Source organism: Rhopalosiphum padi, chromosome 3 (genome assembly GCF_020882245.1).
Source record: "Rhopalosiphum padi isolate XX-2018 chromosome 3, ASM2088224v1, whole genome shotgun sequence".
Lineage (NCBI taxonomy): Eukaryota > Metazoa > Arthropoda > Insecta > Hemiptera > Aphididae > Rhopalosiphum > Rhopalosiphum padi.
In genome coordinates this window covers 55,104,092-55,176,180 of record NC_083599.1, presented here as the reverse complement: position 1 = coordinate 55,176,180, position 72,089 = coordinate 55,104,092, and the positions used below count along the sequence as shown (strand labels likewise).

Here is a 72,089-nt window from a genome sequence, read left to right as displayed (position 1 = left end):
ATGAACTAATGTACCTATATAGGTAGCATGTAGATTAGGTTATGTAACAGGGACCTTAGTGAAGATTTAGAACAAACCAATGAATATTAAAATATTACCGCTACTAAACATCAGTCAAATAAATGTAAACGTAGGTAACAACAATATTTTTATTGGCGCTTAATGAATCAGCTGTTAATCACATCAGCGGTGATAGCACACAAACAATAAAAATCTATAAATTTGTGATAATTTAAATATTCATTGAATTATTAAAGAATCAAGACTCTAAGTTTTCAGTTTCGAACAAATTAATGTATCTACCTATTTTTGTTTGGTGAAGTTAATTATTTTTGTTTTGTAAAATACATACTTTGACACTATTTCCAAGTATACTTACACATAATACTCTTAAATTTTCCAACTTCCAAGCTAGCATGTAGCTTTGAGTTCCTAAAAATGTTCCTATGGTGAGCTGAACCAGCCACTCGCCAGTCGCCACAATATTCGTAAATTTCAAATCAAAATTTACTAAGTAGGTACCTATCTTATTATATTTTATATTTATATTGCTGTTAATGCTATTAAATAGATTAATTTATTTTACTATTATAGTAATAGAATATGTTGAATTTATTTTTGTCGGAAGTATTACCTATACTTAAAATTGGTATAGTTTATTTAAAATATAATGTTATACATTTTAAGATTCAAGTACTTACCAAAAAAAAACATGTCATTGTAAAATCAATACATTTATAGTCCCACTTAGAATTTATAAGACGCTTAATAATTACTAGGAAATTAGGAAATGTTTTACAAAAAAATGATAAAATATATTATTGAACAATCACTAAACGATTTAATTGGTTCAGTCTTACAGACTATGGTAAAATTGTTGCTAAAAGTTAGCAGGAGATAAAAGCAGTCGCCATGAAAAGTCTACTAATTAACATTTAAAAGCCAGAGTATTAGCTTAGCAAGACACTGTAAAACTTAAACATAATAAACTGGTAGCTTAATGTCCTTAATAAATTAGTGTGTTGTTAAACAGACAATTATTCAATTATTGTAATGACGGCCTTTAATAATAAAGAATAATAAATAATCCCTGCTTAAAATTGATTTTAGTATCGATTGATCTCTAATTTCCTACATCTATTACAGTGACATACTCAATGACAAGGTATACCAGACTACTACTGTACAGCAGAATAGTTACTTTGTCCACTTCTTATTAGCTATTTAGTAAATAGTTGTTTTAATTTTAATAATATTATTGAGTTGAGATATTGCAATATCTGTACCCAATGGTTAATATGCATTTAAAATCATGAATTTCATTGAAGATTTACTATTTGTCATAGTCTGAGCAGTCAGCTGTTAATTTGTTACTAAATCAATATTAAATAGTTTAATATATATGTTACTTTTATTGATAATTATTTACAGTATTTTTGTAAACAAGCACTAATTAAACATAAAATATTTTTATTTATATTTTGTTTTAACATTCTGAAACCAATTTACGTAGTTAATTAGTGTTTACCAATGTGTTACATACACAACATTATTATTATAATAATTATATTTTACATTACAATTACTAAGAGAATAATATTATTTAAACTTGTATTTATTAAAGAAAGTAAAGCATATGTCAATAAAATAATTGTCTTATTATATTATAATATAAATAGTTTCATATGAAATATAAATGATTACTGTAATTTTCGAAAAAATTGTAACCTCAATTACAGTTTTATATTACGATAAATATATAAATATTTAAAAATGCCTTGGAATTCACTTTAAAGTAACCATTTATCTTAAATCTAAATAATCAATGTGAATTATTATTATTATTATATATATATGCATAGTGAATTTAAGATTTTAGTTTATAATGCATTAATAGTTGAAAAATTGAAATAAAAAAGTATTGTTATATTTGTAGTACACATGTCTTAGGATTATTTTATACCTGTGATTATTTTTGTATTGATTTACACAACTAATTGACCATTTATAAGTTATATTAAAAAGTAAATAAGCAAATAACCATATAATTCAAAGCATTTAATTTAAAATCTACAATTTTATTTTATTTTATACATATAAATAATATCATTAACTTTTCATGTACATGTTTATTTTAATATTTGTATAGTAGTAGGCATTTAATGTGAATGGCACACATCATAATATTATAATTTATAAACATTTATAATTAATATGATGAAAAATTAATTATGTTATGGGTTTAGTTGCTCTGTAGAAGCATCCGATTTCTTTCGAGACAAATTGCGTTGAAGAGAGATTGGAGTTAACCATTCCTTTGGTAGACAACGTTGGAAAAAAGGAATACATGAGCTAACATATGCTAGCCTATTTATCCAACTTGGTATATCTTGTCCACATAAAATCTAAAGTCGAAAGTTTATAAACAATATATTTAATTAATATTGACTATATAGTTAATAAATTAGTTATTTAAAAACAATGAAAATCTTAATGAAACAATATTTTACCTTTGTTAATGATCCAGAAAAATGATTACAGTTTTTATTCATTAAATGGTATCTATCACCTCGAAAATCCTTACCAAGTTCAACCATTATTCGTTTAACATCACTAACAGTAAAATCTGTACTTCCAATATAAATGGATTCTCTAAAAATAAACATAAATATAAACATTTTATTAAATTCTTAATTATGTAAAGTTAAATAAGGTTTATCTAAAGATTTTATGGTCCCTTTAAAATATTCTAATTGTTTTACAAATTATATATATATATATATAAAAAAAAAAGTAAAACGGCATTAAGTACTGTATTAATGTAGTATTAAAAATCAAAATAACTTGAAGAATTGATTAAAAATGCACCCAACAATATGGCAATGAATACCTACAATTTCAAAACACCCCAAATAATATGAATATTAAATAAATACAAAGGTCAAAATGTTTAATAAACATAGTCAGTATGATCATTGATCAAACTATTTGTATGTAACTACATGTTAGTTAAATGAAAAATTAAAAATGTCATCTAAATATTAGTTTAAAACCAAAATCATATGATAAGAAAAGTTCAAGTTCAATCAAAAAGTTTAAAACTGTTGTATTGTATGATTGTATTTATGTAAATATATAAGTATTATAAAATTGTTATTTAATTATATTATAAATGTCGCTATTTTTTTTTGTATGTATTATGGTTATCTATTTAGGTCGAAAAACATACTATTCAATTTTACAGGTAGCTCTTTCACATACGACAGACGTTATATGTTGTATTGGTGAACAAATAATGCTATTAGTCACTAATTCGTTTTTAATATGTATTTCACGGGCCACGGGGTGAATTTTTGTCTTTTATTTATAGATTATAGTATCTACTTGGTATGCAATTACATAATACTAAATTTTTAATTTGAGTTGAGTAGTTACACTTTAATTATTTCATGGAATTTTAATTATTGACCAGTCTGAAATTAAATGCAAATTTTGCATAATACTTTTATAACAAAAACAAAAATAACTAATTTATATTAAAAAAAAAACAATTGCAATTCTAGAAAAAAATTAATATTATCTATACAATCAAAATTTATATTCATTTACAACAAATATCTATAACACAAAATAATGGTTCTGTTGTAATCAATATTTAAGAACTATGTATTTAAATTTTAAATGTATAAAGATTGATAAATTAAGAAAAAATACCTGTATCTATAATGGTCTCCTAATTCATAAACATCTTTTGGAATCATATCAAAAATTCCGGAATCTGATCTATCATGACCTCCATATCCATATTCTACAACACAAGTTACAAATGAATATTACAAATGTAAAATATGATTTAAATAATATTCACCTTGTCCATAAACTTCAATGCCAGAATGGAATACACCAAGACCCATATGTGTAGTGTATTCATTGATCCAATACTAAATAACAAAATAAGAAGTAATTAATAAATTACAAACACAAGATATCTGTTAATTGTATTATGTATTATCTTATAAAAGTATTAACATTTTAGGTAAATGAAAATACCTATATAGGTACTCATAAGATTAAGCTTTTTAATCTTAATGTATACAATTATCTAATACTTAACCTAACCCATTATAGGTACAATCATCATTTACTTATATATTATTTATTGTATAAGAATTAAATTGTATTCAAGCTTAACATGAATACTAATAATAGTAATTAAAAATAAATATATTAAATAAATCAACTCACATTTATTTAAAAAAGGTTGTTATCATTCAGTTATCATATACCAATGGTCTAAAAATTCATAATCTTCAAAATAAGATAATAATAAATTATATTAAATATAATTATTATTTATTTATATAGGTGTTAGATATTTAAAATATTAAATACATTTTAAAGTATGAAACAGAAGCAAGTATATAAAAATTAAAAGTGATACCAAACAAACAATATACCTAATATACCTAAATATAATTTTAATACTGTTAATGAGAAGGTTATTAAAAATAATAATATAATCGTAAGGTATTAAGGTAACAAAAATTATATACTCAAATTTCTACAATATTTTAATCAATGCCTATTCAAGTAGATTATTGTAATAATTTGTAAAGTATACCAATATAAAAATGAAATAATTATCAAGTAATTTTGTTTATTTGAATTGCAAATTTGTTCCTACTTCTACCTACACGTCTACAAAATGTATACAGTACCTAGTTGATTTAATTAATTTAGATAATATTGAAAATATTTACAAATACACAACATCTAAATCTAACCCACATTATACACAACAAGCGGGTAACAATCGGATTAGAATTTACAGTTAAAATAGTTAAAAGAACATCCGACATTTAGGGTAGAAAGGAATCATTATAACACAGCGTGCTGTTGAGTTCATTTGATCTTACAGCAGTGGGCACACACGGATGTGGTAGTCGTCGGTTACAACGCAAACACTTACCATATCGTAGACGTGCACCAGTACCGGTTCTCGAGCCATGTTGGACGATCAGTGGTCCGGCTTCCATACAGCGCGTGCAGGAACGGATACGTTCAAACTGAAAAAAAAACAACAAGAGACGGATGAAGAAACGTCGGAAAAACAGACAGGGACGAGACGAAAGACCGCACACTCGAGTGTATTGCACGTCACGACGTCTCACGGCCGACACGACCACAGCTAACCATCGCGGCAGCTGTGAAGTGTGAGGTAGTAAAACATAATATTATTATTATTGCGTACGTACCTAATAGACGTGGACTATAAATAATTGTGGTGAACGGGGAAAACGAACGGTTTTCGTATTTATTTTCGCACTTCCCGTTCGTCGGCGTCCATCGGATCGGCGGTCAACGGCGACCGACGACGACGGCTGTCGCGTTTCTCATTTATCAGAACACTATCAGTTAACGGTAACACGGAAGCGCACGTACGGTCGCCCGCCGAATGCCGGAGAATGACGGAAACGAAATGAATGACGGACGTCGGGCGGCGCGACTGTGAGTGTGCGAGTGTATGCGCGCGCACCCGCGCCGATGTGCATTGTCGCGAGTATGTGTGTGCTGTGCGCGCGCTCGTGTGTGAGTGTGTGTGTGTCTGCGACCGCGGTTGACACCTAAACGAGGCCAACGGAATCGATTTTCCTCGCCGTCATTGATACCCGCGAGACGGACGGCCGTCGTCGTCAGCTCGTCGCCGAAAAAGAGAAACGGAAGGAGACCTATAAGGCTATAAATATAATCATGTAGTAGTTATATTTGCTGTTTTGCTAACGATTTTCGATCCTTAAAACTCGATATATTTTTTATAATAATAATAACGGAAACCGTTTTGTTGATCTGACGTAATCGATCACCGATCACTAAATACCTATCGTATCGGTTTAAATCAATTGACCATTGCGATTTGCGAGATTTATTATTTTTACGATTTTTGCTCGTTGTATGTTGTATGTATAATGTAACTTTTAAATTTCAACCTCCAATTTATAGAATTTATTTTGGCAAGACTTGAGGAGCAGGTTTTATTACTGGCCCAGCGGGGGAGACAATATTTTAAACTACGCTTGCCAAGTCATAGGTCGGCATGTAAACTTTCTTGATTTTCAATTATTAGAAATGTATTAATTGTATGCAATATGTGTATGTATAATGTATTTTATTTTCATTTTCATTTAGTGAGATAAAACTCCGGAGAACGGATTTTGTTGTTAGAGGTCTTTTTAGATTCACATTGGCTAGGAGAAGTGCAGTGTAGATATTCAGAATTTTATTTTTTATAATTAATTCACTACAGAGCTTCAAAAAAATTAAAACTCATTTTATTGGGCGTTTTTTTTTTATGTTTTTCAGCTTTATAGCTTTGTAGTGAGTTAACGATTGAAGATATAGTTATGAAAATCTTCACTGAACTTCTCCTAGTCAATGTGAATACAACAAGACCCCAAATAACAAAATCCGTTCTCCAGTGTCGGTAATCTACCACGCTAAATGAAAATCTAGCGAAAATGAACTATTTTTTTAATTGTGAAAAATTAAATGATTTTTTTTTGGAAATTTTAATCTTAAATTTTGTATCTACTTGATAATCACTTTTTAATTAGCTATCATCCAACCTTTTAGCCATAATAGTGTTGAAGAAAAGTTAAAATAAATAGACATTTTGGGACTGTTTATGTCGACGTTTATGTGGATTCAAATCGTTATACCGCTTGGGTGTAATATCGGATCTCTCTCATTAATATTTTATGTTAAAGCTAGCTTAATTATCCACCTACTCATTACAACTGAGTTACATTTTTATCATTTTCCTATTTAACATAAATTCTTGAAGTTTTAAAAATTCAGACTATTTTTATTTCAATTACCATACTTACTTGATTAAAAATCAAGAAAGTAAAATTGGGTATAATAGTGGCAGGTTATTATATTTTATATCTACATTTAACGTAACTACATAAGTAATATCTAATAATATATTAATATCAGCGACGGCTTTAGGAGGGCTTAAAATTACAAATTCAAAAAATTCAAAATCCAAATTACAAAAAAAAGAAAACAGGTACCTATATATAGACTATAGAGTATACCTACTATACAATTGAATTTAATTGAATATACGCTTTTATCATTACAGTATGTAATATAATATTATATTAGTATAATACTCGATATCGTTTAATTCAGGCATCAGAATCTCTTTCAGGTGTAATTGCTAATTGTTTATTAATTCATGATCGTATTGTACCTTTCACTAGAAAAGTAAGAAAACTAGGATAAATAATTTAGAATTAAGGTTACATAATATTTAATGCAACAACATATATTAATAAATTATTTTTATTTAAATAAAACCATGTTCTTATTCAACTTAAAACAATTATTTAAAAAAAGTTTATGTAAGGATATAATTTTAGAATTTATATTAGTTTGTATTAAGAGGAAAAAATGGTTTTAAGGAGGATATTTCTGCTTGAACTTTTAAAATCTCCCTGTCAAAAAGTGCTGCGAACATACAAATACATCATACTACTTACGTATCTAATTAAACTTTTTATTCTTTTTTTTCTTTTATTTTTTTATAAGTAGATACTTATAATATATTGTATTATAAAATGAGATTATTATTATTTTTTTTTTAATATTATTTATTAAATTTAAAATAATTATTGTTATTTTTTTAGTTATGAATAATAAATTAATTTTTCTAATGATAATACTATACAATATGATGTACGCATACTCATACTCGTACTTTGTCAATTGATTACGGTCATACGTCGTAACTCGTAATACTATGTCGATCAATCAGACACACACACATATATATATATAGGTATATATATGTATTATGTATATACATATATTTATGTGCTATGAAAAAAGTTTTTTTATTTTATGATTGTCACCTCTCTAGGTTAGGTTTTGACAGATGGGCGCCCTTGATTATAAATGTTTTTATGATTACAAACCAAAACCTTCATAGTTTAAAATTGATCTATTTATATGACCTACCTGGCTGACTAGTAAATTTCAAATTTCAACAATAATACATTTTTTTCCAATAAGGTTAAATAATTAAATAGGTACTAATAAAATATAAAAAAAAAATGATAACAAAATTGCAACATTTTTTTTTACAACTTCCAATGAATGTTTTTAGTTTGTTAGATACTTTAAAGCGAGCTCTAAAACTTATAATTTTTATATGTATATATATTTTTATAATTGTTCCAATGAAGTAATTAATAAATTATAAGTTTGATAGCTAATGTGGTTATTCATAGCATTCATTTTGAAGCATTTGAATATATTTCGATATAACAGGTATATATAATACTAATAATAAAATATCAACCAAAAAAAAAAAACTGTTATGGCCCCTCCCAAAATCAAACCTTAGAACTTATGAATAAAATAATAACATTTTTTATATTATTATAACATGTATACAATTGTATATGCGTAAAGACGGTCGTCGAATGAAAAACAATATTCATTATTCAAGAATTTAAAGTCTAAATCCATTTCCAACTTGATTTAATTTTTTTATAACGATCAGGTATCAGAATTTTGTTTATAATTTATGAGAATTATATTATGTTATATAAACATAATAAATAATAATATTTCTGTAAATATTACACAAGAAAAATTTAAATTAGGTTTAGTTTGCAGGTTACTGCTTCCACTACTTTTTCCATTAAAAAGTTAAAACCGTCTCTGCAATACTTTAGACTTTTGTTTGTAATACTAAAAAAAAAAACGAGGAAAGTCTGTATTAATTTTCAAGGTCTCATGCGGATTTTACAACGAATTCAAATAGGATTTTAGAATGCTTATCGCATCATTAAATCGCTCGTATCGATAAGAAATAAAACTCATCAGAATAATTTCTAAATTACACATTACACATATAATATTGCAACAGGCAATTACTATAAATCACTTTTTCCAATCTCCAAGTTATTAGTGGTATTGATTATAAATACTTAGTATAATCAATAATTAATGTTAAACGTTAGTAGACAGTTATAACATAATAGTTTTTAGCCTTCCATACGATAGATAACTTGATGTTTGTCACAAATAAAATAATTTTTTTTCCATAATAAATAATAATTATTTAAAATATAAAGTATTTAGATTTTAAGATTGATAAGAATTTTTTAGTCTGAAATCTAAACGAACTTCAGCCATATCCTGCAGCAGGAGCCACTTTTGTAAGCTAGGTATATTATTATACTGCGGTGATCAGATGTTAACGATTTATATTTGTGATTATTATCGAATAAATCTGTCCACCAGCTAATATTGGTGCGCTAATATTTTAAAACTACTTTACCTTTTCGCCCAAGAATGTTGTAGGTAGCACTTTTTGATCACATTTTTATAATACACTTTGAGAATAACTTTATTTATTTGTGTAGATTATTTTTATAGAGCATTATACCCAGGGATGAGAGAGTACCACGAGGAGGTGGCTTTTATTACTCTTCAAAAATATATTGTGTATTTGTACATTTGTAAGTATTTGCAATTTATTGGTTTATTACAATATAGTGTAAAAAATATTATAAATTCAAAAAAAAAGTATATAAAAATGTGGTAAAAAAGTGTTAAAATATTCTTGGGTGAAAAGGTAATTAGCTTAAAAATATTTGGGTGAAAAGCAAAAGTTCATTTTTGCCCTACTTTTACGCGTTAAGAGGACGTCGCGGCCGCATGTGTTGTCTCTGTCTTACACACGTACGACATAATATTTAAAACGCATTTACGCAGCCTGAGTAGAACTCGTTAAATTTTGGTAAAATATACCTATTATAATAAGACAATATTTTGGAGGGCAAGACGAGGAGTTTTTTAAAAAAAATTAATTTTTGAAAAGTTAAAGGTTATTTATAAATTTATAAATTTTTGCTATTTCTAAACGATATAATGAACGTTATTTTGGGAATAATGGAAAAAACACATCGTCTTGCCCTTAAAAATATTTTAATTTTTTAATTTTATAATAGGTATATAGGTATATTATTTACTCTAGAACCAAAATTGAGCGAGTAACTACTGTATCACTCATGACTGCGTTTTGTATAATATTATGTCGTACGTGTGTAAGACGGAGACAACACATGCGGCTGCGACGTTATCTTAATCATTCCCATTAGTTCAGCTATATATGTCAAATTTTCAACGCTCATTCTCTGTAATGTAGATAATTAATACATGGTTCAAAACTTCAATGCATCAAGATAAATTGTCAAGCCTCCCACCACTTTGTTTGGCATACATTTGTCCAGCCATCCTCCCTCCCCAAATAAATAATTGAAACTGCATTAATAGGTTAGCCTCGTTTGGTGATCGATGCAATGATTATATGAGCTTATTATGACTTGCGTTGAAGCGTAGGACGATTCGAATATTTCAATAATAATAATATTATTATTATTTATTACGTTTGACGTCTGACGCCGGAACATCGGTCAAAAGCGGATTTATAAATAATTTAATAATAATAATTTATACATTAGGGCCTAGTAGTAGCTAGTGACTAGGCTACAATATTCACAAACATTATACGATGCACGTCTACACTGTGCAATATGCATTATAAATGCAATTAGGAAATTATAAATTTATATTTTATACGTACTTGGTTGTGCGTTAGTTGTTATTATTTCCGGCTTGTCTTTGTGTCTAACAGATGTCGTCGCCACTGTTTCCTCGCCAGTCACCGCTATTACTGCGAAGTACCTACTGACTACCGATTGGTAAAGTAGTAACTGACTGCACGTCTGCACTGGCACAGGGCGCGATCGGTCGGATGTAGTTTTCTAAACTTTTCTAAATGACGGAAATAAATAGTTATTTGTATGATAATTTTCTCTTTTGAATTGTCGGTACATTTATTATTACTGAAGAGTGAAAATTTATAAAAATAATTACAAAATAGAAAATACCATATTATATATTATATAATATCTATAGTAACAATATAAAAATGTTTCTGTGTTAATAAATGAACAAAATAAAATATTAAAAACCGGGGAACTCGCTCTGAAATTTGCATGATATAGTAGGTTTCGAGAATACCTCAACACTACGTCGTTTATAGTTATTGAGTAGATTGCCGTACGGCATCGTAGTGGCGTCAATGGTGAATATGTGTTGAGGGGATATAGAAAATAGAAATCTAGTCATATCTACTGGAGTTTAGATGTGTTTTTATTATAACTAGTACACCCCGAATTATTTGGTGTAATAATAGGTATATAATAATAGTTAATACTTTAGTATATCCTAACTTAAGGGTTTTTTTTTTAAATAAAAGCAAATATAATGCTGCTTAAAAAATTATATTAGAAAGTAATAAATAATGAATAATAACTAAGGTAATACTACTTCAATATAGGATAATTTTAATAAGAAAAAAGTAATAATAATAATAAGGTAGCACGGTGTTTATAGGCCCTGTTTAATGTTTTAAAAAAATTGTTTTAATACTATTATAATTATATTTTTTATTATATACATATATATAACCATAGTGCCTATATACCTATATATACCTAGGTTGAGTATAGAATAAACAAATAATATAGATTATTGTAAACTACACAGCGGACCTTTAATGTGATAAATAAAATATTAAATTATTATTCTTTCGGGCTTCATCTGTAGTCGTTATTATTGTGTAAATTAAATATTATAAAATGTTATGGTTATACATTATATGAGTGCACCCTCCATAAATGCATTGTATAATATTATACATATCACACATACGTGTGCAATAGTAGCATTATATACTTGTTTTTCGATTTGCGAGGAGCTCACATTATATACAAAACAATTTTTGGGTAATATTCATGTAATAATTATATAGTGTTATAGTCATGTATTCATGATTCATTATTATGTTTAAAGACGTAAGAGAAAATGTAGGAATAAATATGATTTATAACGTACACGATAAAAAAAAATCACATTAATATAAACAAGTACTACACCCTACGACCCTAGTACACATTTCAATAAAATAATGAATAACTGTATAATGACTAATGATGTTACGATTAAAATGAATTCTAATTTTTGAAGTTCAACTCGAATCAAACTCGTTTTAATTTCAATTAAACATTTACTGCATTTCTGAAAATGTCCATAGAATTTAAATAAATTAATAATATTATTCATAAATTTAATAAAATAATTCCATTACATTATTCAATAAACTGAGATTGAATTTTATTTCATTAGTTTTATTTTTGAAGTTAGGCGCCTACCAATTTAGTATTTTGAAATATTTTCAATTTTCATTCTTACACATTTTAAAAGTTTGATCAGTTTGATTCCGGATTGGTAACTCAATCGATTCACGGTTGTTTTTAAATAATATCAATTCGATTAGATTTAGTTAAATATATATTTCAAACAGATTTCAGACTTGTAGGTTATTGTATAATTAATAATTCATTTTTTCATACTGACTTCTACAATTGTAGCTGAATAATAATAATTTGTATTTTGTTTCATATTTTTTATTAAATATCGATATTATTTATTATACCAAATTATCGCGGCTATAGAATTAAAAATTGTTTGATTCTCTTTTATATATATATATAATTTCGTAACTAAATCATAGTTAACAATAGCACTAACTCACAGTGCCACTTGTGTAATACTTTTTATATCAAAAGAAAGTAGATATATTTGAATTGCTAAATTTTGATTTTATTAATATTTAATTAAAATATAATAGCTCGAAACTTCTTAAATAACCGCGGGTGTGTAACATACTCAAAATACTATTACAGGGGTGGCTGACAACAAGAGACTCGCGAGCCGCCTAATATATTAATAAATACGAAAGAGCCGAAATTAAAAAAAAGGTCATATTAATATATATATATATATTTTATAAAAATGTTTTGATAAGATGCGAATCGTAGTTTGGCCACCACAGTACTATTATAAGTAGTTTGTTTCTAAACAATTTATATATATAATAATTACGTATTTATATACTATATATTACCTAATCTATATATTACTTTATAGGTACCTAAGCACTTATTTTTTCGTTATTAAAATATTATTGCTAAGTTTTTCAATCACTTTGTACATGTGCCTATACACGTTAGTTGCCTAGTTGTTGTCAGACACGAGGTATACTATTTTACATAGAGGCGTTTGTTGCCATCAACATAATATCATATACGTATATTCGACAAAGCTGTTACGATGGTAACCACGCTCGTGACCAAATATACATTTGGACATTTGGTTATTTTACGTATCAAGTATAATTCGTCACTCTACAGTTGTTATATACCTATGCAATTTAATTAGATATGATATGAGTTACATAAAATATAAATATTTTTTTATTTGATTTGAGAAGAATGTATACCTACGCAAATCATACTAAATAATCAAATATAGGTAGTAGGTACGTATATCTTATTTATTTTACACTACTTAGTGAAAAACATTGTATGTCGCAAGACTTAATTGTCGTATTTGTATTTTCTGATTTTATTTGCATAACGTTAATAAATATATTTATTTTATTTTTAATTATATAACCTGTACATTAATGGTACAATAAGCATGAGCTCTAATAAAACGTTACAAAGACACATTCATTTGTTGAAGAAACCATATCCTGCAACAACACTTTGGTGCTAATAATATTTGAAACAGAAAATATGTCATCGAAGAAGAAAATCAATTCATTGTCAAAGGTTAATAACGAAAATTCAATGGAACAAGTCATTTCAATTGACTCAGATCATTTCATTACCGGTTAGATATTTTTATGAAACTATAATACCTAGGTTATACTAAAAAAAAATAATTTTCTAAGGTTTTACATTTTTATAATTGACAGAGCCAATAGAAATTCACAAGGATGATTTAAAAATTGTGTTCATACCTAAAACTTTACACGAACATTTTGAATGTGTCATAGGAAAACACGTTTTTATAGATAAACCGTGGACAAAAATATTTCGTACAAAAATTATAGATAATATGCAATCACAAAATGCGGACTCATGTTTTTGGCAATTTAAAAAGGAAATTGAAGTAAAAACGAATAATTTATTATTTTATTCTTGCAAATAGCAAGAATATTATGTTTTTATTAATATGTAATTATTTATTTTTATCAGGGCATTACCAATGATTATGTTTTAGTTGGGTACAAACCATTTAGTAGTACCGATGAGGAATTTTTAATATGTACTACAGATAAAGCAAAACAGTTTATCGAAGAAACACAAATACAAACACAAGGTGAAATTAAAAAAAAAGTCGAGCGGCCAATGTGTCGTGTGCCGGGTCCTTGGGAATCCAAAAGCAGCGAAAAAGATATCGAAGAAATTAAACCAGTACAAACACGTGAAAAGGTGTACTTATTTATAATAACTATTAGATCATTTTTATAAACTTAAATCTATAATAAAACCATGTGTGTAAATTTTTTATCTCTTCGGTAGATGGGTTAAGTTAGAATCTAATACATAATAATATATAAACTTAACGAATAGTATACACATTATAAACATGTTTTATACAATATTATAATACTACTATTAACTTGGTAATTTTTTTTAATAAACATAATAATATATGCAAATACATATGAGTATAAATTGTTGTAATATAAAAGTGATAAGTACCTTTAATTAATAAGTAGTAACTCATGATAAATAATAAAACAATTAAAAATTGACAGATAGCATACAAATGGAAACTTCCGGCAGGGAGACTTCAAGCTGAAGCAGAATTTGAGGACGCGCTTTCAAAATCTATAAAAAATGATTATGTGAAATTAGAACCACGTCCAAAAGAAATTTTCAAAAGTAATGATGCTTTAACAATGGAATCGAGTGTTCAAGTAATTTATATAAACAATTAATCAAGTAATACGAATAAGTATTTTAAACTATAAACAAATCATACCTCATTGTTCAGGCTGTCCGACAAATGGTCAATAGGGAGATGCAGACAATTCCAAGAATTAAATATAATAAATGTATTCAGTCAGTTGCCGTGGAAGAAGACATGTTTCAATTACAACCCCAAATTACATCAGAAAAAGCTCTTGATGATTTTTTAAACAAACATGTTCCTAAGTAAATATTTATAATTTATATAACAATAGATTATGTTTTTGTATAATTATATAGATTATGAGAATATGATGATTATATTATGTACAAAAATTACAACCAATTGTTCCAAACAAATAACTAGTTAAGTGCATATATTATTGTATGTAATAATATATACATGTAAAAATATTCGCGTACCAACAAAAATCATTTCCATAATTTTTGACATACAAAATAATATAATGGAAACCACTATCGGTTTAAAAACAAGTATATAACACCTAAAATGCCTATACTTACTAAAATTAATATATTATTAACCACTATTGTAGTTATTGTATATATTGAGCATTGCATTATATAAATTATTATATTTTTATAAATTAAGTTTAGTGAATCAGTTACATTACAATGAGTTATACGATTTATACCGTGATGACTATAAACTTTTAAAAAATGAAAACGAAAATGAAATCGAACAGGTCTCCAAAGTTATAAAACTTCTACCAGGATATCAAAATGAAGTATCTAAAAAAAGATATGTATCTTGTCAAACTTGGCATCCGACGATAGCGGGTAAATTAATCATAAATTATGACAATTTTATAGATATTTGATAGTATAAGTTTTTAATATGTTGATTTCTTTAGGTATTTTTGCAGTATCTTACACAATCAATAGTAATGAGTTATATAAGACAGTGAGTTTAGAAACATCCGATGATGAAATTACCAAGTCAACGGCTAAAGACGAAAAATACGGCGTATCCTACAGCGATGATGATATCGACACAGACTCTTGGAGTAACCGACCAGAAACTAAACTTTTAGATGAGAATTATAAAGAAAAGATAATTTCTTTGTTAAATAAAGAATTTGTGCAGGTAAATTAACATGTAATTAAATTAAATATAATACTAAATGTTGAGTATTTTAATTTGAAGAGGATGAGGATAATTCAATTAACAGATGATGAAAAAAATAATCAACAACATAGCCATGACATTGATAGACAGTTACGAAACTCTTTAATTTATGTTTCTCACGAACAGATATCCACGTACAATGATCTTCCACTTGTAAATTCAGGTATGCTATTGCATATTAAACGTCAATATAAAATCAACAAAATTATACCAATAATGATAATATGATAACAATAAATAACTTTTTATTTTAACTATAAGATAATGGAACTTTGATTGACGAAAACATAATTATTAAAGACGGCCAAAGTGAACTAACGGGTATTGAACATCAAATTATAGATCAACAGTATCAATTAAATTTGAATAACTTTTCCACAGATGAAAACGAATATGAGATACAAAACAATGAAATGCATGACACAAAAAAATCGGCGAATATGATGAGTATTACAAATAAGAATGAATATGATAACAATATGGACGTGATAGATCATCACGATTCTGACACAGAAAGCTTTTACAATATTTGGGGCGATGATGAAGAATGGCTTTATGATAACAAATTAAGGAATGCTGTTAGAAATATACATAGGTAAATGTTTATATTTACAATAATTCTATTAAATAAATGTAAAAAATAGGTACTATTATTATTATTATTTTTTTTTTAATAGGGAATTTAATAAAAAATATGATCGAGAAGCAAGAGAAGAAAAATTGTTTAGACTTTTAAAGTCTGAAGCCAAGTATACTGAAAAAAAAAATAAGTAAATATTTAAAAAAAATAATTTTATTATAATATTTTATAATTATATATTTATATTATGATTAAAAAATAATGTATTAATTTATTTTAATTAAAAATATAGACTCGATGATATGGAAAAAGAGAGAATAAAATTAACCAAAGACATGTTTGAAGCTGGAGATATGAGTCAAAAATTAAAATATCAACTAGAATTTAAAAGTAAAAAGAGAAGAAAATCTTTATCAAAACATAAATCAATGATAAATGATGAAGTACCAAAAAATAAAAGTGAAAATATACCAATAATGGATGATCAAAATAACTCTGTTTTCATTTGGTCAGTTAATGATAATATTTTTCCAAAGGTATTTATTATTGAGTATTTAGCAATAAACTGTATTATATTTTTCATATAATATTAATATTATTATTTTTAATAAACCACTATGTCTTAACTTAAATAATAAAAATATAATATAAATTATAATATAATAACAATATTAATAACATAATATTTTAATAATATATTTGTGACTTATTATAAAGTAATATTATATTATATGCATTGTGTGTAACATTAATTTTATAAGAATTACATACCTATCTAAATATAAAAAAAAATTTTTTTTAGTTGAGACTGGAAAGTGCGGAAGAAGTGCGTTGTATTGAATTTAATCCTAGACACGGTAATACTGTTGTAGGAGGGTTAAAAAATGGGCAGATTAGCATATGGGACATTGAAGGAAAGTTGGAGACGACAGGTTTAAATGATTTAAACATGTCAGAAAAGGAAAAAAAACATCACAAACATCTAGTAAAAATAATAAATAAATAGTTATATTTATTATCTTACAAGTTATCTACAAAGTTTAAAATAAATTTTATTTTGATAGTGGGAACACATGAAATGGTCGTTGGACGTTGAGTTTGAAACTAGAATCAAACCAGCAGCACTTAGTGCAATTTTAGAATCTCATTTGTCAACAGTGACTGCAATTCAATGGATTCATCCCACAAATGAAGTTAGTTGAATTAAATAAGTATTAATTTATAATAACCATTAATATAACTAATATGTGTAGTAAAAATTAATATAATAATATCATTAATATCAAATTAAACTAGGTTAAGTAGCAATTGAAATAATTGAATTATAGACGTTGTTTTATATATTTACATAAAAAATATTATTGACATTTCTTTGCGTTAAAATTTAATCATAAAAAATAAACAAATATCAAGATTTATATTCATATATTATATTAGAATGCGTAATACACATAAATACAATAATTTAAAACAAAAAGATTGAAAATTATATAAGTATTATAATTATTAGAACTATTTACACAAATCGAAATATTAAAAATGTTCTATCCAAAGATAACGTGGTCATTATATTTTTAAACATAAATTTATTATGAATCAAGTTTCACGAGCAGTTTTAATAGAAATTCATATTAATGTATAATATTGTGTCGGTTTTTAATCACAATTCCAGGAAGAAATTTTCGTTTGGACTAAATTTTGATTATATTATATAAGATATACACAGAAATCGCTTTTTGATATACATTTGAAATAAAAAAACAATAAATGAAATATTATGTATTTATTTTTTCATTTTCATTATATTTCTGTATTAACAACAGCAACCCTATATATTAAAAACAAAACAAATATTTGATGTGCGTAAGCCATAACTAAATCCATATGTGAGCTACCTTATAGCAACCTATAGTACAGTGTTTTCCAACTATTTATTCTATTTCAAACTTTTTTCTTTAAAATAATAATGAAAAACAAAACATTTTTAAAAATTTATAAGGAGAGTGTAGAATAAAAAAAAAAGTTGGCAAACACTGAATTAGTATAATTAACGAAAAATATATTCAAATTAAAAAGTTTAAAGTTAATAACGAGAAAAATATTAATTTAATTTAACGAGTTTCCTAATTATTTTTTTTTTTTTGGTTTACAAATAATAATAAAATAATTATGGTGATTGCTGAGCTACATTCAATATTTTTATAATAACAACTAAATATTTTATTAAAAATGTATTACCATTTCTTCTTATTATTGATATAGGTAATGGTTTAGGTAGTGACAGGTTAGGAGCAATTATTATCCGCTAAATTATTTGATCAAGTTATACATATTTATTGTTTATTTTTTGATTATGATAAAATAAAAATGATAAATGTATTAGTCTTAATTATAATTGTTATAGTTATATGTAAAGTTGATTTTAACATAACGTATTACTTTTAAATCAACAAATTGATGCTTTAACCAGTTTAGTAATTAAGTTAATTAGAAAATTAAAATTAAATTAACTTGTTAACTTAATTTTGATTATTTTAATTATTTAATGTTTAATTTTGTAAATAATATTAATATTAAATATACAATATATTATATTATATTTATATATATACTCATTTATAGTGATTTAAATAATTAGACGACAGTTATTTACCTAATTTATTAAATTTTTTTTTATTTAATTCTATAATAAGTATAGTATTATAATATAATGTTTTGGTATATTATTGAAGTATAAGATAGTATAATGTGACTTGTAACCTTATTTTTTTTCAGATAACACCATTAGGAGCATTTATTAACGTTCAAGAAGGCCAATTTTCAGATCAATTTTTTTCTGCTTCCATGGATGGGACTATAAAACTTTGGGACTTGAAATCGACACCAATGCCCAGAATCATTAAAAAAAGTACAACTAACACTAGTTTCAATCAACCAGAAAAGCTAAACAACTATAAATCACCATTGAGTATTTACAACAACTGTCTAAAGCCTTCGTATACGGTTAGAATATACATTTTAATTAAACATCAGTTCAGTTTTTAACAAGTTAATACTATTTGTTTGTCAATTGATACTAAATAAGGTTAGGTATACAATATGAGTTGAAGTTTTAGTTGCAATTGTTGATAGTACCTTATTTAATAATATTTGAATCCTTTGGGTACAAATGTAAAATACATTGATGTGATTTAACTTATAAGAATTATCTGGTTTTATTTTTTTTTTCCATTTGCCCATCAAACCTGGCTGAACAGACAATTAACTAATTAAACTGTATTAGTTTTAAGTGTGATATTCGTAAGTAATTAAATTCATCACTAAATGTTTAAAATTAGATTTTGAATATTATGAAATAATAATAATAATACACGGCATTTTTATTATTTCAATCAACAAAAATATTTTCGATGGTTATTTAATGGCTTATCTTTTTCGGTACATCAAAACTACAGAAAGTCAATATTTTTTCATATTTAATTCAGAACAAAAATTATCCAATTATATAAACTATAATATTATTCCTATTATTTATACTTCATTTATTGATATTGCGTGTAGATAATTTTTATATCAATATACGTTATTACCTATCTACTAGTTATCTACTTACTGACCTACATATACGAGTATCCGAGTATAAACATTAAAATATGATTATTATATTACCTATAATAATATTTATGTAAATTTCAAAAGTTTATCCATATTTTATAGTAATTAATATTAGTAAATAATAATCATAAGAGATAGAACTAATAAGTAATAACATAAACTTAGGATGGATCTATCGTTTTCCTAAATTATAATAAAATATAAATAAAATTCCATTCTTCTATTTAGAGTCTCATTAAAAAAAGTTTTTAACTGTTACAAAGTATTTTAGACTCTGAGCGGAGCGATGAATATATTCATTTTATAAAGATGCGTATTTTTTATGCAAAATAAATTTTCGTTATGACCCATTTTTTGTGATAGAATTTTCTATATATAGTAAAATTTTGTAGTATGTCGGTATCAATTCAAACATTAATAAAACAATAATATTATAATAATACAGTATTACGTAGTATTGTAGAAATACATATAATATATTTATTATAAAATAAATGCAATGGTTTCAGAAAAAAATTAAATTAGTCCACTGTATTACTAATAGCAAAATAAATTACTTTAATAGTAATTTCAAATAAATTATCACTCTGAAATATATTTAATGATATATGGACTAACAGACCTTCTCCACTCAGAATTAGTTTTTGTATACGTATACTGCGAAATACCGAATGGTATATTATTGAATTTAAATTTAACACATCAATTACATTACAGTAATTCACTTTATACTTATACCGTACAACAGAGTGGTACGTACTTATCAGTTATTAATCTTTTTTATTTACATTTTTTTTCACCACAATCTATTAATAAATACATCAAATAAAAAATATATAATAAAAGCCATATAAAGTTCTTCTTGTCAATTTTATTTATATTCACGAACATAATATGTAATACTCTATAGTCTATAATCTAAAGAACCTGGAAAAAAAAATAAGAATAACATTTTTTTTAAAAATTTAAATAGAAAATTTACAATCTGTAACATATTATGTATAAATGTATAATAATCAAATAGGAAAAAAATGATGTAGAGAATATTTACATAATACTAATATTGTATGTTAAGGTAGACTGTCTACAGTGAAAGAAACCTCAATGAATAACATTAACACATTAACTCAATATTATAGAAAACAGATGATTTAGTTTAACATTATTAATGATTATAAAATCATAATATTAAATGTAAATGATTGTTGTAGATCATTATCAGAGAGCCAGAAAAGACAACACACAGCCCCATAACAGCGTTGTCTTTTGAAATACCTTTGATGCATTATAAGTATACATCTGATAAACCACTAAGTATCGGAAAACGACTGTTTGAATATGGTAAATGTTGATATTTAATAATAAAGTAAAGCATTAAATTAATAATAATTATCAAAACTATATGGTTTATATTATTTTAGTGCCAACAAAATCGAATGATCCAAACCGTATATTGGTTGTTGGTAGTATTATGGGTCAAATTGGAGTTGTTACTTGGAATGGTTATGATACACACCAGCAGGGTCGAAATAGCGAAGGTGTAAGCTGCATAGAAATTTAATGTTTAGTTACAATTTAAAAATACAACCTCTAAATTTACAGAGTGCAAAAATATTTGGTGGGGACAAGTGCACGATGGACCAATCAACTACATTAAGCGAAATGTATTTTATCCAGATATTCATTTAGTCTGTGGTGGACACGTAGTATCTATTTGGAGTTTGAGTTATAAAGTAAATTTAGAATAGTATAAATAAAATAATATAATATAATTAATATAATTACCACTAATAACTAGGCATGAACTACATGCACAAAATACTGCGTGCATTATTACATTAGCAAATACAAGTGCATTCAAATTTAATTTAACATCCCATACTAAGTTTATTTATTATTAATTTAATTATCAAGGTTAGAAAATAATAATTTCATATTTATATAGTTCATTAAGATTGAGAGCGGAGCAATAAATTTATTAATCTTACCAACGCGATACCCGTGTTTTTTTTAAGTATCTGTCTTCACATTTTAAGCAGTAAAATGTATCGATTTTCAAATTTGAGGTTGATTTCCGATAGCAAATTGGATTTAATTAATATTTTTTTTTATGACTGGGGTGTTGAACGTATAAAAATTCGTTATACTTTTCAAAATAACCGAGAAAAAAAAGATCAAGGAAAAATTTAACTCAAACCCAGTACTCGACCAAATCGATTTTGTTGTTTTTGGCGTAATTAAAAAACAATAAGCCACATATACTTAAAATTCTTACCAGATATTTATATCAGCACTTTCTATACATATTATTAGATTATAATAAAATTGTTAATGTATTTTGACTCTTTTTAAGGTATTAATCCATGTTTGAAATTTGATGTTGATAAAAATTGAATACGAGATTTCTCTTATAAGTCGATCATTTACCAATCGAAAATATCGAAAATATATAGTCAAAATATTTTTTTTTATAATCGTTGACACGTATAATTTTGACAAATGTAATTATAATTTATAATCATGAATAAAAATTATAAGTTTATTTTAGGGTGGTCCAGTTTGGTGGAAGCGTTTCAACGATTTAACAAATAGCGTTTTATGGTCTACTACTCATCCCGCAGAATTTCGAGTGTCTTTTAACACCAATGGGATTTTACAATTTTGGAATTTCATGAAACACACTCATAAGCCTTATTATACAACGGATATTTTCATCAGCGATGGACTAATAGCAAGTAAACATATTGAAATCATAAATATTATTATACATATAAAAAAAATATATAAATATAATAGTATTATTCATACTTAAACATTGAATGTTTTTATAAAATGTTGTACATTTACAGCGTTATCAGCTCCATATTCACCAATACATTTCATTGATACCGAATGGTTAACATTCACTGAAGGTTTACATGAAGTATTGAATTATAAAAAAAACGAATTGATCAGCTTTTCGGATTCCACTGGGACAATAATGATGATCACCACAGATGCAGTGGTAATGGAGCCTAATACAATCGAAGAGGTTGGACGAGTATTCCAGAAGGAGGTGATTTGGAGAAAAGAGTTGGATGCATGGAACAGTAAGTATAAAGAAGAATTCAGATCGATAGCAGAAAACGACGAAGATGGTCGAGATTACAAAGCAATTAAGTCATATAAACCAAACTCGGTTCATAGCGACAACATCCAACCAACGTTGTCACAAGAACAAATAAAGAGAAATATTATTGATGAAACTTTAAAGTAAATAAATAAATAAATAAATAACTGTTTGTTCAATTATAAAACTAAACATTGTCTTAATATTTAAAATTCAAATAAATAATTTCAGTTGGTGTTTTAACCAAAAAGGGCCACAAACACGTTTGGGTAAAATGAGAGATAAATATTTACAACGCGAAAAGCGACACATGATTGAGGCTATGATGAAAAAAAAAAATATTGATCAAAAACAATTAGAAGAATATTTTAAAGGAATCGAGGAAAACAAGTATGACAAAGATGATATTACAAACATGAAGTTCGAAGCTAATGAATCTTATAGAGACATAGTCAACAAAATATTATCTGCAGAACAAACAAAAGAACATGTATGATTGTGGTTTTAAATTTAATTAGATTTTAACTTCACTAAATTATTATAAAAAAAATATTTACTTACTTATAGATATTAGATGTCGATTCAAAAAGAGGTGAGTCGGTTGATATGAAGAAAACAGTTGAAAAAATTCAACAACTGTTGGTGACTGACATTGCAATTGAAAAAGAAAAGTTGAGTAATTACATAAAAAACAGTCCATTTAAAGCTGATCAAGAAGATTGGGCTGAAGTAATTGAATTCGCAGAAAAGAACGTTAGAAATAGATTAAATGACCCAACTCTTTTAAAAAGTCCAGCATTACGGTAATGCATTAAACATAAATCAGAAAATACAAAATTAATATTAAGACGAATGCAAATTTAAACTATATTACTTATATTAATTATACATTATTTTTTTTTTTTTAAAGTTTGATGCGCCGGGAATGGGCAAAAAAATACATTAATGAAGGTTATAAGATTAAAGAATGGAAGACTCGGAAAGATGAACATGCGTGCGATCGATATAATATAAGAAATAAAAATATAGATGTATTAAAAACTATGTATGGAAAAAGTTACAACCCATATTGGGATAAGGACTTGCGACCACAGAAAATGAGAGATGCCATTCGAATGCGATTAACCGAGGCAGCGGATAACGACGATGAAAGATTACATGAAAGTTATTTTGATGAAAAACGCGGTAACTAAAAATATTTAACATGCAGAATAAATTATATTTATTCACATACAAATACTTATATTATTTCATAGGTGGAGACAATAGCTGTTATACCAATTATTTATCATTAATGGGGCCAAGGCCCATTTCCGGTTTTCCTGAAGATTATTCGGGAATTTCCAAAAAAGAACTATCGATACACGATGATGACGAAAGCGAAACACGCGCTACTGAATTTGATGGTTTCAATAGAAATAATGATCGAGCAAAAATTAAAGATCCGTATAAAAGCAAACGGCTGTACAATGAATGCGACGAGTATCAAGATTTAGAAACAGTTGATGAACAAGATCATGAAGATTAAAAATAATTATCAACTACCTTGAACGCATTTAATGAAAATTGAAAAGGACAACTTAAATAATACTATATCGAATAATTTTATATCATAAACATTATGTAGCTATATTCGTATATTTAAAAAAAAAATGATATAATTTACTATTTTGGTTTGCGAAAAATACTTTTTGAGTAAGTATTTAAATAATTTATAATATTGTTTACTTTCATCATAACTTGCATTGCTTACTTTTATACACTCTTACAGTAACAGTATAATATAGTATGCTAATTTGTATTTTTATATTCTTTAAATTGTTTTGACAAGTACTCAGATTATTATTATCATTATGTATTAACTATTTTTATTTTTATATAAGCTTTAAAACATATAAATGTACCTACTAAATAGTTCTCTTCTTGTTGTATAGAGCTAAATCAATTTTAATATTCTATTTCGACATTTTTGGTTGTCTATTCTCAAACATTGGTGGATTTACTTGTACATATTAGTTCAATCTCAACAACAATAACCAACAATATAACTATAACTCAAAAATATTCTATAATCAGATTATTACAATTATTATTATTTTTATTTCTCCTTTCATATACGGTTATTAACGTGAATCACTAAAAAAATCACAAGAAATATTTTTTTATTGGTAATTATATATTATACCTACCTTCAGTACTTGGCAAATACACATTATTATTAATTTTAGTGTGAAATCTAGTGATAATCGCCAACGACCATACCACGTTGAATACACCAGTTCTCGTCCGATCACTGAAGTTAAGCAACGTCGGGCGTAGTTAGTACTTGGATGGGTGACCGCTTGGGAACACTACGTGCCGTTGGCAACTTTTTATCGTAACGCACAATATTATTATCACTAATGATAATATTTGATTTCAATATTGTTTTTATATTATATTTTATTATATTATATATGTTTATTTAGAACACAAAAAATATATAACACAAATACAATAGATTTTTTATCTAGTTACAGCCATTAAATTAAGACAGATTAACTTTAACTCAGGTAAAATTAAAATATCGTTATTTTTCGTTAAAATATCCCTTTTCATCGAAAAATTAAACTTCAAATACTTGGAAAAAAAATCTCGCGTCAATGTTTTTTTTTTTAGATTTCTTTAAGATCTTATATTAAATTTAAAAGATTTTTGATTGAGATTAAACATTTTTATCAATACCTATAAAAAAAACTAAACAAATTCGAAATGCCTATAAATAGCTTAACATTAGACTAAACAATTTTAAAATATTATATAAATACAAACATGGAAAATAATACTTTATAAGTAATAGTTTTTACTTTTTTTTCTTCTTATTTTCAAGTTTCTGCGATAATGTTCTTTTGTATATCAACAGAACAAAAAAAATCATTAGAAGATAGATAAATCTTCATTATACATTTTAATATCCAATGTCGTCGTTAATTAAACTACAATTACTCATAAAAATTCATGATGCTTTAAGCTTAATTTTTCTAGTAATAAAAACTTACGAGGGATTCTGCATTAACTGTCAATCTTTTCGGAATAAAAATTAAAATATTATCATAATACAAAAATCTTACAAAATCTAAATAAAGTTAAACATTTTATATTTTATCTACTATAAATATCAAAAACATATTACATAATATTGTACATATTTAAACATTTTTATTTATGCTTGGACAGTTTTAATATAATTGTATTTCGTTGTAGTCGGATATGAATATTGAATCGGTTTCTATATATTATGTTATTTATAAAATATATTTTTAAATAATTTAAATACCTATATTTTTATTTATATCAACTGATGAATTATTTGAAAATGTTAGTTGATGACTTAATAATTTTCATATCAAGCAAATAGACCATACTCAAATAGAAATAATACTATGAAATACAGTTCTATTTTAACTAGCAAGGAAATTATTTTAGATTATATCAACAACTTTTTATATGAATCTCGAAAAATACGATTTTATATTAAATTGCTTGTCTGGCTATTTTAAAGTTTATATTGTTTATAATACACATTGTGGATCACAATTTGTTTAATATTAAAATTGTTATTTATATCAAAAGTGCAGTTGAGTATAATATCCAAAAATAAATTTCAATAAAAATTATATTAACTTGCATTTTTGACATTTATAGATATTGAATTATTTTTAATTTATTTTAATAAATAACTAATAAGTGGAATGTGATGGGTTAATTATATGATCGATACAGCATAATACTAATTAGTAATTACTTACTGAATATTTGCTGATAATTTTAAATTTTGGTTGTAAAGGGAGGAGGACAGAGGCACTTATGATGGGATAGACCAAGGGTGGCGAACCTTTTTGGGGTCAAAGGTGCCAAATTTTTCCTATCAAGATTTTGAAAATTTTTCACCTGCTCAAAGGAAATTAAATTTTCTTAGGATAAAAATAAAGTTCCAGATGTATTATATATTATTTTATTAAGTAGGCACACCTTTTTTTGTAATTATAATTTTTAAAATGTGTATAGTCTGTTTTTTTTAAATTTATTATAACAGTTATAATCAAAACTTAATAAATAGCATAATTTTAAATAATTTCAATTTTTTCACGTGCCATTGAAATTTTATCAACATGCTATAGGTTTGCCAACCCTGGGATAGACGATGTGCATTTGTGCAATCTCATTATACTATCGACCACTGAGATAAATTAAGGTATTTTAGAAAATAAAAAATTTGTGATTTTTCCGTAATATCATGCATAATTTATCAGAATGAAATTAATTATAAAATATCAATCGGCGTGCTCATTAAATTCAATCAGCTTAGTAATAATATAGTTGTACTATAGCAGAGTTAGTAGACTGAAAATCATCTGTGTGGTACAAAACTATCTGTTTTTACTTAAGTTATATTATTACTTATTACGACTGCGCAGCCCGCAGATGATGTTATAATATAGTGGGTACTTACCTACAATATATTTGACATCTAAATATTTTAACACTGCTTGTTGTTGTTATTGCTATGAATTATAACTTATAATAACTTATATTATATTATAATAATTATAATCAAATCAATTTTAAAAAATATTTTGAGCTAATTGTAACACAAACACATTACTTAACCGTTTCATACAGATAATTAATTATACAGAGTGTAACAGATAGAACTGACTTTTGGAATAACTTTTGTTCTAATTAATATTTTCAATTTTTTTTATATTTAACATTAATAGAGACCCTAGTGTTACATGTATAATTTAATTTTTTTTATGTTTATTTTTTTGTACTAAAAATAAAAAAAATTTAATTTGATTTAAATTTGTTTGGATAAATTTAAAATAGCCAATTTGTGAATCTGATTATAAGAAAAATTTTTATGGTAAAAAGATTTATCAAAGTCAAGTAGTTTATTTTTTAGAATTTTTTTTAAATATCAATATTTTTTTATTAAATTAATTTGAAATGTGATAATTATTTTAAAAATATGATTTTTGATAATTTGCTGACATGAATATATTTCTTAAATTATTTACTCATAATATAATATTAACAATTCTTGTCATACGTTTAATTGGCATGATTTTTTTTTTTGGTCAATATCTGTGACACCCTGTAAATTGAAAAATGTGGAGATAATTTTAGGACTTAATGTAAATGATATTTTCATACTTGGTGGTTTAGCAATCTTTTATTTTGTACATGGATCGAGTATATAGTTCACATTGACCGATTTTATACTTTGACCTTAACACACATTACATTTATTATTTACTATTATATTATACGTATTGCAAATTATATTGATATAATAAAAACTATTTCCGTTAATATCAGTTTTTAAAGGATGTCTGCGTTAGATAATGATGGTGACCGTTCAGTGTGCGTAATATACATTATATATTTATACAAAATAGTATTACAAAACTGCACTTCCGATTTCTAATTTTGTAGTTTCCAATTGTTTAGATTAGGTTATTTATAGTTAAATACTCGTATACCATGAGGCATATGTCTTCTGTGCCCTATATAATATATTATAATAGGTTTAATTTATATCTAGGAAAAATAATATTGTATGTTAAATTTTTCGGCCTACCTGTTGATACGAAAAATACAGGCAGATCTATAATACGGTATTTAAATGACTTTTCAGTATGTGACTATAACTAAAAATTAAATTATTAATATACTTTTAGTATATTATGCTTTATACATTGTAGTATATTGTGTAAGTCTAACTGAACATTTTACTACTGGTACTTGTATAAAACATGATTTATTTTTAATCAGTGCACTTTCGTAGTATCGTTTACATGCTACTAAAAACTATATATCTAAAATAATATATTGCTCGATTAAACTTGGGAGTGTAGTTGGACGGGCCGATTTTGAGTCAACAAAAAGTTTATTACGTATTTATTTTCAATATTTAAAAAACTGTTCGTTAGAAATTATAATAAAAATGCTGTTTTTACGACTATTGATAATTTGGTTGAAATGAACAAATATTGAAAATAACTTTGTCGAAAATATAGTAAAATTGTAATGGGTCAATTTCTGATTAAAAATTAAATTTGTCCAACTTAAGTTGAAACCCTAACCTACTCTTTAGCCAGGTGATTAGGTCTAATTTATACTATATTGTAAGATGATGATCGCAGTCCACTTATTAATATCTGAAAAGCACTTATTGAGTATAGCTGATAAATTAAATTTATGATTTAAAATAGAATTAGAATTGTATTTACATTTTCTTGATGGATGAAATTTTTCTATATGTTGATAAACTTAAAAAAAAGTTTTTTTTTTAATAATCATAGCTATATTTAAATATACATATACACAGTGCTCGAATTGGGAAAAAATAAGTAGAGGAGCTCCATTCAACGATTTAAAAACTGCGTTTCAAGTATACAATTACTTACTAACACAGACCCGTGGGTGGCTTCGCCCCCACACCATCCCTTACTAACCTTAATTACATTTTAAAAATGTACCACTTTTCAACTACACAGATATTTTAATTCTCCCTTCATACTAGTCCACATAATGATATGTATTATAAATTATAGACAAAGAACAGTAGGTATAATATTATAATTAATTAATAATCAAACTACAAAAAAAATATATATGGCCATAGAATTGGTAATAATAATAATAAATTAATAAACTATTATCAAAAATAATTTTGACACTAAAAATTGTAAAATTCGTTATATAATAAATTGAAATCCACATTTTAATAAAAATTATTTTGGACATAAGTTTGTGCCGTCCCCCGGTTCCTGCGAACAAATAAAGTTGCGGTACGCAAAAAAAATAAATAAATAAATAGTATGAGAGCTCCGTCCCCTGTGCACCCCCTCCACCCCAATTCGAGCATTGATTATACATAATATATACACATCATATATATTTAAGCATATCTATTTTCAGTATCTATATAAAAATAAGCTGGTATTACAATTTGTATTTTATTTATTATTTTATTGTATAATACGAATTTCTATAATATAAGTAGGTCGACCAAAAATATTTAGTTGACTACACGTATTAAAAGTACAATGAGTGCCAACAAAAGTTGAACGGGAAGTCGATCCGAAGTCGTTAAACGCCGAAGACTGGCTTGGCTCTTGCCAGCTTACTGTATTTAAATTTTAAAATATGTATTATAATAGTGTTTAAGGCATTTGTCTTTTCTTGTTTATGTTTGTGTGTGTGTTTGCGTTTTTATGTTTTTATATTCATACTATACTCGTTTATGTATATGTAGTATAATGTGTGTGTGAAAACACTGAAAACACGATATTTGGATTTTATACTAACTTTGTGTTCGAGTATAAATTACGTCTGAATCAGCGTATCTACGACAAAGTAGTAGGTACATATTATACAAGTAAAAGTATCGTTTTCTACCGAATGAACTAGCCGGAAAAGTGTTACGACATCTCATCTATTTGTGTTTATTTTTTATCTGTCGATAGCACTATTCTTATTTGTCACTATTTTTACAATATATTTTCGTGATTGCAATAATTACTTTTGTCAAATTTTCTTTATTTGTCTGAGCTATAAATTGTAAATATTCAGTTATTTATTTTTTCCTTTTTTTTGAACCGAGATAAGTTAATTTGTTCTATTTAAATTGAAACTTTTGAAAGTAACACTCAAGTTTTAACGCGATTTTATCTGTTTTATATTTACTAAACCTAACGAGTTAAACAAATGTGTTAACTTGCCAAACTTTGCATACATGTAACATGCATTCCCTATTTACTTATATTATGTAAACCGTGTGTGCGCGCTGGACTATAGAGTACCTACCATGATACGGGACAAAGAGAATATTCTACATTGTGCTACATTGAATGGTAACAATACGAAATTCGGTGTAATACAATAGGTACTATAGTATTATGTTACTCATTCCAGTTTATATTCGTGAATCGCGGCGGCATTGTGGGTGAACATCGATATTATACGTCGTCCATCACTCTATCACATGTATACAGGGAGATTGTTTTAACGCATATACCTACGAGGCAATATCTAAGAAAATACAAGGCATTTTTAATTTCTTTTTTAAAACTATTTTATTTCCATAGACATTATTATATTGCCTAGACGGCTGCAGGCTTACTGTGAAATAAAAAAAAAAAATCACCGTGAGTAATTCTATTCTAAGTAGAACGGAGCATTATATACGACGTATATATAATAGTTATTGATTAATAACCATCAGATTTACAATGATGACATTAACTGTTACACGCGAAAATGTATTAATACATTTTTTTTTTTTGTTTCTCACAGCATCTGTTCGTACGTCTTATATTTAGACATTCACACATTGAAATTGCATACGTCGCATATTAATAAAAAAAATAATAATAATATGTTTTATAGACTCTAGTCCGATGCAATAGTCGCGCAGATAAACAATAATGTAATTTACCGCGTTATCATGCGTTTTATGTACGTATATGTATATATATATATATATAATCAGAATCACTGCGCACCACATATATAAATATAATATAATGTCGTCTTACCGCGCATCATATTAATATTTATCGCGAGGAGAACTGAAAATTATAATATTATTGGAAACAGCGTCGCCGCACCGTCCTTGCTGGTATACATTTAGTGTCCGATAGCGATTTTCGTCGGACGTCCGTCCGAAACAATACAGTATCGAATAACCGGCAATCGTCGACCGTTTCGAGAAAAAAAGTGTAATATTCTTAAAACGTTACGAAATGAAGACTACTGCGACGTTGTTGGTTTTGACCAGCGTTTTCGTCGAATACTCGTTTTCGGCCTGTAAGTATTTTACGATATATTTCTACTCAATACCTGCAGTGTACCTACATTGGTACCTATACATTTACGTGTCATCACGTTCACGTTGAAATTATTTAAAACGGAATTGCGTTTCCAATATTAATTTTTGCGATGTCTATTGTCCATAATATCGTTATTATATTGGCGCTCATACATTATACATTTATACAATACAATTGAAGGTATCTACGTAGTACAATGTACCTACGTATCCATTCGCTAGCCGAAGCCGAAGGATACACTAGTATTTCAAATACATTTTTAATAATAAAATACTTTTTTACTAAACCATTAAGTTTTAATTTCACAATCGCGTAAGCACAAAAATGGCCTAATAATTTTGTGCAACTATATCGTATACATCGAATCGAGTAGTTTTTGATTAATAAAATAGGAATTTAAAATTTAGATGGGCCATAATATTGGACTTGAAACTTCCCCTTTCCAAGCTCAAAGCTATAAAATCTTAATAAGTCTCCTCAAACAATATTTCTACAAAAGATCTATACGCCATAAGAACTTACTTAATTTTTGCTGACTTTCTTATACATATAGAAATTACTAAGCAAGCCATCCCTGAAAATGTCGGGTATTTGTGCCACAAATGGCGTGTATATATAAACGTATACGTTTTTTATAGGCTATAGGTACGCCTTTCCACCATTATCCATTTCAATGCTCTCGTTTGAACGTTAAAAGTTTATAATAATAAATACGAACTATTTGTTCAATATTTATATACACAGCCAATTCAGAACGGCATAATTTTTCTCCAGAAAAAAAATATTGTTTTTCTCCGCATTCAAAACAACCGCTAAAATAATAATAAAAATATATATCTAATCAATTTGTTGTTTTGTAATAATAGTTTACTTATTTAGCAGTGTTATACAAACACTTAAAAGTTCAAAGGTCAAACCATAATAGCAAATACGTTTTATCAAAAACATAAAAATTTACTTTACCGGTAGGGTAATGAGTGTGTTCAGCTGGTTAAAAATATAGATCACTCCGTGTACGCTTTTACTTTTATTACAATTTAATATTTTAATAGCATTTGACTTTGTGCACCCCGCACCTGTTCATCACGGCGAATGCGTAATAATAATGATAATGTGTTCCACTATACAGGGGACTTGGAAAGCACGCTAAATCATTGTTGTAACACGGGAAAAACGTGGAGCGTGGAAAAAAAATCTTGCAATATCACTTTGTCGTTTCCTTTGTTCAACATCGACGTCGAACACAATACGATGTGCCTGACCACGGTCGGGGCGTGTTGTTTGCAATCGTTGAGGTATGTAATATATTATTATTGTAGTAAAAACCTCTTCTTTTGAATTATTTTATTACTATACAATAACGGATAGGTGATATACAATAGGTATATATTTCCATTATTATTCTCGCGGATTTCGTCGCGAGAATGTGTTGTTTGGAAAACAGTCGCCCTATTTTGAGTAAAACTCTACGATTTCTCGATAATACAATATTTTAACGAACACACATAATAAAAGCGTGTAATAAAACCGTTCAACTACAGATTGTAGTAGTACTCATACAATACTCGTATTTCAAAAATGTAACTCTATTCTCTATATTTAGTTAGTTATTAAATTTTGCCAATATATTGATGAGTCTATAATATGTTGTTATAATAATTATATGGGGAATAGAGATTAATTTTCATGTTTTTCAAAAATCGTTAAAAATACAAAGTTAAGTGATTTTGAAATGTGTTTTAGAAGTTTCCCAACGAGATAAGGTGAAATAATTTAATAATATCATTTGCTGTAGCAAAATAATATAAACAAGAATATGCCTGCATAAAAACAGCCATTGTAACAGTGATAGTTTTGCTTCCACGCATATCATCTTAAATACGTCCCTAATTTCATTTTTATGCATTCGCTCAAATTCTACATGTATGAGTGAAGTGAATATATTGATTTTATAATGATGTGTGCTTTAGTTATAAACACTACATAATATTAGGCATGGTTTTTTTATAAGCATTCAAATCTCAAATTTTGTAGGTCATTTATAAATGAAAAATAATAATTTTAGTTATTTAGTTGTAATTCGTAAATATTATTCGTGGGTAACTTTTACGTAAATTATTATATTTTATAAACATTTATATGTAAAATATATAAATTAATATAAGTATATATTATATTTATAAATATATAAATATAAAAGTGTGCATACAATTACATTTTTAAAACGTAAAATTAATGGTCCGGTCTACTGTATTATTCATACCAAGATAAATTAATTTAGTAACAATATCATTAAATATATTTCGTAATATATCTACGTCGACAGTGACAGACTGTTTTCGCTCAGAATCATATTTTTCGTCTACAATGAATCATCATTAAATTTAAATTTAACACATACATAACAGTAACTTACTCAATGAAAAGGTACACTCAACATCTACTGTTTAAAATGAATTTATTGGTTATAATAAAAATTATAAAATACTTATAAGAATTCATGAATAATGTTTTTGAATTATTAAAAAATAAAAAACATCGTTATTCTTTGTTTAATGTACATATCTTATTATTAGATCCCAATTTAAACTTCAAATGTGAATAAAAAAAAAATTGTACTTATATATTTTTTTATTTATTTTTTATTTTTGGTATTAATATAAATATCTTTGTTTAGTAGTACTGAGGAATTTTGTACTATATTTTCATGTTTAGCTATATACAATTTTAAATGAAAATATTTTATAAATTTTCAATTACGAAATAAGTTGTAAATGTTTGAGATTTTGATGAATTATATCAATATTTTAACTTCCAATGCTCATAAATAATTGTGGATATATATATTATGTAATATTTGTAAATAACCATTAGAAATACTTTGTATTACATTTTCAAGCTCTTATTTAGCTGAGTAAAACATTTTTATTGGCAATATTTGAAAAAAAATAAATCAACAATTTCTCATTTCTATAAATTGTTTTAAAAGAGTCAAAATATTTTTACAATTATATCATAAATATTTGGCAAAAATTTAAAGTATCTAAGATTATTTGTTTTTAAGTAACTACAAAAAAAAAAATAAATAAAAAAAATAATAATAATAAATCGGTTATAATTATTATCAAATACTAGTTTTGTTTAAAAATTGGCATTTTTTAATAATGTTTTTTTATTTATCTGATTATCTTGAAAACAACTAGATTTTTAAAATCTTTTGAGCCCTGTAATTCCAAATAAATCTAATTTTTTTTTTATCAGAAATCACCCTCAAAATTGAAAATCGAAGTACTTTTTTTCCTTAAATGGAATATAGCAATGACAAAAAACATACATCATTGTAAAATCAATAAATTCACTGATTCTCTCAGAATCTAATAATTTTATTAATTTGAAACTATTTATATTATTTTATACTACACTATACTGCAACGTACCTATATTTTCCGAGGTTTTTCATTATAACTGTGATATAAAAGTGTAATTAAACCGCGTTATTCAAGTTAAATAACTAAATATACTTGATAAATAAATGTCAATGATTACCCATCGAAATAATATATTTTTATAAGAGGATGTCAGCGCACTGTTTGTTTTCTCTCTCTAACCCACGCGCAACATGGACAAAACGCATTTACGCAGTCTGAGTAGAACTCGCTCAATGTTGATTCTAGAGTAAATATACTTATTATAAAATTAAAATATGATAATATTTCGGTTAGGTTTGAAATTTTCGCTAATTCTAAACGATTATGATGAACGTTTGGGACATTGGGAATAAATGGAAAAAACTAAAAGTCTTGCCCTCCAAAATAATATTATCATATTTTAATTTTATAATAGGTATATTTACTTTAAAACCAAAATTGAGCGAGTTCTACTCAGACTGCGTAAATGCGTTTTGTCTATGTTGTATGTGGGCTGGAGAGAGAAAACAAACAGTGCGCTGATATCGTCTTAAGATGGTTACTCGCTTATTTAATTATCAGTATACTTAGTTTAAGTGTCTACATTTTTTACACCAGTTGTAGAAAACTGGATAATACAATGAGTGTATACCTAAATAATAAATAATAGATAATGTCACTTTTAAAAGCCAATTTAAGCCAACCTCGTTTGTAAAATAATTATGCAAATTAACACTGTACATCGTTTTTAAAAAAAATATATAAAATATTTATTACATTGTTGTGGATTATTGTCTTATTGCTTCGTTGTTATTACGTGTGTTCATATATTTTGGGTCAGTAAAACCCAAGTTAAATCTTGATTAAATATCCCCTAGTCCGTTTTAGAAGGTATTATATTAAATGTGTAAAATATAATTTATATAGTAAATGTTAATTTACGCAAAATGCCCGAATATAATATATGAATAGATGTTATTATCAGTGGCTTAACATACACGATGACGTCCATGAAGTTAACGGTACGATGGGCAAAAAGGCCTTAAGGCTTAAGGCTCAATAAGGGTATAAAAGAAAGGTCTCATCACATTAAAAATATAATTATTAAAATTTTAATAATACTATTGAACAATAATCACTATTTGATTTATTATTATGTTTATTATTTTTTGCTGTAACTAAAATAATCCGAATTTATAAATTAATTGAATATATTGAAATCAACGAGTGTGAGTGGATTAGCTGCATAGTATTATACTTTAAATTGAGCATGAGACATCTCAGAAAGTGAATTTTGATCAATCGATTTATGCATTTTTAAAAACATAAGCTAGAAAGAAGCAATTTTAAAAATATTTTACAATATAACTTAAGTCATGAAAGTGTATAATATAATGTAAGACACTTATAAACTATAATTAATATTCAATGTACTTTGATTTTTCGATTTTTTTTTAATTTATGATTTTTGTGACATTGCCAAAAAATAATATTATAATATAATATCAATTTATAAAAATTCATAAATATTAGAACCTATTGGTTTTGTTTTGATACAGGTATTTTAAATTCTAATTACGCTACTGATTATTATAAAGTTTCAAAAAATATATGCCTCGGTAACATTCCTTGTTACCGAAAAAAACCACAATAATTATTATGTTATGATTGCCAATATCCGATATACTTGATAACTGCAGATATTAGCCGTGCTGCTTGACATTCGTCAATTTTATCAGTGAAAGTAATATGCCAGTGCATTATTGCAGTTATATCAATCACTATCACATGCAGAGTAGGGTAGGTCACTACTTTTTAAATTATATTATTAGTAAAATATTATTTCTGTAGGTAATCATTAAAAAATAATTTCGAATAACAATGAGGATTAAGTAATAAATTATTATATTAATATTTATAGACACTCTTATAGTTATAAACGCCATTCATTCCATACAAAAAAAATGACACCATCAAATATATATCAATACAAGGTCACGATTGAAGCTCCGTTGCCACTACTGTAATGCTTATTACCAATTAATTTTAAAATTCAAACTAAGACACTAAGTTTCTTATTAGGATAATCATATCAAAATATGTACAACTATCAACTAATATAAAAATATTTGTGTTCATTAAAATGGTATAATATGGTTTCATTTAAATGTGTTGTTCAGCATTTGTAGTTATTATTTCCCAGTTATTCTATAAATTTAAATCATTTGATCCGCTATAATATGTAACACGTATATAATATTATCACATATTTTTATAAATTTTCCTTTGTCAAAACAAATTTCAAACTCTTTGTGCATTAAAAATCGAATGACAATTAATATTCGGTTTTAAAAGGATCAAATGACGTATTCTGTACACGCAAACAAAACAAAATATTACCTACGTTATGTACTTTATAGTAAAGTCGATAACGATCGTTAAACTGTCGTGTTGTCGTTATGATTTCGCTGGCGCAATCAGTAGAGCCATCTCGCTGTTGACGGCGTAAACTGTTGAATGTTGATAGAGTGACTGAAATGTAATATAAAATAATTATATACAATAATATAATCGTTGAAAAAACGATATTAATAAAACTATAAACGGGTCTTTCGTTCGCTATTTTTTACACATCTACAGCGTAGTATTTAGAATTTTTAAAAACCACATTGCTTTAAGTTTCTTCCGTAATTTTCTATACACAACATAAAAAATTGCTTTTTGAAACTATTGTTCAGGTACTGCTATGTACTACTTATAAAGTGTTTTTTTGAATAAACCAATAATTTTTCAATCTACACACTATTATTTAATCATCTAAAATATTTATTATCAACGTTTGAAGTGTAATGTTTACCTAACCGGTCTTGATACACATTCATTAATTTTTCCATCAAACCAATGTGTTATCGACCATACGAACATTTAATCGATAGTAAAGTTTAAAGTAAAAAAGACGATAGCCTTTCAATTTAAAACACAAAAATAATCTACATACGCCCTACGATTCGCGTGTCTTTTAAATGTGTCGAAGCTCTAAGTTCACCTAATCTTTATTAATGAATATAAATACACCACTAATTAGTATCTTTTTTTGTTTAACACTGACTAATAAAAAATAAGTATCACATTGAAATTTCAAAAACAGTAACGAAAAATAGAAATAATAACGTGCTTTAGCTGCTGGTTAAAGCTATTTTTTGCGGACAGTTGAAATGTATCATTACCCGTAGTAATAATAATAGTTTTATTATTTCAGGCGCAGTAGACGCCTGAAATCAGAGTAAACAATGGACATTAATATATAATGTGTCAAACATTCTAAACTCTGAAGTCGCGTGGTGTCAAACACAATAATACATTTAATAAAAACTAAATTCATTGTTATTTTAAAATTAGAGATTTATTGTTATAAATTATAGAGAAATACGATGCAACGAGGGAAAACAAGTCGGGCTAGAAAATGGAATTTGTAGCGAAAAATCACAAACGGGAAAAAATCAAGTTGATTTTATGGTACGTATACACCTTTTATATTATTTATAAATATTAGTATTATTAATAAAGGTACTTATTAATTACTATTACTACTACTTTTCACTACTCAGTGTATTGATATGACGTTATAAAGTTATAACGAAGTTGTTCTCTTTGTATGGATCTGTGCGACTAACAAGCGTAGGACGCGTGTTTTAAAGCAATTTATAATAAGTTTCATATCACATTCACATACATTATATTATACTTAGTTTACTAAGGGTAAGCGTTAAATATATTAGCACAACAAAGACGAAGCCACTAATCACAGCAACCCAGCTTTTCATATAAATTTATGACTGTTATGAAAAATATATAATAATGTATAGTATATTTTAACAAATAAATTACCTACATCGATATAGGTATTTATACTATACCATAGTTTTTAGATGTTATTATATATTATTATTATACAGCCATAATGTGTTATAAAATATAAATTCTAATGTTTGCTGCTCATTATCTAAAACTTTACGCGAACGTTGTTTTATTAACGTTGTATTCAATGATTTTACGCTTTACAATTTAATCAACAGGACAACAGACTTTGTATAATAAAACATACATGGGTTTGAGTATTAGTAAAATTATAGGTATTAAAAGTAGAGAAGCCGCCCACTGACGACACTTCTGTCAGTATTTAAATATTTAATAAATAATTTTGTTGAAAAATCTTGAAATAAAACTATCAAGTATTAACAGCCATTTTGCGTCTTGCGTTACGAAAATAATACATATTTCATTTAAAAATTATATACATTTTTTAGTACTCGTTAAAATAAGATTATTCGATTCAATTAATATAGTTAAATCAAACTGATTAAAGATAACATAAGTAGTATATGATGTGTTCTATATGAAAATCAATACTATTGAAACAATTTTGAGAAGTCTGTTTAGTAGAAACAGATTAATAAATATTTTTCATTAATTAAATTATTAATTATTATTTTAGGAAAAAAATTTAGAATTAAATTAAATATTAATTTATTAAACGATAATATACTGTATAATACGTATATTCATCGTTTTATTACATTTTTTTTATTTTCTTGATTTTTAATCAAGTAAACATGTTAATTGAAATAAAAAAAGTCTGAATTTTTAAAACTTCAAGAATTAGTGTTATATAGGAAAATGATAAAAATGTAACTCAGTTGTAATGAGTAGGTGGATAATTATTTTAAGTATACCTAATTTTCAAACATTTTTTTTTTTATATATTTATTAAAAAAACTTCTACTTTTCAATAACTGATTTTCAAAAACACCCCCAAAACTTTTTTCTGCGTACGTCACAGGTCGGCGTGAACAGTCTAAAATTTATATTATTTAAATTTTCTCCAAAATTATTATTGCTAAAAAGTTGGATGAAAGCTTATTAAAAAGGGATTATCAAGTAGATCCAAAATGTGAGATTGAAAATTTGAAAAAAAAATTATTTAATTTTTCACGGTTAAAAAAATAGTTTTTTTTTCTAGATTTTCATTTAGCGTTACCGAAACTGGAGAACGGATTTTATTATTTAGGGTTTTGTTAGATTCACATTGGCTAGAAGAAGTGCAGTGAAGATTTTCAGAACTATACGTATCTTCAATCGTTAACTCACTACAAATCTATAAAGCTGAAAAATATAAAAAAAAACTCCTAATAAACTGTGTTTTAATTTTTTTTGAAGCTCTGTAATGAATTAACTACAAAATATGAAGTTCTGAAAATCTTCACTGCACTTCTCCTAGCCAATGTGAATCTTAAAAGATCCCTAACAACAAAATCCGTTCTCCGGTTTCGGAGATCTATCTCACTAAATGAAAATGAAAATAAAATACATTATACATATACATATTGCATACAATTAATACATTACTAAAAATTGAAAATCAAGAAAGTTTGCATGCCAATCTCTGACTTGGCAAGCGTTTTTACTATGTATAATCACTATAACCACAGTGTTTTACTATGATTGAGCTAATCTGCTGATGTGTAGTGTTATTTACTTAATATACAAATAATATATGTTTGTAGTACGACTTTTGTACATTATTAAGTAATAAATATACAGAATAATGCATTATCGTACCACTACTATGTGTTGCATCTTACATTTAAAATATTATATTGATGTCTTAATTTTAATTACGTCATACTATGTTTGTGATTTGTAATTGCTTACTATGAATAGATATGCTGCGAAATATGCAAACTCGGTGTTGTTGTCGGTTCAACAAAAACGACATGTCAATCAACTATGCCATTGCTTCACAATCATCAATGGGGTGAAGTTTATCAGTCGTGCTGTAGTGTAGCTTCCTCAAAAGTAAAATCGATTTCGACCGAAACTAAAAAAAACTATATGACAGCTGCTGGTCAGTTAAATTTTTGTATTTTTCGTTTAACTTGTATTATTTTAAATTAAAATAATGACTAATTTCTGGATAAATTAACGATAATTTAATCAATGTTTGCAGATCGAATTATCTATTAAAAATTTCTCGTTTCAAACTTAGAAACTAAATGCTATTTTGAAGTCAACATTTTTCAACTTCAAAATATATTTTGTAATTTTTCATTAGATAATGACTTATAATATATTAATATAATATGCTTTTTAGTGATACCTAGTAATTATCAAATGTACCTAATGTGTAACTAGTACATACGTATACAAATTTAACTGTAGCATTTATCAATATTGCACGTTTGTTCATCTAATATTTTAACACGCATTTAAATGATAATTTCTCGAAGAAAGTCTATTGGTATTATGCTATAGGACTTAGGTAATCACATTAAGCTAGTATTATAGTTGGCTTTAATTTCCAACTTTTTTCTAAATTAAAATCAACAAACTAAGAATTTCATGTACTTATTTAATTAAAAATATTGAAAGGAGGTCTTATAAATATATATGTTATACTATTCACTTGGTAAATTTAAAATTAAAAATCTTTCCTCTTATTATGTTTTTTTCATATCAGATTATTCATATACAACTGGCAGAAACTTTCGATATCAATGATCTGAAACACTTGTTGAATTAATTTCCAATATACTTATATGTCCTACTTGAAAACTTAGATTATTAAATCATTATATTTTTTTCTTTGTTGGATATTTATTCAATTTATGTATACGCAGACAAAAATCCTTGTACTGATGGAACACACAGTTGCACGTCTAGTGAAATATGTATAAATACACCAAATGGATATGAATGTCAATCATACTTACAACCATCAATGCTGTCGATGGTTCCAGAAAAGTTAACTATGTATAATAAAAAACCGATTTGTGACCCTGGATACGTTTATAATGTGTACGAACAAAAATGCAAAGGTAATTTTGAAAATTCATTGTGTATAATTAAGATAAATTCTATGGGAAATCTAAAGTAGGCAGTTGCAATGGTCTAGTTGCAAAATAAATTAATGGACTTAATGGTCCACTATTTATCTCATATTAATTTTAAGGACAATAATTTATATAACTATTTATTTGATGATTAAAACTACGAACACGTAATATTTTATAAAATATAATAAAAAGGTTATCATTTTAAAATCTAAAATTGATATTGAGACCACTAACAAGTATACGCCTGACAATTTACTAGTATAATGACTAATGAGTGTTCAGTGTGATAAATTATAATAAATAAATTATATAAATTAATATACAAATTATAATGCACCTATACTTAAAAAAAAATATAAATACTTATAAATGTGGTTGTAGGTGTATAATTCGTGGACGTGTCAGTTTGATTAGTTATTAAGTTTTATAATATTTGGTAAAAGTTAATAATAATTTTGTTAAATTAGATTGGGTTAATAAAATAATAATAAAATAATAATATTAATTCGTTATTAATTGTTCAATATTATTTAATGGCGAACAATTGGAACAATAAAAATACACATTTGTTTTTACAAAACGTGTACCTATAATTAATATAAAAATTAATATGTCTAATATACAGCGATGTTATACAAAGTAATATTATATCGTATAATATAGATACTTTTTTTTCGACAATAGTATAGAATATGTTTAAAACAAATTTTGACATATAATAATTGATAGACTCTTCATTGGAGTTTAACCAAAACATTGTAAGATTAAGAATATGGTCCCAAACATATTAATCATTCTAGATCTAACATGTAATTTAAATCATGTAAGGTAATTCAGTATTGCTATCTTTTCGGAATAAATGAATTAATTATATTTATTTAAATTATACCTATGCGATTAATGCAATTTATTTTATAGATATAGACGAATGTTCTCAACGACCCTGCGATATAAATGAAGTGTGCATCAATTCACCAGGAAGCTATAAATGTCATTGTAAAAGTGGCTATCAATTGGACAAAGTAACTAATGCGTGCACAGGTAATATATTTTTTACTTTGGTTATCAATTTTATATTAATCTATATCTCTTTTAATAATATACTTTTAAATCTAATCAGAGAAAAATGTTTTCAGATTATTTAATTAGTTATTATTTATTTAGGATTTCTAAATAGGAATTAATTTTAGAAACTCGTTACTAAAGTAATATAGACCTCGATCTAATTTTATTTTTACAGATTATCTAATAGGAATATATTTACACATGTTAGATTACTTCATTTACCTACACTTAATATTATAAGTTGTAAATAAAAATTGTACTTGAATAGTAAATATATATTATATTTTCCCTATAAATAATAGGCAATCTTGAAGTTTAATAAAATATATAAAAATATAATAAAATAGGTAGGTATACTTGTAAAGCAGCGGGCTTGAAACTCTTTGCATGGCTTGCACCAACCCTTATAATTTGCCACTGACCACTGTTATAGTATATGTATACACTATATATACTATATAATATACGTATATGTATAATATACTGTACGTGTTACAAACAATTAAAGTAGGTAAAGTTAGAGTTCAGGCTTTAACTACATTTTTTTTTTCAACTTATATAAAAATAAAGATACAGTAAAAGCTGGTTAGTCCACAACAGATAACTATAATATGATATTTAAATATTGTACAGTAAAAATTTAAAATAAAAAACTAAGTTATATACATATTATATGCAATTATACATTTGTTTAGTTTATACGATTGTGTTTACAACCATTATTTATAGAAATCAATTATTATTTACATATTTGATATTGAAAAACCAATTTATTTTTGTGATAAAAAATGTATTTCTTTATTATGTGTTTTGTATTGCTTTGATTGTCGGGTGGGTAAAGATTTTTTTATTTGCAATTGACAGAAACAATACAATAATGTAGACAATAATTTTATTTGATATGTAACTTGGTTTTTAATTTTTTATTATTGGTAAATAATAATTATATCGATATTATTATTTTTTTTGTTACCGATCCATTAACTTTTACTGTCACGATTTGTACCTAAAAATATCCCAAATTAAACATTTTTAGTGTAAAAGCCAGAGTAAAATTATTATATTTTTCAGCTTTTACCAAGTACGATTAAGACACGATGTATATTGTACCTATATGAATGTATAATACTATAAAATATAATAATTATTTATATATATTTATATAATATACCTATAATATAAATATTAAATAATTGGCGTATTAAGGTAACATATCGTAATTATTTGATTTTCGTTATTTTAGATATAAACGAATGCCAATTAAATTTACACACGTGTCAAGAATCTCAGCGATGTGACAACACGGCCGGTTCGTTTCAATGTATCCGTTTCACTGGATGCGGAACAGGGTACACGCTAGACGTGGAATCCGCTACATGCATAGGTCAGATTGTGGTTAATTACGTTACGATAATAGTTGAGTAAGGTCAATAAAATAGTTTTTCCACGGAATATTGTCTAGTCGGATCAATTAAAGTCATACAAAACATTTGGATTAGTAAAACGTATTTCCATTGTTATAATATTATAATATACATAATCAATGGTATTACGTATAATATACTATGTCGTAACATTATTTAATTATTTCTCGTTTTGTCGGCCGTAGTCGCTTATCAGTTCTGTGACAAACTTAAAAATAATTTATGACCTCCGCATTGAACATATTTTTTAACTAGAGTGAGTGTTTTTCCTTGGGTGGGGGGAAAGATCTACATTTTTTTAGCAGACAATTGTAAATTTGATCACTTGTAAAACTTTAACTCTATTATAAGAACACAATTATTCATAATATTATAGTTGCATTACTATTAAATTATAAATATTGAAAAAAGTTAGTAAAATAAATTTCTGGAGATCTATCCCCTCACAACCTCCTCAATTACGCCCCTGTTCCATACTATTATAGTATTATTGAATTAGGTAGGTAAGAGAGACAACCAGACAATACAATTTTAAAAATATCTCCACTCTGAAATTGCTATGGAAATTATATTCTTATTTCCAAGTCCCAAGAAGAAGGATTAATGATTTATTCATTGATAAGTGTTCACTGATATTTTTGATTCATTTTGATGCGTTAAATTTATCGGTTAGACTCGTGTGTTTGCATTATTATTTTGTGCATGCTATTACCTTTTAAAGCAGTAATACTATTTCAATTTTCCACTTTGAGGGTTATTACTCGTAGCAAATTAGATCTTTTCGGTACTTTAATAGGTGCCAAAGGTAAGCTAAATATATAAACATAGAAATATATAATACTATATACGATGTTTTTTGGAAAAATTAATTTAACACATATCAGTACCGCACTACTAATACAAATATAAATTACTAATAGTACTCAATTTAGCTGATAATAGACAACCAGATTTTTGTGATTATTTTATGATTTTTTCACACAATATATTTAATATCTCCTGAAAGAATGGGTACCTACACAATGCATTAAAAGACGTTCACGTGTCATGGTTCAATAATAGAATTAGGAAATATAAAATATGAAAGAAGAATATTATCAATGCATTATACAGAATGTAGCAAAAGAAAACTGATAAAGAAATTAATAAAGAATGTGCTAGATTATATTCTATACATTGTTAAAACTTATTTTTTAAATTTAAAATAAATATTACTAAGCTCAATAGAGTAAAAATAAAATAGATACTCTGATTATATAAATTTTGCATTATAATAATTCTAAAAAAACAGAGAATATAGGTAATCACTTTATATTATTGGTACGCATGTACAATAGGAGTCGAGTATATGTCTTGTTATGATTCTGTAGTAATGTAGGTATGTGTTATTGTATTAAATTTGAATGTAATAAGATATCATTATAACGTTTATAAAAAATAAATGATTTTCCAAAAATTATTTTTTTTTGTAGGTACAAAAATCTTTAGGAAATATTGTATTTTGATAACAAATCTTAGATATAAAAAAGACATTTTTATATATTTCTAACCTCAAAATTATTTAAAATTTTCAAGATTTTACGAAAAATTCTAATTTTAAACACCTAAAAAAAATGTGAATTATTATTATTATTATTATTAATTATTATTATTTTCGGTATTTTTTTAAAGATTTTTATTTGACAATAAACCAACATTTATAAAATATTTAAAAATTAAAATTAAAAACCATAAATATTTATTGTCTATAAATAGCTTAAAAAGAAGTAAAACATTATGAAATTTATATTATGTATATAATACACATCGAAAAAACAAATTTGATTTTTATCCAAAACTAGTTTTTCGTAAAAATTTTCATTTTTTCTTAACATCTTGTAAATTTTTCGCGGTGATCTTGAAAAATACTGGAAGTTTTTAATTTTAAAAGGCTCTCTAAATTACAAATTAAATCCAAATTTTTGTCATAAATCACCGTCAAAATAAAAAAATCAAAGCATTTTTGTAAAAAAAAAAAAACATCACCAATCAGTAGTCAACACATTCATCATTCCGCTCAGAATCTAGAAGCTATTGTTCAGTTAGTCAATATTACATTTAGTCGGTCATTTATGGTACACTCAGTACGCGGGAAAGGGTTTGTTCATGCCCGTGCGCTGAATCGGTGGTGCGGCAAAGCCTGAATTATATACTCGTAATATTAAGCCCGTCCGTAGGTATACGTAATCATCGCGATCGAGCGAATTACAATAGCCGAATAGTGAAGCGCATTGTTGTGCTTAATATGCTTAATTGGATTAACGAGTGGACACTGACGATAATAATACGATGCCGCGCGTGGGCGTGTGCGGTTAATCAACGGCTCCAACGCCGAGTCGGGTCGTATTCCGTATTAAATGGTACTTTATTCGTAGCCGCGTTTCATCGGTTCGTGGATTTAATCGTCAATGGCCTTTTACACGGGCTTGCGCAATAGTAGAGAGTATAATCAGTGCGGGTAGATATTATTGTTACGGCTTACAATAGTAAGCCGTCGTCGATATAAACAACGTTAGTACTAATTACTGTCTGCGGTGTTGTAAAAATTACTTAAAATTTAATGTTCAATTGTATTATTTATTAATATGACATTTTTTGATGTCTTTATATGTACATATTATATTATATTCAAAGATTTATAGAAGTAATCGAGATAAATTTTAATAATTTTTTTTTTTTCATTTTGTAAATCTTATTTACCCAGATACCTACGTGGCTTGCTTTGTTACACAGGGTTATGTTACTTAAATTTAAATTATTAACAAAATAGTAAGTATTTAAAAATTATTATTAATTAATTTTTGTAGCTCCTGTACTTACGAGAGAACTTGTTTGTTGTTAATTATTATATTTAATTATTCATTAACTGATAATAATATATAATATTTGTTAACACAATTTTTTTTATTATACCAATAATGTATTAAATTTCACATAACGTGTTATGTTTTTTAAATTTCTAAAATTAGTATCCATTATAATATGTAAAAAGATACGATTTTGGCGGTGATCGTTCATTTCGTAATAATTATAAATATTTCAAATTAATTCAGTAGACAACGATTTAAGAAGGGAATTATTTAATAAAGTAAAATAGTATTTAAAATATACTTAACATTTTTTGATATAATTACAGTATATTTTAAAATACGTATTAATACTTGAAAAGTATTTGAATAATACCAATACTCAAATATTTCATGATACTGGTTGTTAGTAGAACATGGTGAACCTTATATTCTATACATCAAACAGCAAACCTATATTTTTATTTACCACATATTTTCTGACAACATTATCATTGAACTTTTAAGTCCCAGAATAAAAAGGTTTTAGTTAAATTACGTCACAGGAAAATATAAATTGTATATATTTTAATATCTAATAATCTTTATTAGAAGTCCAATCAATAGACAATAATACTATACAAATATTTAAAAATATATATTATTATTTATATTTTATAATTATGGTGAAAGTTGTATAAATTATGAATCAATAAATAAATTTATATTATTATTGTCAGATCAAAATTAATTTCACATACTTTCTAGTTAATAATAATATGCTATAGTTATTAATTAGATGTACACGTAAATACAATAATAATGACAGTATACTAGTATAATATAATATAATTATAATAATGGAAGACAGGAACGAGACCTAACTTACCTACTACTCTTTTTTTGCAGGATGCAATTTATTACTTTAGAAATGTAGGTACACTAATTATCGCAGACCCCATTTATCTAGTCCCTTTAACACTATAACTAATAATTCGAGTAATAGTGAATTTTAATAAAAAAAAGACGACACTTTTTTTTATAAAAAATTATATTATTTAAAGCACTATTTTAAGAATCAGTGCATTGCGTTATAATGCGACTTATTATTTTTTCCGTCTATATTATTAAGAAACAATGTTTAATAATATATTATATTGTTTATATAAAAACGTTTGCTGAAAATACGTTTTGTATCTGCAGATGACGACGAATGTGCACTGAAGACGGACACCTGTGGCGTTTTAGGCCCTGATTGGATCTGCAGAAATACCCTAGGTTCGTTTCGATGCGATAAGAAACGTTGCGTTGGACCGAATTGCCGAGTACTTCAAGGAAGCTACAACAACACGAATCAGATCAACCGGAACAGCGCTAAATGTCTTCGTGGTTATGAAATGGACCAAAACAATAAGTGCACAGGTAATTATTTTGATTATTATTTATTTATTTTTTTTTTTTGATGGAGGGGGGCGCGCGATTTGAACAAATCTCATTAAAAACTATACACCATAATGCGTACAACCTCACTATAAGGTATACAACTATTTTTTTTTTACTATTTTCATTATCAGAAATTTAGTTATTTTAGAATTGGGTTGAAAAGTCCTGTAAAGACTTCGGTATTTATCAATTGATTCAAACCAGTGTCTAGAATTTTTTAGAAAAAAATATCTATAGATAAAAATATTATCATCTATTATCTCATATAGATAAAAATTTCTAAATTTCTATTTAAAAAAAAATCCTGGCTACGCCTCTGGGTGCGACGTACTCTTAATAGACGAGATAGTATCTGCGATATTGTTGCGTTATTTTCGAACGCTTAACTGAAGAGACGGTTATGCAGTATACGTACGTATAGGTCGAGATACGATCGTAAATTGTTGGTTAAACAATGTTTTGTGGTTCAATCAAAACTTTCGAGATCAGTTTTTATTTTTACATACCGTAATTAATATAGTGCAATAAATGTTTGTCAAATATAATATATATTTATGTGTGGCACATTACACATGCGAAATATTTGAACAGAAATCGATAAAAATACATAAACGATACTACTAAGAACAAAGATATAGAAGTAAAACATTTTGTAGAAATACGGAATAAACGAAATCCCTATCGTAGACACTATAGTAACCTTGTTTTCGCTCATACCTACTCTTCTGTTATTTTAACTGACTTAACGGTGGGCGTTCGGAACTTTCACCTTTTTCGTATTTCCACTCTCTGGACGTGAAGGTTATCCAATTTCCGGGAGTTTTTCGTTTCTCCTCTTTGTTAGGTTAGGTGTGACGCGTCCTAGACCCGGTGTTTGGTTACGTCTTGTCAACCGTATGGGCTGCACTGGATGCACGTGCCTTACTCGTGCACTTCTGCAATTCGTGCAGGTACCGTTGTGTCGTTGTTCGACTAATTTTGTGTGCCCATCGTTAATCGTGCCGCGAGTACTTTAGTCCGTCATCCGTCTTTCTTAGATTACATTATGTACGTATTATGCGTATAACCAACCACGTGTGTATTTAGTGCGCATCTCCGACTCCGGTAACCGTGTCGAACTGTAGTTGATGAGCACCATGTTTGTCGCCGATTGCGACCGGCTGTGTGTCTGCGCGTATCGCCGAGTGCGACTTTTTCATTGCCATAATAGCAACCAAGTTAAAATCGTAACTTTTACAAATGTGTGTTATACACTTCTACCATCACATTATGTTCAGCTGTTGACGCTGTACCGTCCCTGTTATAATACCACCGTATCTCTTGCCGTTGATATTGTACATTTGTCATCATACGTTTATGCGACAGTATTATAGTATACACTCCCTCATGGATTTTGTTCTTTACTTGGATTAAACGATTTATGACGGTGAACTACATAAATAAAAAATATATTATTTAATAGTGACGGTTATCCAAAAACCTAGGACTCGGTCATACATTTCAGCTCAAAAATCGTATAAAATGTATAACAGAAACGTTCAAAATTTTAAAAATATAATTTGCCAAAAACTTTGTCGTGTACCCTGATAAGATTGTCATTAGAATTACGTTCACTTATTTGGTCTCAAAATCTTTTCGCTTAAAACCAGGAGTCAGAAAATGTCCAACATATTATAAAAAAGACTTGCTTATTAGTTTTGTTACTAAAACACCCATGTCTAGTTAATCCATTAAGTGTATTGAGGAATTTATCGGTCTACTAACACTCGAGCTTAGAAGAAAAGTTATTGAAATTATTTTCATACATGTATTGTTGAATAATAAAAATATATTGTCCACAGATACTGGGCATAAAAGGTATCAGAGTTCCTACATTTTGTATTTGAGGAATAAAGATTAATTTTTTTTTTTAAATTTTTTTATCGATTTTAAGTCTACTGGTTTTAACTGTACAATAATGTGTTGATGAATTTCATTATTCCACAGACATAAACGAATGCAGATTAGCAAATCGGTGTATGGCAAACGAAGTGTGTATCAACACGAATGGAAGTTACTACTGTTTACCAAGGTCGAAAAATTCTCTATGAATGTAAAGTAAAAAAATGTATGTTATATAAGTATACCTACGAATGAATTGTTTGTATATTAAAAATGAACTGTTTTAAGTACTTATGTTTAGTTTTTTTTAAATTTTGTCTATGATTAACATTACCAATAACACTAATTGAAATTACTATATTTCAAACTATTTAATACAGCATACAGAAACTGCATAACTACTAAGACGAGAATTTATTTATAAACAAAAAATGTATTATTTAATTGAAGTCATTAATCGTAAAAATTTTCTTTTATTAATACCATATAAAGCATATAAATGTTTTTACATTGATATTGTATATTTTAAGTCAATTTTAGTATTGCGCGTTTCGAATTATAATCTAATAAATAATAATACATTCGATGGTAATTGAATAATTGAACCTGACAATAGACAATCTTGGTCAATAGCCAATAGCTACTAGTCCACAGTCGCAAATTATTTGTATAATAACATTCATTTTTTTATTTAATTTAGTTAGAGTAATTAAATTAAAATTTAAGTAATGTGATTTACATAATATATCATACAAGCAACTATAATATCTCTATAGTTATATTTTGATATAGAATAATACGTTTTATTAACTATTGTGGTACTATTATATTATTTTAAATAAAAAAAAAAAATACAATAAATTTTATAGTATAGATATTATCTATAGTAATTGTGATTTATAATTCTAGTATACAAATATTATTTTATATATACATTATAAAGATTACTTAAAATAATTCTCATGTATTTAGATTAGGTTAGGACATTCTTGAGATATTGTAAAACATTTTCAGTTTTTTGACCTGTGAAATTTAATTTATTGATATGTATAGAAAAAATTTCAAATGTCTATTAATATTACAAAAAGAGTCGAAATATTTTTTAGTAAAAAACTCAGATGATTCAAAAATATAGATTCAACATAATTTCCGGTAATTTGGCTTGCTATAATAATAAAGCATGGACGAAAAGAAGCATAATGGAATATTGGTTGCATACTTGCATGCATTCGACAATAAAATGTAAAAACAAATTCGAAAAAAATATTTTATTCTTTGATAATGCGATTAAAAGATTGAAAGAATTCTGGAAGAGTATGTAATTATGCATAGTAAAAAGTAGGTGAAATATAATAATAAATATGTATAAAATATGCAAGTATAAAATTCATGTATCTAATATTTTTTTTATTTTGATATTATTTTTTTACCGGTATTAAAAATGTAATAGGTAACTAAAATAACTAAATATGTAAGTATCAAACTATAAAATACGTGTAATTATTTTTTTTAAATGTATTAAATGAAAGCTTGCCTAAAATGGAAAAAAATATCGCGTCCTAACTATTTCCATATTACACAGGTTTTACTGTTTTATGCATTGGTTCGTTCTGGGATATAATTTGAATCAGTGGTTCAGAATCCTAGTAAACTAGAACAAAAATATAAAATTGAAAAATATAAGAATATTATTCCTCCGAATAATATAGTATAAACTCAACCGAGTCGGCTCACCACTTCGGAATTAAAGCATCAGTTTAATATGATTTCAATGAGATATATACTGCGTAATTTTATTGATGAATTAATGTACATACACTTCTAAGAAGCTTTAAAGAAAGTACAAATTCATTGAAATTAAAAATAATCTCATTTGATGTATTAAAGCAAAATGATGAACATATTAACATAATATTATATGTTTAAAACGCCAGTTTTATTTTATTATGTAAAATATAAATTGATATAATATTCGCCAGTAACTAGTAACTAATTGCTACAGCTAAATAATGAATAAAAAAAAAAGAAAGACATTATAATTACGACAATAACATATTCTATTATTATTTTTTCAAATTAATCAAATTGGAGTTTCCCAAGGTCGTATAAGACTAAATTCAAGTACGGTACAACCCACTACTTTATTTTCTACATTTTTGATCTTAAACGTCATTTTATATTTTCCATAAAAATACACCTTGGGAAAGTTATTATCGGCCATTTCCTTCAAATCAAAACCTGTTGTTGTATAGCGTCCCTGAAAATTTCAAAGATAAATTGTAAAAAATACACAAAGTAATGTACAATATTATTATGTAAAGAATTGTAATTTCAAGGATTTTTTGTATTATCTGGATGAAAAATTGTTTTAAAATAAATATAATTTAACATCATACACATTTAAAATGTAGTTAATCTGTTGCAATATTAAAACATTAAAATTCAGAAATATTTATAGGTACTCAATTTTCAAATTATTAATGTGGAAACTTAATTGATTTTAAAAAATAAAACAAAAATAATATGGTAACAACATAGTTTATATACTACAAATTTTAGAAGTATAAGTACATAAGATGTCTAATAGGTCAATCTTATTTTTTAAATGTTATTATGTATAGTAAAATTTATAATACTATAAAATACAAAAAAGGTTAAGTTCTCGTTAAAAATGTTTTTAAATTGTAACAAATTAATTTAAATATTTAAATTTATCATTTTAATTAGTAATTTCAAGACAATTGGAACTTAAAATGACTATGGAAACTAGTTTTCAAAACTTAGATACAATAAGAAAATTATTTATGAATATTTTCAACTAAAAAATACTTTATTAGTATTCATGATTCTAAAAAATTTGGTCAGAATTCTAATTTTAAATGTTTATAAAAAAATATTCTATCTAAAAGTTTTTAATATTTTTGATTGAGAAATAACAATTTATTGAAAGTTCTGTATTATATTTTCCGGATATTTTACCTACCAAATAAATTGTAATTTTAATTAATGAAAATAAAACTAAAATAATTTACAAATTTCTTAATAAACGTTAATTCCATAGTTCGGCGAAAATTTCAACTATTTACGATAATTTGTTTTCGAGTCATAAAAAAAAAATTCGATTTTCATAAAAATTCCTGTTTTACTTTAACTGTTTGTTTGTTTTTGCTGATTATATAGATCAAAATGTAATATTGTATTATTTTTTTTTAGAAATAATTAATAGTTAATTATTCAACTATTTATAAATCATGTTGTAACCTACTGCATACCGGTGATACTTACAATATATACTATACATCAGAATAATTGCATTTAATTTTATATTTCCTACAGTTAAATTTAATCATCTATTATCATTGTGTTATAAATAATAAACTATCAAGAAAAATCATTGTTTTATAACATTGCTAAGTATAATATTTTTTTGTATTAATATTAATTCATTGATTTTCAAGTGATCAAATTTGATATACCTATAGTTAGTGCATATAATCAATTAATTGTATTATACATTACCACTACTATTGGACAGCTAGTATTGGGGAAGTTAAAGGCCTTAACTATTTTATTCCATGCATTCCCAAAGAATTTTCTCGTATTACTACATGTATTTTTTGTAATATAAATTATTGAATTTTCTTTCCAACCCCCAATTGAACCCCAGGAAGCACCATTTATATCCATCTATAAAGAAAATAGTATATTATTTTAGATATCATGGAATAAGTACATTAAAATAGTACAAATATAAATAAAACGATTTTTAACTTATTTCTTAAGATTAAAACTACTACAGCAAATGTGCAAGAACAAAAATGTTTGTTCACCGGGCTTGGTAACCAGGCATAGTGATTTTACTGATTTTAGTCACAATTCAATAATATTGGCTTATGAAACTATTGTATAAATGAGTAAAAATGTTCATTTAAAATTTTGAAAGTTAATAGTAATGTCTACTCAATCGTTCTATATTAAATTATTAGTTTAACAAAGACACAGTTTGATAAAGTTTCTTCAAATTTAACAAAAATATTAAATTTCTTTTTAATTTTGTTATACTTGATGTTTTTAACTTATATAAAATATAACATTTCATTATATTTGTCGATTGACATGAACCTATTTTATTGTATACAAAACGATATTCCCTCAGCACTCAGCAGCAAATAATGTAATATAGTATAGTATATAATATAAATTATATTATATTTCACGAAAATTAAATTGTATTCAAATTTAAAAATGTGTTATTAGGTTGCAAATTCTACTTAATAATCTATAATAAATATTGTCATTTAGTAGAATTGAATTTATCCTTTTAACATGAACTAAATACTAATTATCTAGTTATGTATTTAAATATTATATTAGATGTTGTATTAAATATATACTTACTGTAAGAGTATCGTCAAAAGGTACTAAGTATGTCATATTTCCTTTGACCTCTGTTACACTTAATGTTTTTTTACTAAAATAATAATTGAATTGAATTAAATTTTTTGACTCACAAGGATATATTTTTTCATATATTATACGATATTCTCCCTACATTAAGAGTAATAAATAAACATCGTGTTAAGAAATATCAAAAAAAAAATAAAATGTAATAATAAATCGTAAACATAAAAATTATGTTATAATATATTTAATAAATCAAGTAGATTATTTATTTACCAAAGGTAAGTTGGGCATAAAATTGGTTTTCGAATTAGATAAAGACAAAAATACAATGAGAACAAACACTTTCATTATTATCATTAAAGTTACTTTATTTCAACACTGAATTTTATAAATTGTTTACAGTAAGACTGATAAATAGTTATAAATTATTAATAAATGTATTTATTGATGACAGTTTTTTGACATGCTTGACGTGTAACCTCTAAAAGTTACCGGAAGAATAAAATAAATCCATACATAAATAATTATATATTTATATTTAATCGAAAAAAATAACAATGTAATTTCAGAAATTAAAAATTTGCACAATTTTACTGAATTGGATAACATATTTTCCTAAATTATTTAATATGTAATAATAACATATATTAAATATAATAATCAAAAAAATTAAAATTAAAACTATCTATCTATATTTTCCATTGAAAACAGATACACTTATATATTTATGAGATAAATTAATTTTCAATTTATCATCTTAAATAATTTATTGTGTTTTTCCAAAATTGAGTATAAATTAGCATGATAATAACAACAGTTGAGTAAATAACAGCAAAAGTCACAGAGATCATTTTATCATTGGTTTTTTTTTTTTAGTTAAAACAATAAAAAAATAAAATGTATTTAGATTGTAGAGTAAAGTCATTGAAATGAGATAAACAACTATTTTAGATAACATTTATTTAATATTTATACCATGAATCTATTCACGCCGTTTTATGGAATGATAGTAGGTACTTCAAATAGTTAATAATAATACTATAATCTTATGGTAATAATACATATGATTATAATAATTAAATATAATATAAATAATATGAAAAAAATGTGCAATGTTATTAGAAAATTTTATATCAACATACTGGAATACTATTAGTTTAGTTTAATACCAATATCAAAGAAGAATAACATAATATATTTTAGTGAAATAGGCTTACTTTCCGTTTCCTTTTTAGCATACGCTAATCAATTTTGAAATATTGAGTGTTAATTTACACTAAGTCTACAATTATGTCTAAAATAAAAAATAAACTAAGGTATAAAACAAATCATATTATTAAAGAGTGGATGATTAAACTCCATGATGTGAGGTTTAAATCAAGTTATAAGCAGCATAATATATTGTTTTTAGTATTATGCAGTAAGAATATTTACAATCCAAGTAGAAATTAAATGTTTAAAGAAAAAATTGAATTAATTTTGTTATACAGTTGAAAAAAAAAATTGAAAAAAATTGAATTTAAAAACATAATTGATAATTAAATTTAAACCAACGATTTTATAATAACAACAGTTTCGAATTCATGTAATCTTTCTTTTCTGTAACTTCATGGATAGATTAATGCAGTTTTTTTTATTTTATATATCATATTAATGTAAATACATTTTAAAAATAAAGTATTATTATTATTTAAAATCAATTTATTATTAATTATTCAATTATAAATTACATAAAGTTACAGTGATATATACTTAAAATTTACTATGTGTTAGAATGTTTTAATTGGGTTTAATTTCTTTAGTGTATACTTACACTAAGTCTACAATTATATCAAAATTAAAAATAAACTAAGTTATAAATCAAAACATATTATTATTAAAGAGTGGATGATTAAGGGTGCCAAAATAAAGTGTTTTTAAAAATCTATACATTAAAGAGGATTTTGTAAGAACTCGCAAATATCAAATAGTGAATATTTTTTGTATATATAATAATTTAAATTGGTTATGGAAAATATAATAGTAATTATGATTGATTGAAATTTTAGACTTGTATATTATATTTTGTTAAAACCATTCAAATGACTGTGTACAAATCTGTAAAGTATACTTTTAAAGGAGTAGCTTAAGTAGGAGTAAACAAATTTCCATTATTAATATATTATGGGCAACGTAATGTGTGATTAGCTAGTTAATTATAAAATATGATGTTTATTAATATGACTTTTAGCGGATTCAACGGATTAAAAAATCGTACGCGAAAAAAACTATCACACACAATAATGATGGTGTACCTAAATCGCCTATCTAATGCGCCGTTTCAATATATTATACAGTAGTCATATTATCCAAGAGATCGTTAATCGTGAAATTTATAAAATAAAAACAAACACATGATTTCATCCATACTTCATCTATTTTAGTGCCCTATTTCGTTACAAGCTATTACGTTGTATTATGATTTATGATGTAGATTATGAATTATTATTTAAAACCATAATATTGAATTGGTAGTTCTCAATTGTTATTCCTTGATACACAGATGAGTTGCGAACTGGTTGTAGATATCCTATGAACGTGGTACAGGCATTATTATTTAAATTATAATATATTATTATAATTATAATTATTAACTAGTTTTTTTTTTATACAAATATAGAGTCTAAATAGTAAAATAATTAACAGTCGTACAAACGGTATTGAAATTTTACATTAATATAGGTAATAAAAGAGCTTACAAAAGAAGTTGAGTTTATTTAGAAATGTCTTTTGTATATAAACCATAACTTGCGCAAAACACACGAATAATATACATAAAATACAATAACCAAACGTAGTTTTTTATGACACGTAAATAATTTTCACCAAACTCACGTGGTTTATCGTATCATTTTCAATATTAAATACTTATTTATTTTGTATAATTAAAATAAGTTTAACACGCATAGAATAAAAAACGGAGTATTATCTTCCATTCAGAAACAAAGTAGTTTTAATAAATAAATTAATACGCTATATGTCGTTTTCTTTTGTCTTTCTATGCTGCTTATAATTGTCTATGAGCTAATTATATAAACAGTAATATTAAATACAGTAAAACATGAAATTGAAATCTCTCCTAACAGACATTTAGGGAAAACTTCTGAGTGATGGGGACTTTTTTAATACTTTACAATGTAAAAGTATCCAAAAAGTGGGCGCCTATTTTAAAAGAAAAAAAACAGGAATAATGGGAATTTTTACATAAAAAACCATTATTTGACAAAATCTATTTTCTTTACCTATTTATGACTGTACTGCATCGTCAACTGATCGTAAGAATCAGGTCGTCTAAAATTGTTCGTTTGAAAAATTGGTTGTTTACAAAATAATATGTATATTTTATAAAATTACAATTTTGTCGTAAAGTTAAAAATAATATATAATAATATGTGTGAAAGTAAATATAAATATAAATTTACTTTATTTAAGTATTTTAATAATTCGTTAATAAATTTGTGTACTTATTTTGAAGTCAACATATTCATTCATGATTTAAATTGTTTAGATATATTTATGCACATATAGAATAATAATAACAATTATAATTTTATATACAATATAATATATTATAGAGAATAATATAATAATAAAAAATATATTTTTAATTCAAATATATCATTATTATATTTTCAATTTTGCATTCAAACACATAATAATTTATTAATGTTATTTTAGTGTTTTCTAAAGTTTATATTAGTTTATAATATTTTCTATATTTGCTAATAAATTATCCATCAATAATAAAAAAAAAATACGATATTTCGTTTGAAATAATTAAAACACAAATAATTGGATCAAAGGATCAAATTAATGATTTAGTTCCTACTTCCTTTTATATAATTTTGTTGAATTTATTATGCACAAATATAATTTCCGGACCCACTTTGTTTTTGTTTCAATTAAATACAAATACATACATATTTCCAGCAACTTTTAAAGGTCAAAACTCAACTGCTGAATCTTGTCAATTTATCTTAATGTATCAATATATTTTATTGTTCATAACTTTTGTACATTCTTACTAATGAAAATCTATAAAATACTCTCATTGTTGAAAATAAGTATCATCGAAAAATGATAATAATAATAATAGTTTTGTTTATAATTTATAATTAAATATAATTAATTTATAGTTTATAATTATTGTATTGCATAGTTGATTCTGACTACTTTCTATGGTTGTATAATGACTGTAATGTTTAATTTGAATCATCCACAGCTAAGTATTTTATTTTCTATATTTGTTGTATATGGTTTTTAATTTTCCAAATAATTATATTTCGGAAAGGTTATGAAATTCTAATTCCTTCCAGTGACTACTTCATATAATATAATATAAAACTTGTAAAAATTCATCAATGATTGTTAAATATATACCGTATTATTTGATGATGAAATGCACATATCTGTAATGTAGCTATACTATTGTATGTATAATTGTATTTGCTTCCAATTTTTTTTTTTTTAGATTTGTAGATTTGGTTTCCTTATCTACTTTGTACACATGAATTCAATATATTGTATACGATAGTTACATAATTCTGAATTTTATGTTATATTGTATTATATTGTATTATATTTACCTGGTTATCAATGTTATAGTTACATTCTTATTTACTTCCTTTAAATAAATTTCTAATAATGACTTTAGTTTACTCTTGTTTTTCACGTATACTATGTGAAGATATAGACTCACAGAGCCGGATTTTGAATTTTAAATACCCAGAAAAAATGAAAAATATACGCCCATTTCAGGAAATTTCATGGAAATGACCAAAATTAGTATTTTTTAGTATGAAAAATTAAGTACACTCACATAGTAGCGTGAGCACCAACTATTTATAAAGCTGTTTGCAATATACTGGACCAATAAATTATTTACCACAAATTATTTGAACGATTTTAGCTTAAAAACCAAAACAATTTAATTTTTAACTAATCAAGTAATTTTTAGAAGCTTTTCTTAATGTTGTATTTAATAAATGTAATAAAGTTATTTTACTTTTCAAATAGAAAAGTAATTACGTCACTTTCTCGTTACACTTTTTTTTTTAATTTCTTAGCAATTATCATTCTGCCAAGCAATAATATAACTAGAAATACACCTACAGTGTAAAAAGATGTACAAAAATAATATGTACCTACAGTTAATACATAAGTCATAAGTAGGTACATAAAAATATAAATTGAATATGTATTAATATAGAACTCAATTAAATAAATACTAAGTACTTACCAGAAAAATAAGGTTTTAATCTTATGTAAGTTATAATTATAGCAATAACTAATTTTATATTTTCCGTAAAAATACACTTTGGGAAGGTTAATACCTGCCATTCCCTTCAAATCAAAACCTGTTATTGTATAAGTTCCCTGAAAAATGCAAAAATAAATTGGTACAAATACATGAGGTTTGTTATGTATAATATTAATTTTTGCATCATCACAATAGGATTCTTAAATAGAATTTTATTTTTATTCCAATATATTATGTATTTCATATTTTTATTTTTAAGTGTTTACTTAAATACACCTTATTAACTACAAAATAAAACATCACACTTAAAATAAATATTTTTTAGTTAAAAGAATACATAATTGTAATAAAACCTATATTTTTCCTGTAATAAGATAATTGTTGAGTCATAACAAATTTTCAATTTTTTTTTGTTTTTTTTTCATGAATATTAAATAAAAAATGTTTCCAAGAAATGTGTGGAAATTTAATACAAAAGTTCTCACAAGTTCTTAGTTTCTTAACTTAAATCATCAAAAATCTATAGTCACAATTATTTGTGTATAATTTTTAAATTAGAGTTTTCTTCGACGTTGCCTAGGCATTTGACCAAGTGTGGTCAGACGGACTTCTTTACAAATTTCGCCTCCTCCTGGCCTATTATTTCTTAAACTTAAGTAATTTTTAACCAGTCGCACATTTGCGGTCCACTATTTAGATGATACATCACATACACACCATAGTTCTTACTTTCTAAAACATCTTCACCTCGAATATACCTCACTCTGATGAGATTTTTATTGTCACATTCGCTGACGACACTGCTATAATCTCCTCCCACTCAGATTCTGATCAGTTCTCTAAACGACTCCAGGTTTATATAGTAAAACTCCAAAGCTGGTTCCGCCTTTGGAGAATAAAAATAAACGAATTTAAATTTAGCCTCATAACCTTCACTTTACACTAAATTAACAGTCATCCTCTATCCATCAACAACAACACAATCTCCCAAAAAGACTATGTTAAATACCTAGGTATCCAACTTGACAAAAAAATCATAGCAATAATAAAACTAAACGTAAATTTTTAAATTTACATCTTCATTCTCAAAAAAACCTATTACGCTCCAAACTTCCTTTGAAAACCAAAATTCTAATATACAAGCAGTTAGTTATAAGACCAGTCACGACTTGCGGCATCCAAATTTGGAGAGCAGCTAAAACATCAAATATTAACATACTCCAATCCTTCCAATTTATAAACGTACGCATCATCACAGCCGCTCCTTGGTTCATCAGCAACCAGTCCCTTCATAATGACTTAAAAATCCCGACTCTCTTTGATTTAGTCTCTCAATCGCACAAAAAACTACACACAGCCATAACTAACCATCAAAATCCACTTATTTCCAATCTCCGTTCTTTAACTAACCCAATCAATCCACTACGTCAATTAAAACGACGCTGGCCTAGAGATTTACTAAACAATCAACCTTTAAAGAGTAATGACATTTGAAGTGGTGTCACTGGGTGTCCCCTTCACATAAATCCAAAAGTCCTGTCAGAATTGTCTTTAAGCCTTAAAAATTTACTTATTGTATTAAATGTATACAGATTGGAAATACTCATTAAAAAAAAAAATTCAAATTCAAATGTTTTGAGATAATAATGGGCATGAGAAATTTTCAATGGCTTTTATTTTTTTCTATGAATATGTATTTTAAATATTTTCAAATTAAAAAATTAACAACATTTTTGTGACAAGCACGTGTAACGTAATTTAGAATTCAGTTTTGTTTGCGGGTTACAAATTCATACATTTATTTTCATATAAATAACAATACATTTTACAATAGTTTCTTTTGACATATACTGTTTTATATAGCTGCAATAAAAAATAAAACGAAATACTCGTATAATAATTTAACGTGTATGTTAACTCACGATTTTACCTCCGGAGTGTATGGACCGACGCTAACACAGCGGTATTAACGGGGAACCATACTTCTACCGTACAAAGATCTAAGAATAGGCTGCAGCTGGCTCCACGGGCTAGAACGGCTCCTCTGGCTGGAATGACTGGAACCACTTCTCTAGCTGGAAAGGCTCTGCTGGCTGGAACGGTTCCTCTGGCTGGTGGTGTACAGCGATAGCGTCAGTCACCGAAACGAAAGAGAAAAAATACAGCGGCGTTAATACAATTAAACTCGTACTCTGTCTGTATGGAGATCAATTCTCGTCCCGGCATCTTCGGCTCCGCAGTTGAAACTCGAATTTCTGGCAGCGGCCGTGTCGTATTTACAGATATTCGGGATTACGGCGGCGCAGCAGAACTCCGTTTATTCAACTACTTTTAGGTGCGTATACCCTTAAATTTATTCACCAATACACTACTGTGTTTTAGTAGATTTTAAATATGGATCAGCTAATAATATTTAAATTATTGGTGTTGTTGTTCCTTCTGATAGTGTTCTATGTTTTCTGGATGCATAATTAAAAATTTATTTTATAATCAAAACACTTTAACATCGACTGGTCACGGTGGTTTTAATATCGTAGTCGCCGTTAACGCACTATATTGGTTGCAATAGGCGCGCTCAGCGATCGACGTCTCGTAAAAAAACATCGCGGGATCGGTTAGGCGCTTTATGGAGAATAATGGTGTCCCGTTACACACGTAAAATGAGAAATTTTAAATATTTTTTTTTAGTGCACTCCTGTTATTTTAGTAAAAAATATAATATTTTATGTTTTGTTAGCTGATTATCCTAATATATATTACCATGAACTATATTAAACACTTATAAATTATTATCGTCTAGTTAATATAAATGCAATTTAATTATTGTTCAGCATTAGAGGTAAGTAAGTAGAAAAATGTGATATGAAATTCCGAGTCATAACTTACTATTACCACTATTTGGTAATATTTTACATAGTAAATATAAATTAAAACAACAAAATATTTTGAATTTTTTTATTCATTATTATTATTATTCATTTTTATTATATTATAATTGAATTAAACAATTTTATAATGGTAAAATATATTACAATTTTATTTTTAGATACTACTGCTACCTTAATAATACATTCCTAACCATTAACAACAGCTTAGTGAGCCATGACGCTTATGTTGAAAACCTCTGTCTGAGTCAATTATGTATAATAATAAATATGTATTACATGTATTACATTGCATGTATTAAATGGAATCCTGCATAAAATGGAAAAAATATTCGGATCCAACCATTTTCATAATATACAGGCTTTACTATTCTATACTATGGTTCGTTCTGGATTATAAATTAGATCAGTGGTTCAGAATTCTAGTAAACTAGCATTAATATATAAAATTGATACTATTTAAGAACATTTCATTCGTATAATAGTGTCTAAATAATAATAATAATAATAATAGATTCAATCTAAAGCATCAATTATTACATTGAACGTAATTGTATTGATGAATTATTGTACATAAACTTCTAAGAAAGTACAAACTCATTACAAATGACTGTCTCATTTGATGTACTACGATGATCTTAAAAAAAAATGTTAAAAATAATAACATCATTTATGTTTAAGACTCCAGTTTTATTTTCTTCTGTAAAATATAACGTGATATAATATTCTACAGTAACTAGCATAGTTTATTTAATTGATACTACCAAATAATGAAAAAAATAAAACAAAAGACATTATAATTATGACAATAATATATTCTATTAGTGTTTTGTCAAATTTAATCAAATTGGAGTTTCCCAAGGTCGTATAAGACTAGCCTCTATTACAAAACAACCGATTATTTCACTTTTCACATTTTTCAACTTAATCGTCGATTTATATTTTCCGTAAAAATACACCTTGGGAAAATTATTGTCTGACAATTCCTTCAAGTCAAAATCTGTTATTGTATATGTTCCCTGAAAAATTCAAAAATAAATTGTTACAAAACACATGAGGATGGTAATATACAATATTATCTACAGAATTGTAACTTTGAGAATTTTTTCATTATCTAGATGAAAAATTGTTTTAAGATAAATATAATAAAATGGCATACGCATTTAAAATGTAGTTACTCTGTTGCAATATTAAAACATTAAAATTCATAAGACATAAATGTATAGAGGTTAGCGTTCTAAATTTGAAATGTTTCAATTAAAATATTTCAATGAAATATTGAGAAATATTTTTTCTTTTTTTAAATGTATTCGGTTATAGTTGATTAGAAATAATATATTGATTATATACAGAAAATATTGATAGTAAATATGCAAAAATAAGTACTATACATTTTTGATATTTATCACTTGTATTAGTTGTATTACTTATTACTTGTATTAATTGGGTCCTTATTGGTTATTATTATTATTTATTATACATATTTTCTTTGATTTACACAATAAACTAACTTTTGAAAATTTTCACTTGCAAGTTGACGTGATTATAAACTTTAAGATATAATAATTAATATTTTATTTTACATGAAATTTTAAAACCATAATAGAGGTATTCAATTTTCAAATTGTATGCGCTTAATGAAAAAAGTTATTCGATTATAAAAATAAAACAAAAATGTGGGCAAGTGGGTATCGCTCTGCTGTATAATAGAAATGGAGAGTAAAATGACGGGTATCATTGTATACGAAAAACGGTTCTGAACGGAGATGATTTGTCAGTCAATGATAATTAGTTGGATATATTATTATTACTTATATTTAAATTATAATATATCGTTATTTTACATGATTTCGTAAAAAATAAAATATCATACGCTCATAAAATGTTTTCTATATTGACGCTGGAATTTTTTTTTAAAATTACTTTAAGGAAAACTTATGGATAAACTTGTATTGAATTTTTCAACCTTAAGTATAAATCATAAAAATTTTATGAATTTTCAACTTCAAAATTCCTTGCAAATTTTCGCGATTTTGATATAATATATCGTAAATATTTGAACTTTAAATGCTTATAAACAAAAATTGTGACTAACGATTTTTGATTTTTTTTTACTACGATAAGTTCAACTTATAATAAGCCTTTTAATAAATTTTAAAGATTTTTTGGATACCCAAATTTTTTTTATCGACCTTTTAAGAAAAAAACTTAGAAAAGTCGAAAATTTCAATTGTCTATAAGTTGCTTAAAAAAGGTCAAAATATTTTGAAAATTTAATCGAAAATAGATTACCATAATATAAACATTTGGTGAAAATTTGAAGTATTTAAATGATTCGATTTTGAGTTAAAACAAAAAATCGATTTTATCAAAAAGTGGTTATGCGTAAAAATTTCCGTTTTTCCGTAATTTTTTCGGGGTTTTTCTCGACGCTGTTGTAAACTATTGGATATTTTTTACTTTTGATAAAAAATAAAAAACACATCATTGTAAAATCAATAAATTCATCACTCCGTTCAGAATCTAAAAATATGGTAACAACTTAGTTTATTTTCTAAACATTTTAGAAGTGTACTTAGGGTGTCGTTTGGGTCACTCTTATTTTAAAATAAATAAAATATGTTATTGTTATACAAAAATATTTAAGTTCGTATTAAAAATGTTTTTAAATTGTTACAAATTAATTAAATTATTGATATTCATTATTTTAATCAATAATTTAATCACAATTGGAAGTTAAAATGTCTATGAAAACTGGTTTTCAAAACTTAGATACAAAAATAAGATGATTTATGAATTTTCGACGAAAATTAATTTATTAATATTCATGATTCTTAAAAATGTTGTCAGAATTATAATTTTAAATGTTTATAGGTAATATGGTATCTAAAGATTTATTATATTTTTGATTGAAAAAATAATAATTTATAGTGAGCTTTGTGTTACATTTTCCAGATATTTAACCTATCAAATAAATTGTACTTGAAATTAATAAAAAAATAAAAGTAAAATAAATAAAAATTTGTTAATAAATGAGAATATAAAAATTCGGTGACAATTTCAACAATCTTCGTTTATTCGTTTTTAATTCATAAAAAAAAAATTCGATTTTGGTCGAAAATTATAAATATAATAATAATATTATTTTAAATTATCTACTCTCCAATTTTATCATTTATTTTTTTTGTTAATAAATAATAATCAATCAAGAAAATCGTCCTTTTTGGAACGTTGCTAAAGATAAAACTGTTGTCTTAATATTAATTAATTGATTTTAAAGTGATTATATTTGTTTAATCCATAGTTAGTGCATATAATTAATTAATCATGTTATACATTACTAGTGGTGTTGGACAACTGGTATTAGAAATGTTAAATGATTTAGCTAAATTTTTCCATGCATTTCCTAAGAGTTTTTTCAATCCACTGCTACATGCATTCTTTGTAATGTAAACCAATGAATTTGGTTTCCAACCTCCAGTTGAACCCCAAGAAGCAATATTTATATCCAGCTATAAATAAAATAGTACATTAGTTTAGATATTATGTAATAAGAACATTAAAATAGTACAAGTATAAAGTAAAGCATTTTTTAATTCAATTCTTAAAATTAAAAACTACTTCAGCCAATGTGTAATAACAGAAATTATTGTTCATCAAGCATAGTGATTTTAGTCACAACTCAATGATAATGGCGTATGAAATTATTGTATAAATGAATAAAAATACTGTTTAAAAATAATAAAAATTGATAGTAATTTTTACTCAATCATTCTATATTCAATTATTAATTTTATAAATACAATACAAGAAATGGTATCCTCCAAATTTAATATAAATATTAATTTTCCTTTTAAATAAGTTGTACTGGACGATTATAAACTTTATAATAACTTCTATAAAATATAACATTGCATAATATATGTGGATTGGCAAGGACATATTCTATTGTATACAAAACAATATTCCTCAAGCAGTAAATAATCTAAATTTCTATAATATATTATTGTAAATTTCATTAAATTTCACGAAAACAAAAATGAAGTCAAATTGAATAATGTGTTAGGTAGTAAAAATTCTACTTAATAATTCATGATCAAACTTTTAATTCCGTAGAATTGAATATTTACCTTTAACTTGAACTAAGTACCAACCTCCAAGTATCTAATTATATATTTAAATAATATATTATTAATTGTATTAAATATATACTTACTGTAAGAGTATCGTCAAAAGGTACTAAGTATGTTATATTTCCTTTTAACTCAGATACACTTAATGTCTTTTTACTCAAATACAAATTGATTTGAATTAAACGTTTTGATTCACAATGGTATATTTTCTCAAATATCATACGATATTCTCCCTGCAAGAAAATTAATAAACAAACATATTTCATTAAAAATTTCGAAAAAAATAAAATATAATAATAAATCGTAAAAATATAAATATTGTTATAATACTTAGGTACCAAAGGTAAGTTGGGCATAAAACTGGTTTTCGAATTGCATAAAGTGAAAAATGCAATGAGAACAAACACTTTTGTTATTATCATTATTATTACTTTATTTCAACACTGAATTTTATAAATTGGTAACAGAAAGACTGATCAATAGTATAAATTATTAAAAAATGTATATATTTATGACAGTTTTTTGACATGCTTAAATCCATAACCTCTAAAAGTTGCCGGAAGTATGAAATAAATCCATACATACATAATTATATAGTTATATTGAATGGAAAAAAGATAATAAAGTTATTTCAGAAATTAAATATTTGCACATTTTTGCAGAATAGAAGAACATATTTTTCTAAATTATTTAATATATAATAATAATATATATTGTAATAATAACTAATAATTAGTTCACTGATTCTGGGGGGTTTTTATTACTTTTCAGTGTTAATATAACCAATTAGCGGGCGCCAAATTAGAAAGAAAAAATCAAGAATAATGGGAATTTTTACGCAAAAACAATTATGTGGGAAAATAAATATAATTTACTTCATTTACGTATTTTAATAATTCGATAATAATATGATATATTATATTATTTTACTGTATATAATTAAGCATATATTTATGGTGGCATAAATTTAATAAAATAGTTTTACAAAACTAACATATCATTCTTGATGCCTCAGCTCAATACAAAGAAAAATAATATTGCGTATTTATTCATGATTTAAACCGTTTAGATATATTTATGCACATATAGAATAATAATAACAATTAAAATTGTATATACACTATATAATATATACAATAATAAAATAATAAACAATTTATTTTTAATTCAAATATATCATTATCAAATTTTCAATAAAAAATAAATTATATTGTTTGAAATAATTAAAGCACAAATAATTGGGTCAAATAAACGATTTAGTTCGTTTTGTATCATTCTGTTGAATTAAGAAAAAATATAATTTCCGGACCACTTTGTTTTTTTTCCAATTAAATACAAATACATACATATAATACCAATAATACCAATATACAATTTAGTATGAAATATCGTGTCTATTTTTTCGTATTTGATATTGTATATTATGCATTATAAGGTTTCCCAAATAGATTTATTTTTTTTCCTCCAATACAATATGTATTTCCAATTTTTATTTTAAGTTTTTACTTAAATTTATATATTTATTCTTTAAATATGTATCTAATTTTAATATTTTCCAATTTAAAAATTAACAATTTTTTTTTTTTTTCTTGATCTTAAAAACACCGACAACAAAGGCCATTAGTTATATACAGGTTGTGATATATGAAATACATAATTAATTAGGATACACATATTTTTTTTTTTTTATAGTAGGTTGAACAATTTAGTTTCTTTTGTAAAATTAATTATCTTTAGGTTTTTTTCATGATTGCGGTGTCAAGGTTGAAGGATATCCCATTCACAACACGCTCTTGGTTGAACTTTAATCAGTCGGCTGTTAAGTGTTTGACAGCTAAAGCAGTTCCACAAGTTTGGGAAATGAGGGGTTTCTCTCTGGCCATCAGGAAACCCTGGGTGATTCTGGTGTGACCAATGCGGAGTCTGTTAAGAACAGTCTCCTCTTTCCGGTTCAGCTTTGGATTTGTCCAACGGAAGATGTTTCTTTTGATTTCCTATAATTTAGTATTTTGTGGGTTCCTAATTCTTTGCCATTTATTTTTTGTACTTATATTCGTTTATGTATTTTTTGTGTCATCATGTGATATTTGGTTTATTATTAAGGTTTCGTTGTTGTTAATGGCTATTGAGGCTTGTTCGTCAGCTATTTCATTACCTCTTATTCCCGAGTGTCTGGGTATCCACATGATGGTGATATGTTTACCCAAATCGGAAGCTTTCTTAAGATAGTTCTGGATTTTAGATGCAATATCAACGGGGTTGAATTGGTTTTGTAACTTTTTATCGTAATCAGTGAATCGCTAAGGATGATAAATTTGGAGTGGGCTTCATGGATTATAATATCTGTAGCCATTAGGATGGCTAATGCTTCGGCTGTAAATATGAAGTAAATATTAGGTAGGATACTACTCCAAATTTAACAAAATTAGTAATTTTCCTTTTAATTCAGTTGTACTCTGTGATTAATAACTTATACAAAATAAACCATTGCATTATATTTTTTGATTAACCTGGACATATATTATTGTAAACAAAACTTTATTACCCGAGAAGTGAATAATGTGAATTAATATAGTACACTATATATAAGTACACTCACATAGTAGCGTGAGTACCAACTATTTATAAAGCTGTATACTGTTTACTGCAATATACTGGACCAATAAATTATTTACCACAAATTATTTGAACAACTTTAGCTTAAAAATCAAAACAATTTAATTTTTAACTAATCAAGTAATCTTTAGAAGCTTTTCTTAATGGTGTATTTAATAAATGTAATAAAGTTATTTTACTTTTCAAATAGAAAAGTAATTACGTCACTTTCTCGTTACAATTTTTTTTTTAATTACTTAGCAAATTATCATTCTGCCAAGCAATAATATAACTAGAAATACACCTATAGTGTAAAAAGATGTACAAAAATAAAATGTACCTACAGTTAATACATAAGTCATAAGTAGGTACATAAAAATATAAATTGAATATGTGTTAATATAGAACTTAATTAAATAAATACTAAGTACTTACCAGAAAAATAATGTTTTAATCTTATGTAAGTTATAATTGTAGCAATAACTAATAAGTATTTTAAAAATGAAGATTTTTTGTACAATACTAAATTCTATATTAAAAATAAATAACAATAGACAAAAAAGAAATGAAATCGTATTTACTGCATTTATATGAGTATTAGCTAAGCAGGGATCGAAACCATTCAAATTTCAACTGTTACGGTTTCGGTTTTTACAACTGAATCATTTTATCAAGTTTCGAGTTTCTAGTGCTAGATTATCAAATGGCTTAAGTATCGTTCGTGCATTGTTATTGTTAATTTCAACCTTTTTTTTGCAAGACGGCTGCATATCGTAGTTATAACTTTTAGTTATTCCTATACGTCAAATTATCGTGCATCATACATTGCGCATCAAAATATTTAACAATATAGCTTGATACATATTAGGAAAGCTCGATTTGTTTCCTATAATGGGGCACATATTATAATAAAACCAAACATTATTGATTTAAAATATTGTACTATAATCCCAATATGAAGGTGTCCAATAAATTATTATATATATCTTTATCTATATATATATATATATATATATATGTATATTTTAATTCAGGAATATTATTTTTGATGAGATAGAATATAGATAAACTATATGTACATGTTTATTATGATGTTATCTTGCATTTATATAACAATGGATAGGATGAAATTGAACTTGAATTAAGTAATTCATTTTTTTTTCAATTCAAATTGTCAACCAGAATTTGTTGTTATTATTTCAAATTTAATATTTTGTATACTATTCTATTTTTTGTTATTCTGATAATGTGACAATTTGGCACAAGGAAACAGACGATACACAAACGATAAATAGTTATTACTTATTCGCTGTTATTTTTTCTTTTTAATATCATATAACCATTAATTATAGGTAGAACTTAACACATTTAATGACAATATAGAATATATAGATTCTATTAATACTTCCAATATAACAATACAGTATGAAAATATCGTGCCTAACTGTTCGTATTTCGTAATTGTATATTATGCATCATCACAATAGGTTTCCTAAATAGATTTATATTTTACCCCAATATAATATGTATTTTCAATTTTCATTTTTAAGTTTTTACTTAAATTTATTTTTTTTTGCTCTAAATATGTATCTATTT

The 72,089-nt window shown here is 25.6% G+C and overlaps 5 protein-coding genes and 1 non-coding gene across 8 annotated transcripts; 3 read left to right on the top strand and 3 right to left on the bottom strand.

Moving 5' to 3' along the window:
- Positions 1-2,037: 2,037 nt before the first annotated feature.
- On the bottom strand, positions 2,038-5,518 carry LOC132927228 (deubiquitinase DESI2). 2 transcript variants are annotated; one of them, XM_060991717.1, is made up of 6 exons: positions 5,256-5,518; positions 4,970-5,066; positions 3,869-3,941; positions 3,715-3,808; positions 2,511-2,652; positions 2,038-2,405 (listed from the first exon to the last, which is right to left on the bottom strand). In XM_060991717.1, exons 2-6 carry the CDS (start codon positions 5,006-5,008, stop codon positions 2,235-2,237), a joined length of 519 nt encoding a protein of 172 aa, XP_060847700.1. In that variant the 5' UTR covers positions 5,009-5,066; positions 5,256-5,518; the 3' UTR covers positions 2,038-2,234. The 2 variants fall into 2 exon arrangements, with proteins under 2 accessions (XP_060847700.1, XP_060847701.1); XM_060991718.1 differs by lacking the exon at positions 5,256-5,518 and adding an exon at positions 4,246-4,308.
- Positions 5,519-12,796: 7,278 nt separating this feature from the next.
- On the top strand, positions 12,797-25,158 carry LOC132927648 (dynein axonemal intermediate chain 3-like). Of its 2 annotated transcripts, XM_060992228.1 has the most exons (24): positions 12,798-13,818; positions 13,904-14,100; positions 14,187-14,423; positions 14,753-14,914; positions 14,992-15,152; positions 15,520-15,707; positions 15,782-16,014; positions 16,075-16,219; positions 16,318-16,377; positions 16,438-16,651; positions 16,734-16,826; positions 16,929-17,172; positions 17,439-17,621; positions 17,701-17,829; positions 19,412-19,639; positions 21,463-21,592; positions 21,673-21,789; positions 21,854-21,984; positions 22,800-22,986; positions 23,101-23,503; positions 23,592-23,850; positions 23,928-24,163; positions 24,271-24,545; positions 24,617-25,157. In XM_060992228.1, exons 1-24 carry the CDS (start codon positions 13,722-13,724, stop codon positions 24,886-24,888), a joined length of 4,581 nt encoding a protein of 1,526 aa, XP_060848211.1. In that variant the 5' UTR covers positions 12,798-13,721; the 3' UTR covers positions 24,889-25,157. The 2 variants fall into 2 exon arrangements, with proteins under 2 accessions (XP_060848210.1, XP_060848211.1); XM_060992227.1 differs by having other exon boundaries at positions 12,797-13,818; positions 16,318-16,651; positions 24,617-25,158.
- Positions 25,159-25,608: 450 nt separating this feature from the next.
- On the top strand, positions 25,609-25,727 carry LOC132928087 (5S ribosomal RNA). Its single transcript, XR_009661964.1, has one exon. It is a non-coding gene; the product is annotated as a 5S ribosomal RNA (ribosomal RNA).
- Positions 25,728-31,949: 6,222 nt separating this feature from the next.
- On the top strand, positions 31,950-51,467 carry LOC132927183 (fibulin-2-like). Its single transcript, XM_060991663.1, has 9 exons — positions 31,950-32,216; positions 33,369-33,534; positions 39,069-39,162; positions 41,368-41,551; positions 42,324-42,521; positions 43,458-43,580; positions 44,848-44,988; positions 49,057-49,275; positions 51,283-51,467. The coding sequence occupies exons 1-9, from the start codon at positions 32,153-32,155 to the stop codon at positions 51,384-51,386; spliced, it is 1,293 nt and encodes a 430-aa protein (XP_060847646.1). The 5' UTR covers positions 31,950-32,152; the 3' UTR covers positions 51,387-51,467.
- A 1,717-nt stretch (positions 51,468-53,184) lies between these two features.
- Positions 53,185-55,938, bottom strand: LOC132926690 (uncharacterized). Its single transcript, XM_060991087.1, has 4 exons — positions 55,855-55,938; positions 55,576-55,725; positions 54,697-54,864; positions 53,185-53,434 (listed from the first exon to the last, which is right to left on the bottom strand). The coding sequence occupies exons 1-4, from the start codon at positions 55,936-55,938 to the stop codon at positions 53,258-53,260; spliced, it is 579 nt and encodes a 192-aa protein (XP_060847070.1). The 3' UTR covers positions 53,185-53,257.
- Positions 55,939-64,607: 8,669 nt separating this feature from the next.
- Positions 64,608-68,371, bottom strand: LOC132928015 (uncharacterized). Its single transcript, XM_060992575.1, has 4 exons — positions 68,237-68,371; positions 67,982-68,131; positions 67,107-67,277; positions 64,608-64,784 (listed from the first exon to the last, which is right to left on the bottom strand). The coding sequence occupies exons 1-4, from the start codon at positions 68,318-68,320 to the stop codon at positions 64,608-64,610; spliced, it is 582 nt and encodes a 193-aa protein (XP_060848558.1). The 5' UTR covers positions 68,321-68,371.
- Positions 68,372-72,089: the final 3,718 nt, after the last annotated feature.

What these genes read in the sequence shown, in the direction of transcription:
- LOC132927228 (XM_060991717.1), bottom strand. Translation starts at nt 5,008, where the DNA reads ATGGCTCGAGAACCGGTACTGGTGCACGTCTACGATATG. An exon ending in CATTGAAGTTTATGGACAAG is followed by an intron (nt 3,809 to 3,868) that starts GTGAATATTATT and finishes CTTGTGTTGTAG; the next exon opens with AATATGGATATGGAGGTCAT. An exon ending in GGAGACCATTATAGATACAG is followed by an intron (nt 2,653 to 3,714) that starts GTATTTTTTCTT and finishes GTTTATTTTTAG; the next exon opens with AGAATCCATTTATATTGGAA.
- LOC132927648 (XM_060992227.1), top strand. Translation starts at nt 13,722, where the DNA reads ATGTCATCGAAGAAGAAAATCAATTCATTGTCAAAGGTTAATAACGAA. An exon ending in CAGTACAAACACGTGAAAAG is followed by an intron (nt 14,424 to 14,752) that starts GTGTACTTATTT and finishes AAAAATTGACAG; the next exon opens with ATAGCATACAAATGGAAACT. An exon ending in AAAAACATCACAAACATCTA is followed by an intron (nt 17,622 to 17,700) that starts GTAAAAATAATA and finishes TTATTTTGATAG; the next exon opens with TGGGAACACATGAAATGGTC.
- LOC132927183 (XM_060991663.1), top strand. Translation starts at nt 32,153, where the DNA reads ATGAAGACTACTGCGACGTTGTTGGTTTTGACCAGCGTTTTCGTCGAA. An exon ending in GTACGAACAAAAATGCAAAG is followed by an intron (nt 42,522 to 43,457) that starts GTAATTTTGAAA and finishes TTTATTTTATAG; the next exon opens with ATATAGACGAATGTTCTCAA. An exon ending in CCAAAACAATAAGTGCACAG is followed by an intron (nt 49,276 to 51,282) that starts GTAATTATTTTG and finishes ATTATTCCACAG; the next exon opens with ACATAAACGAATGCAGATTA.
- LOC132926690 (XM_060991087.1), bottom strand. Translation starts at nt 55,938, where the DNA reads ATGATAATAATGAAAGTGTTTGTTCTCATTGTATTTTTGTCTTTATCT. An exon ending in TTATGCCCAACTTACCTTTG is followed by an intron (nt 55,726 to 55,854) that starts GTAAATAAATAA and finishes CTCTTAATGTAG; the next exon opens with GGAGAATATCGTATAATATA. An exon ending in CTTTTGACGATACTCTTACA is followed by an intron (nt 54,865 to 55,575) that starts GTAAGTATATAT and finishes TTTTCTTTATAG; the next exon opens with ATGGATATAAATGGTGCTTC.
- LOC132928015 (XM_060992575.1), bottom strand. Translation starts at nt 68,320, where the DNA reads ATGATAATAACAAAAGTGTTTGTTCTCATTGCATTTTTCACTTTATGC. An exon ending in TTATGCCCAACTTACCTTTG is followed by an intron (nt 68,132 to 68,236) that starts GTACCTAAGTAT and finishes ATTTTCTTGCAG; the next exon opens with GGAGAATATCGTATGATATT. An exon ending in CCAGTTGTCCAACACCACTA is followed by an intron (nt 64,785 to 67,106) that starts GTAATGTATAAC and finishes TGAATTTTTCAG; the next exon opens with GGAACATATACAATAACAGA.